We start from the raw sequence: 72,089 nt of genomic DNA on the forward strand, positions 1-72,089 counted from the left end.
TTTGGTTTTGCATTGTCATTGCATATCAAGTCTATTTTCTGTCACTGTATTTCAGCTTTGTGATGTGGCTGTCACGTCTAGGGGGGGACCACTATGGTGCCACATTTTCAGGCTACTAATTCCAGACCAGCTACTTTTCATAGCATCTATTCCACAAGATAAAAAATGAAGGAAAGCTAATGATTCTGGGAAATACAATGTCATATTGCTTTTTTGCTTTTCCGACAGTACTTGGTAAACTATTTGGGGGGTCAAACCATTTTTTTTGTCAACTCATCAAGGGATATAGTAACACCGTAATCAAGGGTTACTATTTATGGTTGACATAAAGTGCTACTCTGAGTCTGCCTGGAATGAGTTCTAAGTTTTTCTCGTAAAAATAAAACTTTATTCATATAAAAACATTACAAAAAAAAGGTGAAACTTTCCTATACTAACAGTGCAGTGTGAACCTTATTATTTTTTGTACACTTTTACAAAAATAGGTGAGCTAGCTTTTCCTAACTATATACAGCATGCAGCGAATGGTCTCTCGGCAATGGCAGCGAAGCCTCGGCTGGTATCAATGTATACCGTGGTTTCGTAATAAAAAAAAACTTCCAAAAATAGCTATGTACAATGGATATAATACAACTGGGTGCAGAAATGTTTCTTTACAATTTGATATCATGCTGTAAAAGATAAACGTCACCAAAATGTACCATAATCCTATTTTTTTGTTGGGGGGATTCTGTTATTAAAAAAGAGAGAGTGAGAATTTAGTGTTGTTTTTCCAGTAAAATAGTTACAAAATATTTCAATGTAGTCAATTACCCCATTAGCAAAAGAAAAATATCCAGGGGTGATTTGTAAAGTACAGTACAAGTGCAGCAGGGTACAGCCTACTGGACATACATACATTATTCTATACAGGAAGATGAGCAGATATAACACTTATATACATATATACACTCACATTTTCCCTTGTACCATAGGTTTGCAGTTTATTATTAATTCTGGCCATTAGCCATTAATAACCGATATATATTGATTGACCATTGTTGACTGCTATCAAACTTCAGATTAAGAGAATTTTTTATTTTGAGAATAAAAATATAATTAAATGTAAGGATTGCATCTTTCGCATTTCAGGACTTGTTTATTATGTGGTCTTGCCAACCTGAGGATCTCCCAGTGGGCCCAGCTTAGGAGAGTTCCCATCAGCCTATCCTTATCGTCACCCTGGTTCTTTAAAAAAAAAACGACACTGTTTTGCACTCTATCTATATCTGCTGTGAGAATGTGCTCAAATGTCAGGTTTTCTGTGGATACTAGGAGACCCAGTACTGTTAGAGGATGAGTCAAAAAAGTTGGCACGGTTTTATGGGCTTTACCCTACCCATTGTCTAGTTCAAGGAAGGGCAGGCTGGCACTGGACAAAGGAAAAGATTTTTTAAGTGTAATATTATTAATGAGGGAAAGCTCTGGAGGAGTATTGCTCCATAGCATCCATTTTATTCATAGTGGTTTCTTTAATACCTGTTATATTGACCAAAAAATCGCAAAACAAGTCTATGTGAATGAGAAAATATGCCCAAATTACACTGAAAAATGTGTTATGTTGAAAGGACCTGTAATCATGTATTTGCTCCATTTGCCCAAATGGTAAAACAAATAAAAACTCCAAAAGTATCAATATATATCCCTTATAATACAGTTTTAGCCATCCAGGTTGACACATATTCCTTTGTCTGGAAGCAAATACCATGAAGATATCAGAAAACATGTAAGTGAGAAAAGGTTAAAAAAGTCACCCTTATTATTGTAACTGTTGGGCGGCAGTTTGGTTGCCATCTACTTAAATTCATGTTTGAGGGTTTTGTTTTGAATTGATACCAATGGTCAATCTCAAGTCTTCAGATGAGTCTTTTACCAGTGCTCTAGATGAAGATCCATGGCAGTGTTTAAATTGAGATCAGTAACATCTAGGAAGTCGGTGTTAAAGATACTCGGACCAGTGGTACTAAGTGATCCCAAGCCAGTAGCTGAGCTTGGAGGTGTCAAATCTAACCACTCCATAGTCTCCCAAGGAGATTCAGTGAAACTCAGATGTTGTAAGGCTGTACCTTCTGCAGATGAAGGGGACATTTGTGTATCCATGGAAGAAAGAGAAGCGTCTAAGATTTCTCCAGAAGGAAGAATCTCCTTGGATGATTTTCCTGAATATCCACTCAACACGCTTTCAAACTGAGGATCGTCATTACCGATTTTAAGCAGTCGCAGTTCACTGGTCCTCCCCAAGGGGCTGTGGGAGTTTAGTAAGATTTCAAGATGGCCATCACCATGGCTTGAGCAATTGTCATAGGGAAGGTGAACATTTGAAGTTGATGGGTTTGAGTTTGCAGTCGGCACATTCAACTGATGATGCTTTTGAGCACATGGTCGATCGTCTTTGACATTGGCAGGGATTTCTAGGGCAAAGAAAAGAATGTATATGACAGACTGCCAGCCAATACCATTGATTTTCTTTGGTGGTTACTCCTTGGGCAACCTTTTGGAATTTTTTTATTGCTAAATACAAATTTGGGGAATCCCTATGATACTCAACATGAATATTAAAATTAGAAAAACAGGTGACCCCAAAAATTGATACATTTATACACTGTATGCTTCATGTAACAATATGGATCCAGTTGTTCTTCACCCTGCCATGGACAGCAACTTATTATTGGGTTCTAGTTTACCACAAATGGCTTAAAGATGGAACATGTGTGTGCTGTGCATTATCTCCATGTGATTTCTTACCTCCAGTCTCAATGAGGACATCAAGGAGCTCATCCATCTGTTGACTTCTTGTAATTTGCTGCAAAAGAAGTACATGACAGTGAGGGCTTGTGCTTCAAGCTATCAGTCTACATGCACCTTAAAGAAACTCAAAGTTTGGCCATTTTGGAAATACACTCAGCAGACCAACCTGAAGATCTTCGAAGTAATAAGGAATGGCTTAGAACCTTGTCCAGTGTTCTATGGTAGTCCAAGAAGGATATCACCTATCTAAATCCACAAACTCTCTCTAGTCCTCGCCAATTTTCCATGATTATTTGACTTAAGTGCTATCTGTACTTTAGGAATTGTTCATCACCACTACTCAGTCTTACTCAGCACAGTATGCCAATAACCCCCCAAAAGAATGAATCAATCTCATCTATACAAGAAATCTCATTTTAGATTCCATCATTGGATCCCATGGTGATGGGTTTTTACCTGTCTGACTGCATCCTCATACGTGGGTGGCTGCTTTGAAACAGTTGAGGCTGCTTTTGTGAAATTCTGACATGGAACTGAAAGCTTTGGGCCTTTTTGGGGCAGTGGCTGTAAAACAGTCATCTGTATGGGAACACAAGTGAGATATTTTGTATATTAATTAAAAGCTGGAAAAATGCCCCATGCTAATCAATGAGGGTGGGAACATACTACTTCCATCAAACAAAGGCGAATATGAAACGTATTGTATGATGGAAAGTGTGTACAGCCACCACCCTCATATCTGGAGGAGTTATCTTCTTAGTGAAATTTTAGAACAGTTTTAAATATGCTATGGAGCTTTACATTTTATTTCAAGTATTCCCAAACTAACTCATCACCATGGAGACATCCAAATGACGATCTTGTCCTATCGGGAAGACGTCTTTAAATTAAAAAAATTAAAAGTTTCCACATAATCTGATTTTATTACCTAATGTATGGGTAAGTGATAATCTTGGGGATGCACCGAATCCAGGATTCGGTTCGGTATTTGGCCAGGATTTGGCCTTTTTCAGCAGGATTCGGATTTCGGCCGAACCGAATCGGAATCCTAATTTGCATATGCAAATTAGGGGCGGTGGGAGATCATGTGACTTTTTGTCACAAAACAAGGTTAAGAGGTAAAAAATGTTTTCCCCTTCCCACCCCTAATTTACATATGGAAATTAGTATTTCGGTTTGGCATTCGCCAAATCTTTGGCGAAGGATTCAGGGGTTCAGCCGAATTCAAAATAGTGGATTCGGTGCATCCCTGGATAATTTAGCCTCATTTTGCACTTCCACTCATATACAATAGAAGATATAGCTGCAATATGGCGGATGCATTGAGTCGTACCTTTGGGCTCTTCGGTGGGGCAAGCTCCTTGATTCCTTTTTTCTCTGTCTGTTCACTGTATGATGATGGAAGGTTATTCTGATTTGGGGGAAAGTGAGTCATACTCCCAGCACCCTGCAAAGGGGAAGTATATTATGTTAGAATTTATCCTGTACTGAAACCCATATAATTTCTATAGGTTGTACCTGGTTTAAATGTGCTCGAAAGCCACATATGTATAAGTATAAACATGGAGCCATGGTATCTTTACAAACAGGATATTTTTGCCTATATCTTTACACACAGGATAAGCAAACACTGCTTTCCGTTGTAATAACATTTTCAAGTGACATAAATCTATGGAAAATGTTTTTTAGTTTATGAATGTATATTGAAATGTTGCTTAGATAGACATTTTCTTGTAACTTACAATAACTTACAGTAAATGCAGTTTTAATGTCATCTGCTTATAGGCATTCCCTTAACAATACAGCATATCCAAATAAAATACAATCCTAAAGTTTTAGTTCAGCATATTAGCTAACATTATTACAGATTATCCGGAAACCCATTATCCAGAAAGTTCCGAATTACAGAAAGGCCGTCTCCCGCACACTCCGTTATAATCAAATAATCCAATTATTTTTAAAATAAATTCTTTTTACTCTATAATAATTAAACAGTACATTGTACTTGATCCAAACTAAGATATAATTAATACCTGTCATACAAAATCGAGCTCCTTTCATGGGTTGCATAAAATTAATAAGAACCCTGCACAGCATATGTTCTTGGGTAGGTGCATTTCAGGTGAATTCTTATTTGTGCTCTAGAACTATAGCAGGGTGAGTGTTACCCCAATGTTTCTATATATCTGTAACCTTGTTATGAGCTAAGGGGGCCCAGTCTGAAGGGCAGTTAGGGGGAAATTTGGGGTGAGTGCTTATTTGTACCCTGGGTGTACCCTTGGAACTATAGCAGGGACTGTTACCCCAAATGTTTCTATATATCTGTAATCTTGTTATGAGCTAAGGCCAGTTAGGTTGAAATCTGGGTTGCATGCTTATTTGTTTTTTGTGTAACCCCAATGTTTCTATATATCTGCTACCTGGTCATGAGCTAAGGGGGTCCAGCCTGCAGTCCAGTTAGGGGGAGATATGGGGCAAGTGCACATATGAATAAAGGTGCACAGTAAATTACCCTTTAATTTCTCTGGCATTGGTAGAAAAGGTGGGACTCTTCACGAGACCAGTATTTTTGTTCTCTGAATAAACAGGTCGTTGTGATGCTACAATTTTTACACATTTAGATGCCATTCTCGCAGGCAGACTAAACAGAATAGGTGCACAAAATAAACTGTGATGCTTAAAAACAGAATGTTCTAACAGGAAAATGTGTGCAGTAACCATAACAGTGATGTGCACAATGCTCTGTACTGACAGTTTATATCTCCACATATTTTGGGTCTGACCTCAGCTAGTGCAATCAGCAGGGTAAAGAGACAACAAATCTTATGATCGTCACTGCTGTAGTAGAAGGGGTTTGTGTAAACAAAGGATAATTTGTGCACAGATGGAAATTCCACTTATTTTGTTTCTGATGTAAAGATTAAGAACTGCAACACAAACACAATACTGTGCTATCTGGGAAACAATATGGCAAATCACAATATGTGTCTTTGGATCTTCACACCAGAGCTATAAACCTCACAATTAAATTGCCTTCATTTAATTCACATAGTGAAGGTGGGTAAATAAGCATTAAGCCAGGGTTTGATCCTGTATTTAAAAGGCTGGCTTGCTCTCTTACCTGAGCAGGTTGAAGACGGTTGTTAACGTTCGGGGAACCACTACGTCTATCTCCTTGTACATTGGGGGATACCGACAGCAGACAGTGGTTATTGGGTGACGGGGGAAGACTTATGTGCTGAGGGCTGCAAGTAGTTCCCAGTGGTGAGTGTTGTGGAGAGCACTGAGGACTCAAAAAAGTGGAGGACATGATTGAGTTTTGGGTTGATGCATCCATGCAGTGATTGTTGATCAGGCAAGTAATGGGCTGTGCCATGCCTGCGCCTAGTTTTTCAGTTGGATTATTTACTTGCGTTTTCAAAGCAATCTGCTTTGAGGCAAATGGGCAACTCGATACATCTTCCTGTTTTATGGGTACCCCAAAAAAGTGTTGAGATGCAAGTTGTTTGTCTTGGGGGTCACCCTTTCGCTTCTGAAGCTGAAACCTTAACTCTTCCACCTGCCTCTGTTCTTGTCTGAGCTTCCAAGTCAACTCATTGATGACTTTCTGTTTTTCTACCAACATTTTGTCCTTTTCGGCATCAATACCTTCCAGTTCTGCTTGGTAAGTTCCACTGTTCATGCTACTCATGAGACTTTCCTCTGCACTTAGGTGAATTGGGGAAGGGTGCAAGCCAAACTGTGGAGAAGACATTGGTCCGTCACTGAAGGTGTCTGCTAAGGATCCGTTAACAGAAAGATCAGATGATGCAGGAGATATGGGTGGGGTGGAACTGGTGCTACCAAACTGATAGAATCCATTTGATAACATGCCTGCAGGAGCATGCGATTGGTAGCCTGAGAGAGTGCCATTTGGTGTAACTGGAAAAGTCACGGTTGTAATTTCACCGTAGGTTGGAACAGTGTTACCGCCACATTCTTGGAAGGGTCTTAATCTTTCCATCAATGAAGTCTTTGTACCAGACACAGGTAGACCTCTTATTCTTAGCTGCTGCCTTAACTCAGAAACCTTTAAAAAAAAAAAAGGGAGGGGCGCATTATTAGAATGGTTCTGGTACCTATCTGCTCTTAGATACTCCTGAAAGTCCAGCATTAAGGTTAGTTAGGGTAATAATAGGGGTAAAAAATGATCTACAGCTGTAACACTGTTACAAGTTAAGGGGGGCTGAACCGAATGGTAAACTGCTAATGGGGACTTGAATTAAAAAGGTCAAGCAATCCCAATCCCCCTTATGTATCTATTCACAAAGTGGCACAACATTATGTGGCATTTGCCCTTAAAAACAAAATCTTTTGCCTGATTTATCTGGGCATCAAACTTAACAGAATAATCCCACTGTAAACTTACTTTTAAATCATCTAGATTTGAAGGCAACAGTCCTGGTTTCATAGAGACATTGGCTTGACCAGAAAACGTGGTCTTCACCGGAGACAAGGAGGGGCTGTTGAAAGACGACGTATTGGAATTCCGAATAATCTCATCATTTGGAAGTCTATAAAATATGAAAGCCAAGGTTGATTATTGACCAAAGTTATAAAAACCAAAAAACACTATACCAGATGATCTTTTGGGACTAGCTGATTATTCAGAGCACAAAATAACAACCCCAGTTGGGCATTTTCTGCAGTCCATCTCCTGATAATTAAAATATGTTTCCAAGTAGGATTTAGGTTTTTCAGTAAATATTCCAGTTAACAATTCAGATAATCTGACTTTGGTTCATTATGTCCCGAGACAGAATCTTACTTGAGCTGGGAGTGGTGCATCCCATTGTAGCTGAAATGTTGCTGCTGCTGTTGTTGACTCAAGATCTGAAGCTGGAGAAACAATTGCTGTTGCTGGAGGAGCCTTGCATAAGCCGAGTCCATAGGCGGTGGGGACCTTTCTGCCTTCTGGTCAGGTGGAATGTATTGGTGATATTTCAGTTTTTTCACCTTTGGTTTGATATCCTTTGGTTTTTTGTGTCTGTTTTTTGCATCTACAGGTGATTTAGGCTAATAAAGAAAAAAACAGATACTTAACCAAAACCTTTATATACAAACATAATTTGATATTAATACCTAATTTATATTTGGCCCCTGGAACCCTTTTTTTTCCCTGCTCTAAACCAGCCCTAGATTCCTACCTTAACTGCTGCAGTTGCAGACACAGATGGAGACAGCTGGCTTTCAGAGTGCAGCAAACAGGAGTGACTTTGGATAGAGCTTCCATCTTGGGCATCACTATCATGCTCTTGGGAATGGTTCTGAAAATCAGAAAAATAAAAATCACCTATTTTAGTGACCCCCTGAAACCACACAGTTGAGTGAGATAGTTTCCGAGTACTCTGCAGACATTAAAGCTGAATTACTATTAGCAAGAGCTAAACACAAACCAGAATTTGAGCTTGTGATTTATGCGCCTGCTCTGCTTTGAATCTTAGAGCAGCTTAGAATAAACATCAGAGTATCCAATATTGCTGAAAATCGTTAGTGTTCGTCAGAGCCGTCATTTCTTTACATACATTGTCCCTGGCAAAAGCCTCCCACTTCTCGTTTAAAAATATGTGTCTGAAATTGTATATTTAAATCTAGGTCCAAAAAGAAACCAGCCTAAGGAAATAAATAGGATCTGTCAGTTATAATATATCACAGGCAGGCTTGGTACCAAAGCTCCAGCTACTACACTGGACGCCTTACACCAGCAATGGAATAACTGGATGTACCAAAGGAAAATTCAGTAAAATATAAATATTTTTCAGACATGAAAATTCCAATTCCAACTCTAAGTCTTCAATTTACCTTGCTTTCATTCCTTCTCCCTTCTTGATTTTCCTTCCGTTGTTCTTTTCTTTTACTTCCTTGTTATCCCTCCCTTCTACTTCTTCCTTCCTTTTCCTTTTTTTCTCTTACCTTCATTCCTTAAATTTCCCTCTTTTATTTGTTGTCCTTCCATTTGCCACTTTCCTTTCTTCATTTAATTTTTCTTTCTTCCTTATTGCTTTCTTTCCTTACATGCTTACCCTAATACCTTCCAAAAGAAGTAAAAATACAATGCTTCTGTCTCTATCTTTCCCTAGTGTTGCCATTAAGCCCTGCTGTTGCCATCTTGTCCTACAATACTTGTTAGCCCCATTCTTTCTACAGAGACTGTTGCATTGTGGCCTACCAGGGTTACAGTTTAAATCCACAGATCATGTAATGATTATGCAGAAATGAACCAGAGATGAAGGAATGAGTGAAGGCACTAGTGTGGAAATGACATCAGTCTTGCTTGCACCTAAATCTATTCCCCAGTAAATGCAGCTCCTTTCAGTTTAATCTCCACAAGCTTTAAACTATGATTGGTAAACCAACATGACAGAGGGCAGAGTTCTCCTCTGTCTGGAACATGACACAGTGCCCAAGATTTCTGCTTTGCACAGACTGAAAAAAAATACCTAATATACATCTTAGCTGCCAGACATTTCCCCCCAGGGCCATTTCATTTTCATGAGGTTCAGTACGTGGTTATGAGAATCCTGCCAGACTACTGCTAGCTTCCGGATCTCTCTTAATAGAAGGAAAATCTATTCCAATGAATGGGAGAAAGAAAATGCTTATTATTTTATATTAGTTAAACAGCCGTAACCCTTTAACTATATCTGTTTAAATATATCTGTTGCAAGATGCACCAAAACTGCTGTCACTGGCACAAATTAGTAAACTTTGGGCCTAGGAAGGACTGACCCATAAACACGTCACTGTCATTAGTACACTTTGGGCCTAGGCCACCTTTTAGTTCTGGCACTACTGGAGGGTGGCGTAGAGGGTGGGGTTCTGCCATTTTGTGGGTGGGGTTATGATGTATCAGGGGCAGGGTTGTGGTATTTCAGGGGTTGAGTCATGGAGTTTCTCCAGCTCTTTGTTTAGGTGAGTAGGGGAGCAGGGTGGATCTGAAGCGGGCCAGGGGCGGAACAATAGGGATTACAGATTTAATACATTCTAAATATTGACAGTAAATTTGTAATATTGGCCCAAGCCTTGGCTGGTATTTTACCAGCTCGGCCTGTGAAATACCGGCCAGGTAGCAACCCTAACTGTACCTAAGGTGAGAGCTGCAGAGTTGGCAGCTGATATCAGTCAGCACTTTGGGTGGGAACTTGGTACTGCTCAGTATAACAGTAAGGAGAAAAGCATAATGGGTGGGCTCCATAGTTCCACCATCAGATTTGTGCATGTGCTCGCTGTTGCGCTGGTTAGAAAATGATTTTCCGCCTAAAAACCATAACTGCTGTATGTATGAGTGTGTGGTGCCCTCACTGTAGCTGAGGAGCCTCTGAGACCAATTGTGCTTTATTAGCCCTGTGCAATTAGACATACCAAGCAAACAATGCCTTGGCCGCCTGCCCTTAGTACTTGGAAAATCAGACTCCCTAGTGCCAAGTACACTGTGTAACAAAGATGCAGGAATGAAGCACAGGCTGGCAAGCCAAAGATCTGTCATACTGGGGGTCTGCAATTGTCCCAGCTACTTAACATTGTACTGCAATATTATGTGTAGAGCCCAACTCCAATATTACAGGAGATTTTCTTCATTTTAAGTGGCTTTCTAGGTAAAATGTAGTGTGTTCTACTTCACAATCACTCCTTTTCACTACTTCCACATATCACTGATTATCTGTTTACTGGACTTTGTGTGTCTTTTAAAAAGATAGCTAGAATCTCAGCCATAAAGCAGGACAGGACTGCTGCTTACAATGGGGATAAGACAGGATCTGTGTCACTGTGTAAAGAACTTAAAACATTCCAAAGGACCCCTGATCAGGTACTGACTAGGTTGAGGAATATACGCTTACAGACTTATTTTGATGCAATGTAGTCTTTTCCATGTAGCTTCTCGGAAAAGAAAGCCTGACAGATCTTACCTGTGTTGGACCTGAGTGAAGGGAGTTGAGGGTCTCCAAATCTTTGGTCTCCTGAACAGATGCTTTATTGAGTACCAGGGAGTTCTCACTTGACTCCTTTTCTGGAGACAGGGCATCATTGCTGCTGTCCTCTTCAAAGGCAAAGGCATCTACAGGTTTGGAGAAGTGGACCTGATTTCCTTCATAAGTCAGAGAAAGGGTGATACAGAATGTTACTGACACTGGAGGTCTGGGATATTTATTTTGACTAAATGTTATTTAAATGGCAAATTCCAAGATTTGAGACTGTCCTCAAAAAAAAGCCACATGTTCAAGCGTTCATTTTTTTAATCTCAAATAATTTTTCATAACTATATGACAGAACTGTTTTTAGGGTGCAAATATAGACCACTTCCCTGAGCCCACACACTTAGTAGGGCCCTGTAGACCAGTAACTGTAGATACCAAAAAAGAAGGGACTGCAGGTATGGTAGGGCAATTTGGACACACTATGACATGATGGAGACAGTAGGGCAAGATAAAAACAGAAGGAAAACATGAAGGGAATAGATTAAAAAGTGCAAGATGGAGACAGAAGGACATGATGGAGGCAGTAGGGCAAGATGGAGACAGTAGGGCAAGTTGGAGTTAATAGGGGAAGATGGAGACAGTAGGGCAAGTTGGAGTCAGTAAGACAAGATGGAGACAGTAGGGCAAGTTGAGTCAGTAAGACAAGATGGAGACACTAGGTCAAGATGGAGATAGTAAAACAAAATGGCGACAGTAGGACAATATGAAAACAGTAAGGCAAGATGAAGATAGAAGGACAATATAGATACAGTAAGGCAGGGTGGAGACAGTAGGGCAAGGTTGAGAAAGTGGGAAAAAATTAAGGCAATAGGGCAAGATTAAGAAGCACAAGACGGAGACAGTAGCACAAGATTGAAACAATAACGCAAGATGTTGCCTGTAGGGCATGATGGAGATAGTAAGTCACATAAGTGACACTCGAACAAGATGGACAAAGTTATACAAAGTAGATACATTCCAGGATACAGTCTTTTAGTTGTTCTGGAAGTCAGGGGTTCTAGGTGTTCTAGTTTAACAACATCTCCACAGTCACAGCCATTATGTACATAAACAAAGGAAAATGAAACACAGTCCTGCAGAAGGAACACTAGTACACAGGAACTTTGGTTAAGTGTGAATCCATATGACCTGTCAATTCCTAGTGAAATACTACAGAGAGTACGCCAGACTCATGCTCTCCCAACTTTCCACTCATTTATTTCTTTTATGTGCTGTGACCACAATTTCTGGAACGTGCCTATGACACGCGCTAGTGAGAGGAAACACAACAACTGGCAAGTGCCGCGTGTGGAAGAGACAAAAGGAAAGACGACACACTCAAAGAGATATATATATACAGTGTGTGTAATCAAAAACTAATACACATACTTCTTGTAATCATTATTAAAATTTCAGATTTAATGGGAAAGTTACACTAAAATTGTGCTCTAATGCAGGAAACAAGACTACAGTATTTGTATATTTTATCATTTATCTTCCAAAATGCATCATTTGAATATATATATGTGTATTGGAAATCTTTTAGAATTCTGTTTTCTTTTAATTGCCAAAATGTTTTTTTTGGATTTTTATCCCCTTTAACAAAAAAAAAAAAAAAGGTTGTGACTGTGGCCCAGTAATGCGAATCTCTGACTCATGTGTCCTGGCTGCTCTGCTATTTGTGCCTTCTTATTTCCGCTTGGGACACGTTATGGGTAACGAATATTATCTATCTCTGTACCGATATAGCCCAAATATGACAGCGCCTCTTGACCGCGGCCATGAGTGATTAGTTAAAGTGCCCTAGAGACTATCAGTTGGATGTCAGCAAGCACAAGGGGGGCATATAAATGGACCCCCCCCCGCATCTGGAATCAATCAGCCAGTGCCTGATAACAGACTGATAGCATTTTATATGAGAAGGCTAATGGCATGAATGAATGTCCTGGCTCCAAAGCAGTGGGCCCTTCTGTTACCTTATGTTATTAAAGGAAAATTAACCTAAAGATCTGTTTTTGTGAATATTCAGCATTGTGTCTAAAAGCCACCCAAGGGGCAACCAATCTAATCAGGAGAGACCAAGCCAGCAACTAAAGGAGAAGGAAACCCTTAGTAATAATTGTGCCAAACCACACCACTTGGAGACAAGGCCATTTCCTCTGCCTTGTCCTGTAAAACAAGTAACGGATTAGTGTAGATGGGTGCCATCTTGCACCACTTACAGTAAGTCCCTCCTCTCTGCAATCTTCTAATGGGAGAAGGCACTGTTAAAGCTGGCTTTTACTGCCCATGCTCAGTGTCAGTGACTGCCAAAAAAAGGACCTTCTCGTGTAATCGGTGACAATGAGCATGTGCAGTTGAAGCCAGTTTCGCTCGGCCCAAACCTTGCTGCGCTACTCGACAGAACAAGGTAGAGGAACTGCGTGTCTTTAGTGGGGTGGATTGGTAGGGCTTTGGAGGGTGGCCCAGTTTTGAAGTTAAACCCATAAATAGGACAAGTTGCAGTGGGTCTAAAAATACCAAGATCTACATCATATTTTATGTTTAACAATAATCAACAATATAAAGTTATAGAGCTGATTAGGTGGTTCTTTCTTTTCTGCCAAGTTGAGTTTGACAGGCAGTGGCCATGGCTGCCATGCTATTAAGATGGGCCAACATCATCAAGCCTTTGCTCGTTGCAGGCTCTGCCCAGTCTGGTGTTTGGAAATTATTAGGAGACCTGGCGAGTTCCTTTTCATTAGGGAGGGATTACGTAAATAGCTTTAACGACTCTGCATTGTCTAAACATTTTCCTGCCAGAAGGACCATGTTTATTGCTTTGGACCACTAAGAACTTTATAGCGCTGGTAGATGGTTTGCTTTTTGTTTTGGATTAAAAAAAATGCAGAACAGAGTCCAAACATCTTGATAACTGGGCAGTTGACAGCAAGCAAATCAACAGCAGAACAGCAAATGGTTTTAATTCCCATGTCTGGATATTCAACAGCAAAGGGAAAGATGCACCTCCGATGCTTCTAACCAGAGGGAGTTATCGAAACACTGAAATGTCTTTAGTAATTAGGGAGATACTTCCATTTCTTTCTATCAGAGGCAGGGGCCTGCTCCCTAAAGATTATCTTTCAGCTAGTATCTGACTCACTGAGGATGCTGGGAGTTTTTGTCCACACCATAAGGGCTAGTCCACACGGGGAGATAGCCACGCGTTTGCGGTCGCGGCGACAAAGCCTCGCCAGGCTTTTTCAGGCGACTGTTGAAAAGCGCATCGCCTCGTGTGGTTAGCACAGGCGTTTTTACATAGGCGCCCATACAAAACTGTCGCCTGCGCCGGTCGCGGCGACTGGCGCGGCGCTTTGTCGCCGCGACCGCAAACGCGTGGCTATCTCCCCGTGTGGACTAGCCCTAAATGATTTTCTAAGGGGAAAGCTCTTAAACTAATAGGAGAGAGGTCCTACAGACAACGAACAGTTCAGAACCAAGAAAAAAAAAAACAGGTATAAGGAAATAACCAAAACGAAGAGGATCTGGAACAGGAGAGTATGTAGGGGTGGAGAAGTAGAAAAGAGCATTCAAGGAAACATTATGGAGTGGGCACATAGAACAGACTGGGGTGGGATGGAGAGGTTGGAGAAGCACAATGGACTGGAGTTTAATGGAGAGGATTTAGAAGCAGAACCTAGACCAAGCCAGGACCAGGCTGGAAAGCCAGGAGGAGTGAGAACCAGGGACAAGTCTCCATGCTCAATTGAGGCAATGAGGTGATAAAGCACATCCAGCTCTGTTTGGCTAGTCCTAAATTGCCAATAAGGTGACTGGGACAAAATGGTAAAAGAAAAAAAAATTCAAAGCCACCAGTAATCGTTTGGCGGCTACAGTATCTGGGCCAGCTGTTATGGAAGAGCAGCCATGAACGGAGATTCCTAGTTCATATGTCAGAAAAACCTTACACAAACCAGGTTACGATCACCCATAAATCAAATTGCCTGTGAGCCAATAATACTCAGCAGTTGATGGTAATGTGTAGGAGATTCTCTTTGCTAACCTGTTGAATTGTAATATTTTAATGTAAAACTGTAAAAAGCAGGTTCATCTTATAGTAAGGGATGGAAAACTCGAAAAAGTTTGTGTTTTACTAATCTGACGAGGTGCTTGGAGCCTCAATCAGAGAAGAGAATTCCTACCTTTAATTGCCTCTTTCACAGTTGTTTCAATGGGAATAATGTTCTTCTCTACCAGTTCCAGTGGCCCTGGTCTAAGAGCAATTCTTTCATTCAAGTCATCTGCAAGGCGTGCCCTTTTTAATTTCAGCTGGGCAGTCTGAGCTGAGCTCTCATTGGCTGGATCTGCAAAGAAAAAAAAGTTATTACACCCTTCTCTTCAATATTGGCCTAACTTCTTGTAGACCACAGATGGTCAGCCTTAAATTCTCCAGATGTTGAACTAATATCCCCAGTGTTATCATTATCCCAAGCCTATTTGTATTAGACATTCTTCTAGTCTACAGCCCTTTTTGGTCCAGCATTTTGCCAGCCTTCCTATTTATCTTATAACAAGGTTTTATAAGGAAACCCTTATATAATCCTAAGAATATCAAGAACACAAAACAGTCCCTCTAAACCAATGAATGGGCCTTTACGAAATATATTGGAAAAAAAATGTGCAATATTAGACTATTTGTCATTCAGGTTTTTCCCCATCCTGTCCAAGAGTTTGTGAGCATCTGCTTTTGGGGAATCTAGAAGAGCAACTACAGCCTGGAGATTCATGTTGTAGACACTAAGAATGTACATAACCCACTAACATGAGATTTAGTTGCCCCACAGTGAGTGAAAGGTTAATGATATGGATCAGAAGAGCGATATCATCTCCAAACACCAATGATATAAATAAGTCCCAGTTTTCTTAATCGCTCCCCCTCAATCAATTCCAGGGTATATTCACTATGTTCTGATGCTAATTGTCTAACATTGGCCAATCAGAAAGACCGATCACAACCATATTTAAGACATATACCCTTGTCTGGTTGCTACCCCAGCATACCCTGAAGTTCCACTTCATCTTTTTGAGCTACCTAACATTTAGGCCTTTGGGAAGAAGTTTATATTGGCCATTAACTAGATACTATATAGAATACTATGACAAAACCAGTTGATGTAAAGAGTTCTGGTGAAACTTACCTTGCAAGATTTGCATATTTAGCAATTCAGGCCTGCTTCTAATCTTGTGCTTTAGATAGTTTTCAGCCTACAATAAATACAGAAGGGAAATATGGCAGCACATAAATGAAACATATATTAAAAGAGTGCTTTAACTTGGAGGGTCAGTAAGGGTAGGCTAAAACAGACCACAAGGCCTATCACATACAGTATATAATTCAGCATTTAGTACAGGGGTAACAAAAAACACCAAGAACAAGACAAATTGAGTTGAGGTAATAGTACTACATCCAGTTACACTTGTTCCTTAGAGCAGTGATCCTCAACCAGTGGCTTGCAAGCAACATGTTGCTCTCCAAACCATTGGCTGTTGCTCCCAGTGACCTTAAAGCAGGTGCTTTTTTTAATTCCTAGATTGGAAGCAAGTTTTTGGTTGCATAAAAAACAGATGTACTGCCAAACAGTGCCTCCTGTAGGCTGCCAGTCCACATAGGGGTTACCAAACAGCCAATCACAGCACCACTAGGAACTTTTTTCAAATGTGATGAGACTAATGTGTCACTTTTTCATTATTTATGGTCTTGCCCAAAGATTGATATATATTGGAGGGAAATTTTTGGGTTTTTGAATTATCAATTGAAGATAAGGATTAAATTGTCTCCATGCTTTGCTTTTTTGCATCTAGATAATGTAGTGTTTCCTTCAGTTCCCAACACAAATTTTATTTCCCCTGAAAATAAATTATTGACAGTTTTTTTTCTAGCAGCTTCCAAGAAAGCTTTATTTAATTCTTGGTTACTAAAAGAACCCCCTTCGTTAACAGACGTTATTTATTTTATGAACCAGCTTAGTTGGCAAGAAGCCTTATTAACCAAAACCAAAGGAAATAATTCCATTGACTCTTTTAAACTGATTTGGTCTCCCTTTTTTGAAGCTTGTTATTCTAATATAGGTGATCAAATAGGACGGTTTCTCAATTTATAAGATGTGCTTTCAGAGATTCCAGTCAATGAATGGACATTTTTCTTTATTTCTTTCAATATGTTTACATCCACTGGCTTAGTTAATTTTAGTCAGCTGTTGTCAGTCTCATTAAATGGTATTTAGTTTTTAATAATTTTATGCCATTGTATCGATTATAACTTGTCTTTCATCTGCATAAAATTTGCTGTCATACTGTTATTATTTGTTTATCATGAAAATCAAATAAAATATTTTCAAAAAAAAAAAAAAAAAAAGGAACTTTTTTCATGCTTGTGTTGCTCCCCAACTATTTTTATGTGGTTCACAGGTCAGAATGCAGTATATCATTGGTATAAGGGGGGAATTCTTTAGCCCTATAGAGGAAGCAGACCCCGCTGTTCCCTGAGCCCCCATGCGACTGTGGGGTCTGCTTCTATTATATACACCACTGATCTATGCAATAAAAGCAACACAATGGATTTCATTAAAAAGTCATAGAACATCAGCACTAACAGCAACACAGTGGATTTCATAGAATAATCATAGAGCATCTATGAAGTAACAGCAGCACAAAAGATCGGTGTTGATTATATAAGCATGATTGGAGCTTTGAGGTGCGACTTCTATTGTCTGCCACATACAATGTTGTTTTGGCACCTCTCCCTGGAAGGTTTAATAACCCTCAAAGCTCCAATCATGCTAATACAATCAACAGCTAAAGGTCTACCCCAATCTACCTTTTGGACAACCCTGCTATAGAGCCTTCTATCCCACACCCAGCTCACTTGTACACAACAGAAACATGTATATTTTTGATCCTTCAAATGCTGTTTTCCATTGATCTTACAGCAGCAGTTGAGACTTTAGACAATATTCTCCCTAGATATTTTCTCTTAAGAAAACATTTTTACAGAATGACAGGTGAACATTAACATAGGGCGTCATTATGCTTTGGCATTACTGCCTCGTTATCGAGAAAGCACGAAAAGCTGAAATTTCATTTTATTGAAAGTACTTTGTTTAGTTTCCTTCATTTTTCCCCCTTAAGATTTGGCTTGTGGGTTTAAGGTTTCAGAAATGATCTCATATTTTGTCATCTGATTGTAAATCCATTAAAGTAATAATATGAGAAGTAAAGGATAAGTCACTGCTCTTTCCTGCTATTTCTCAAACCAACTTTTATCCTGAGCAGACATTATCCTTTGTACATAGTCAGCAGGTCTGTGCTGAGAGCATTATTTTTTTATAGGATTAGATATTGTCTGGCCTTATGATTTATTTGTTGCTTAATTTGTAAAACAGATTAGGTTCCAACAGGTACTTCATTCATGAATTTTGGCTAAAGGTACAAATCCTTCTCCTGCATTTACTCAAAATTACTTGAGTTGCAAAACTCCCAAATAATGCCATCATGATGGGAAGCACTATAGAAATTGGGCTTGGGTTAGGACTGTGTAGCTTCCCTAGGGCTTTAAAAGGGTTGCTCATCTTTGAGATAACTTTTAGTATGATGCAGAGAGTGATATTCTGATACGATATGCAATTGGTTTTAATTTTTTATTATTTGTGGTTTTTGAGTTATTTAGCCTTTTATTCAGCAGCTCTCCAGTTTGGAGTTTCAGCACTCTGGTTGCTAGGGTCCAAATTACCCTAGCAACCACGCACTGATTTGAAAAAGAGACTGCAATATGAATGGGAGAGGCCTGAATTGAAAGATGAGTAATAAAAAGTAGCAATAACAATCATTTTTGTAGCCTAACAGAGCATTTGCTTTTTAGAAGGGGTCAGCGATGCCCATTTGAACGTTGCAAAGAGTCAAAAGAAAAAGGCAAATAATTACAAAATTATAAAACATAAATAAGGAAAACCAATTGTAAAGTTGATTAGAATTGGCCATTCTAGAACCTTTTTAAGGCAGAGGGCCAGTCAGTAAAAAGACTTGTAGAGAATGCCTATTTGATCTCCATACCTAAAACTCACCATGAAGGTCAATTAGGCAGTAGAACTTATTGTTTAAATTCTCTCAACATAATTGTAATATGGTTTGTAACCCTGCTCAAGACTCTTGTACCTGGCTCAATTCACAAACCAGCTTCATACACTGTCCCCATAGGCTTTCTCCACCAAAATGATCGTCTATCATGCTTTGGCTCAACATTCTCCTGGGTTACATCAACAACACAGCATTTGAGCTTGCCATAGTAGCCCAGACTTGGTGGGGCAATTTTGAAGTTTACTGCCTTACCATTTGGAAATATATAGAATCACGGGGGAGGCAACTGTAAGACACCAAACTGTGATCCATCTGGACAAACCTCTCCTTCCATTGTTGGATAGGAAATTGACCACATTTCCTCCTCTCATCTTATTTGGACCAAAGGAATAGCCAAATTAAACAGTGTTCTTCTGTTCCTAGATAAATGATTATTTGGCTCATATCTGACCAGCTGGACAACCGATCCACACCACTGTACTCACTCTCCTTCCAGAAAAATTTCCAACCCAAATCTACAGAACTTCTTACCAATCTACACTGTCCTTGACAAGGTCTGGATAACTTCATCTCTGCTTTTTTTCCCTTCCAAAATTTCCTAAACTAAACTGCAAACTAGTACAAACTGTCTCTTATGCCTTTCGTGTTTGCTGATATGACTATTTTAACAAAAGACTATCTCTCATCTGTACATGTTGCAGCTAACTCCCTGTGCACCATCTTACAACAAACACTATCCCACCGGTACAGCCCAATTATTCTAACTCATTATTGCTTACTACATATACTATCCTAAATTTATAGCTCCTGCCCTGTTGCTCCTCAATACCCCACAGTGGGTGTTACCCCTTCTTGCACCCCTCTCAGAAACACTAGTATTCTGCCCCACTCTACCTTTGTGCTTAGAAATGTTTCCAAAGGGTTTTTTTTTCCTTACGTCTTCCTAAAATCATTTCTGGAAGGTACAGTGTTGACTGAAACACAATCCCCACCAGAGTATTTAAGATCGACAGAGAAAGGCTAGATGCACAACTTGTGATTTAGAAAGAAAAAGAAGAGAAATTCAGACCTTACCTTGGCTCGGTCCACGTTCTTCCTCTGCTCCTGGAATGCAGCGGGGTTCTTCAGGGCTGGGGGTACAAACAGGCAGATAAAGAGGCTGATTAATATAAAACAGACGGTATTTGTATTTATATACTGGCAGTAAACAACAAGATCCGCCGTTGGCTGTATCTAGAAAACACTTGTCAAAAAAGCTCATCTCTTCACTATAATTGAAAGACACTTTAATAACGGTGAGAGTTTTTCTTAAATCTACATTCTTAGGCAATCTCTTACGTAATGACCGCAGCATTCTGTATATATACAGGGAGGAAAATTCCTGATCCCAACGCAAGAGAACAGAACAAATGTGGGATGAAAATCTTTCCCCAATACACAAAGTCTATAAGTTTTAAGTCACTGTAAGGTCTGTGCACATTGGGCCCCCACTAACAATACAAAAGACAGCTTACAAAAGTGTATAAAGCACAGTCCTTTCTTTTATCTACCATCCAATTCCCGCTATAAAACCAGATTACACTGTGATGGTTCTTACTGGCATTCATCTCTTTCAGAAGTCTATATGAAAAATGATGGTCAATTTGCACCCACAGCTTATACTCTCAATATTTATGTTTGACATTTTGTAAAAAGCTCTTTCCATAGATTGCCCACCCTTCAAATCAGTTCCTGCCCCAATGAAACTACAGTCTAAGGTCCCAGTCACATTCATATAACACACAAGTTGGTTTATCAGGAGCCAAATAACTGGCTTCTATGTTTTTGAAGAATGGAGACTAGGGTATCCAGAGTAAAATGCATGGAGACAGGTGAAGAACATAAACACTCCTTGCAGGTGCCCAGGTTACAATCAAACCCAGTAGCGTTGCTTTGCTGGGTCCCTTTTCAGACATGTTAACTTACATGTCAGTCACCATAACTTGCCCCACTCTCACCCCTCTCAGTAACATCCCAGTCCCCTGATGTCAGAATCTCCATTCAGAACACAAATCGGCATGAAAACTACAGTAGAATCTCTTTTAATTGCAGTATTTTATGTTCCCACAATATACGCTTTTATAAAGTTTCCCAAAAACAAAAAATTCATATTTTACATGAATACACATTTATCTTGCACGTATGTATTTACCATGGTCCGCACCAAAGAGTAAAAGAATGATACTATAAATTAGTGATGTGTGGACTTCCACACAAGATTTGTGGGTTTGGCTCAAGCTCTTCTAACTATTTTTAAGCACGTTAACTATGCCTGCCACCTTCTTGACATCAGAGATGGGGAGGGGCAAGTGAGGGTCTATAAATAGAGGAGGCTTTGGTTGGGCACAGCTTGGGAGAGGGTGGGTTAAGGCCAGTTGCAGGTCAACCTTTTGACGACCCACACATCACTACTGTAAATATACATGCAATGTTGTATGGCCTGGTTAGAGATAGGCCTAAATAAAAAAGGGGTTGCTTTACATGAATACACAAATGTATGCAGACAAAGGTCAATGTCATGATATGGTTTAAAGCTGTTTAATAAAAGTCCTTTTTAAATGAAATATGAAATCCAATTTCTATTTTTTATTAAAGCATTCATAGCTGTTGTAAGCTCATTTAAAAATCTCAGCTGTCAATCAAATATTGTCTGCCCCTCCTCTATGCCCAGACAATTACTTTCACTTTCCATTCAGCACTTCCTGGATGTCACTGCTCTGCACACATTCCCACCATTTAATTGTGTAACAAGTGCATGGGGATGGACATCAGGTCCCCCATTCTGGTGCACAAACAAGATTCTGAGATGATGCAAGGCTTGCCTTAATAACAGTGTCTACAAAATGGCTCCTGCCTGCTTGCTATCATTATGAATTCCCAGACTGAAGGAAACAAGAGTCAAATAATTTATACAGTGTAATTAAAGCTCATTTTGCTTGACTAATGTGATAAAATAGGATTTTCAAATAAAGGTGCAAAACTAGCTTTAGTAGTAGTATGGCAAGATGGAGACAGTAGGAGAAGATGACAACAATACCACTTGTCCAACCTGAAGACCTACAGTTCTTTAAGTACAACTCCCAGCACCTGAAGACAGCCAAAGCCTCTAGATCAGACAGAATCACCATGTATATCAACTTATACTACCACTTAGTCCGTATTTCATAGGTCTACTTCCTACCTAAGATGGCCCATGGACCTGATAAAACATTGATGATGATATTGACTATGCTGAATGGAATTCAATGCCCCATTGAATTATATAATGCCCCAACTAAAGTCATGTACTTGTGACCAGTTACTGATGAACCCTTTAGCATAACTACAATTTATACAAAGCTATGAAGCCAAATTGATTAATAAAGACAACAATTAGGAGAGGTTGGGATTACTCTTTTTGGATTGTCAATCCTGTGTTGGAGACCCCATTACAAGTAGAAGTGGAAGAGGCTAGGAATATGGTATATTTTTACTAGCAAAAATATATATTATTCTTTAAGGAATTTGCAATGGCCAACTATAGTAAGTGGGGTTGTTGACTTTTTTTTCCGTTTAAGCCTCCATTTTGCCGTGGTCCAATAATTTTTATGTGCCATTACTTCAAAATGATCTTATAGGTTTATAAAGAATTTCTATAACCAACAATATGCTGTATTTCTCCAAGTGCTAAAAACAACAAATTAATATTCACCCCAAACCTTATCTTGCTCATCGTTTTAATTGTAATTTCCCATCCATACTTACTGCCCCCATATAGGTTAATGGGAGTAAAAGTAGGCTCTAGCAGCTAATCAGTGTATGAAATGACGTGAAGGAATAGACCTTGAAGAGTGATTCCACTATTAAAGTAAAGTTTAACCTCCAGGCTATATACACAGTTGATACTGCTGGGGAGATCTATTGGGGTTATCATAGTCAACCTTCTAAGGTATGTTTCCCTTCCCTTTTGGACGTTGTTTCTCTGAAGAATCCAATAACTACCCAACATATTTCATCTAAACATACTTACGAGGCATGAGTCCTTGGGTCACCAGATGCTCACGGTTTCTCCTCTGCTGAAGACGTAACTGTAAAACTGTTAGAAGAAACACATCAGCTATCAAGCGTTCCCTCGGCTGCCCTACAGACATGTCTCCAATGGAGAAGGATCTACTGAAAGTTCCAGGTGAAGTGCACTGTTACAAATCTTTCCTGATGTCAAGAAAAGGATTAAAAAACGCGAGCTGGATGGTTATAAAGTGTTAATTGTATCATGTAGTTGCATGCAAACCAAGCACACGGTTATTTGGGTCATGGTAAAACCGAAAGTAATTGAAGGTTAGAGCTTGCAGATTTTTATTGAGTTAAACTACTAAATGTATTATCTAAATACATTCTGAATATTCATTATTTATATGTTCTCTCATGCTCTGTATAGAATAAAAAAACACAATGGTTGCAAAATCTCTGAAGGACCGTGATGATGACCATGTAATTATGATCCTGCATGAACTTACTGGATAAAATAATCTTGTGTTTGGGAGCTCATCAAAAGATGTTGCTTGGTAGAGAAATACAAACATCCAACCATGTTAGATGATGCTTGAGTGGTCATGTTCACCAATGGGCACCAGGTACCCCATTCAAGTGACCTTCAAGTTGGGCTTTAACTCCCCTTCAGGCTGGGCCCCTTCTGTTTCTGCTCTAAGCCTCCCAGGAAGGCCAGCTTCAAAGCTTGGGATCATTAAATGATCTCATAATGATAAATAATGGCCCAGCCCTACTTTCAAAGGAGGTTGTCAGTAAGCTTTTTCTTTAAAATAGAAATTCTAGACTTTTTTTTCTTACATTTCTGAGACAAATAGCAAACATTTAAAATGGTGCCCAAAATGTTTAAGCTGGACATCACTATCTTCTGCTGCAAACTCATGACAACATCCGTTAAGGGTAATGAGCAAGGTTTTGGGGGAATTGCCATCACAAACAGGGAGAAACATCTGCTTCTAAAATAGTCTACATATCTGAGAAACCACAAAGCCCTACAGAGATAAGAAAGAAGGTTTTTACTGCCGATGACAGGAGAGTGTTTCCCAATGTTCCTATTTAAGTACTGAGCAGCATCAAAGAGTGGCTCGCAATATTTATTTCCTTTAAAAGATTAGAGACATGAGCATTGCTGGGAGTGACACGTGCAAGACGTCAACGAACGTGTATGCCCATACGAAAGGGACACGATTTTGTGGCTTTAGATACATTCTGCATTTTTAGAATGTGTTCTAAAAGAAAAAAAATATGTCTTAACTAAAAACACATGGAGAGAGTGGCGACAGCTGGAAGAGCAGTGTTTTGGGTATACAAGGAATTGCAAACTATGTAAATAATTGGTTTAAGGGTGCAGGAGAATGCACGTCAGCTTGGTGTGTACAGTAGTAATGGAATAGATGTAGGGCTAAATGAACTGGCAACCCTAGTCAGTGGATTATGAACCTATGTCTTCAGCCTGAGAACTTGTCAGAACACTGCTAGAATCAATCAGCAAATCTAAAAAAAAAATCTCATTGTTGCTATGGGTTATTAAACCAAGAATAAACTTTATTCTGGTAAATCCTCAATTGGGCCACAAACATAGAGGGGCACACAGACCATCATCTTTTAGGTAGGAAGTAGGATAAAGCTGGGAAAAGTAGGAGACAGTAAGACACAATGGCAGCAGTAAGACAAGAAAGTGGCAGTAGGGAAAGATGGATTAGGTGCAAGAGGGCAACGGTAATATAAGCAGTAATATTTGATATCAGTGTTACCTAACGTGTGCAAGACCATGAGACCTCAACATGTTCTGGACTAATACAACATGTAGTTTTGCTCTAATAAAAAGTCTCAACTGACAAAAAAGTTAAAAGGTTGATCTTGATGGGCATGTGTCTTTTTTCAACTTAATTTACTATGTTACTATGTTTTGCCCTAGCCAATCTCTCTTTGGTGTTGCCATTTCTTGTCATCCCCCAAACACAAAGTCTCCACAGACCAGCCTGGTAGCCCATTAATACCCCTGCTAGCATGGCACTCTTTACTCCTCATCACTGTTATGTTACCAGTTCACTTCTGGCAGGAACAATGCATTTCTAGTCTACAGAGTTCTGACCTTCAGTGATAGAACAGAGTTGAGACTGTCCTTCTGCCAAAAGCAAGATGGTGGGTTGCCAGAAATCCAAAAAGGGAGAAAGAGGTTTGACATGGAGTCATGTGAAGGATTGTATTAACCCTGCTGCTGTAAAAGACAAACATGTTTCAGAAGCTGTACTTCTCTGCAAGCCATGACAATTTTATGCCTCTCTGCAAATATTATATTTCTTTCTTTGTTTAAACAAGAGAAGCTGAAAAAAAACTATCACTGAGCATAACAAAAGGATAGCTACAGAGCCATCTTATGGCTAAAGGTGGTATTAGAACACCATTCTGAAGGCACTTGGATTGTATCTGTATATTGCAAGAGGGACAAAAACATCAGCCAAATGTATCGCGGCACATTTTTTGACCATGCCTATTTTATGGCCACACCCCTGATTACCATGTCCATTTTACAAAATTTACAGGTTATGAAAGTTTGAACACATTTCTGAGCGTTTTAGGGCCATGTTTTATGTGTCATAACAGTTTTGCTAATGAAGACGAAATTGCCCTTTAAGCTGTGAGTTAAGTTCCCCCAAGAGACTTATCTTAAATTGTTAGAATTTTTGCATATCTTAAATTGTTACAATTGTTTCTTTGCTCAACTTAAATTGTCACAAATGTATCCAAGTGTAGGTGTTTAGTGTTTTGGGCTCTTTGCCAAAAAGCCTCTTACTTTAATAACGTTTCAGAAACTTTGATCTCCTGCACTGATGCCAGAAAAAGATACAAAGAGAAACTGGACTTTTTAATAAAAAAAAATAAAAGAAAATCAAGGACTTTGGGCTGAGCTGTCAAAATCTGGATGGTCTGGCAGTAAACGGGAGAGTTGGTATGCATGGAACAGTAGTAGTGTTAAAATGCGCATCCTATTTCCTAACTGCTAACAAAGGTCTGTGTTGTGTTCATGGTAAAGTCCTGCCATGCAAATATTTAGGCCCAGGGACATCCCACAGTGTTGATTTATATAAAAATTTCAACTTGTTAACGAATGTTTACTACACTGGTAACATTATGGATGGTCTGGATGGGATCACTGTATTCATTATTATGAAATGCACAACTAGGAACTTTTACAATATACTTTCTTGTCCACTTTGTGTTCTAACACCTTCTGATGGTGACCCTTTTAGTTGTATAAAATAGGACCTTGAAGCAAAAGGAAACCAGTCGGCCAACATTAATACAAATTCTTACTGTCTCCATCTTGTTCTACTGTCACCATCTGCAACTGTCTCTTTTTGGCTTGCTATTTCTCTCTTCCCTTACTGTCTTCACCGTGTCCCACCGACTATCTCCACCTACCATCTCTTATATCCTGTAATCAACAGCAAATGACACCCTTCAGTGCCAAGAAGGGTCACATCTATTTGCACTCACCCCAAGAGACAGCTCCACACACAATGCACAACTTTGAAACCATTCTGCTTCTTCCACCCCTAGGATTTCCTCTAAATGATTACAGATGTAGGTGAGGAGAACAGCTATTACATGCAGGGGTGTAACTACAGAGGAAGCAGACTCTGCGACTGCAGGGGGGCTCAGGAGGTATAGGGGGCCCTAAAATTAATTTGCAGTGGGGCCCAGTAACATATAGTTACTGCACTGACTACATGCCTCAATTTGCTAATCTTTGCTGCAGTATGCCTAGGGAAAACCTGGTGGAGATTTCCATTGTGGAAAAAGTGGTCCTTTCAAAATCAAAAGTGCTCCACGGTGCTACAAAAAAAAAACAACAACATTATTTTTATTGGGAAAACAGCATTGCCAATTAATTTCCAGTTAGTTTCCCAGTATGTGATTAAACTAAAGCCAACACCACAGAACTGGAAGGCAGTAATGAAACCGCTGTGCCACTTTGCTACTTGAAGTTACTTCGCCTTTAATCCCTGTATGTGACATTAGTCTGTAACCAATTCTGAAATTCAATACCTTGAACTCACTCATGTCTCTGGCCACACAGCATTTTAAAGGAAAACTCTTTTTAAAAATATAATGCATAAAACAGCTCATATGTAAAACCCTGTTACATATAAATTAACCATTTTCATAATAATATACTTTTTTAGTAGTATGTGCCATTGGGTAATCAAAAATAGAAAATAGCCATTTTAAAAAACAAGGGCCGCCCCCTGGGATCGTATGATTCACAGTTCACACAAACAAACCAAACAAACTATATGTTAGGTCACATGAGCCAATTAACAGACAGAGTTGTGTCTTTTGCTTCACTTCCTGTTACAGTTAGAGTTGTATTTCTGGTCAGGTGATCTCTGAGGCAGCACACAGACCATCACAAAATGGTGGCTCAAGGCAACAGAAGTAAAAGAGTAATATTTACTTAAATATATATTCCAGTTTTGTAAGATTCTCCAATATGCCACTTAATTTGATATAATATCTGTTGTTTAAGTATTCATTTTGGGGGTATATTTTCCTTTAAATTCTACTTTTCGGTCATGTAAACTTTAAGAAAGAGTCACTCCTAAAGATGCAGAGAATTTAACTGAGCAGCAGTAAATGTTTGTCTATGCGGAAAATATGCAACTCTCTTGGAGATTATCAGCAGTTGGAAACTGACAGGATTTTTTTTGTTGGTCATTATGACAATTTAAAGGAGCAAGGATCTGTTTTGTAATGCTACACCTTGTTTGGATTTTTTCCTGGGGTAGATAACGGTTATTTACAGCAATATATCAAGCGTAATCTCTGGCCTGGGATGCAATTCTCTAACAGAAATGCTGTATATTCTTTTACATTTGTCAGTGCGACCCAAGGATAATTCTAGCTTTGATGTCAGTAATCTGGTAGTTTGGATATACAGTACACTGGGGAGGCGGAGGCAGGGAGATACAGTCATAGAAATAATAGACGTGACAGCAGATATATCCCAAATTCTGCCCACCCGGCTGTGCAGCTTTTTATAAATATGTAAAAACACAAGATCTATTTGATCTTAAAGGGGCCTTGACACATTGTTTTAGTTCAGTGGTTGACTTGACTACAAAGGCTCCTTTCACTCTGTAACTCATAAATAAATGCTTCCCCCCCGAAATGGTAGGTTAGGGGTACAGCTACCAGCCTACTCTTACATGGTAACATAGTGAGTTAAGTTGATAAAAGACATGCCCATCAAGTTCAACCTTTTAACTCTATATATAACCTGTCTAACTGTTAGTTGATGCATTTGAAGCCTCTCCAATTTGAGGGGGAGATACATACAGTCAAGGATTAAAGAATGTTGGGAACTGCAGTCTAGCAATATTAGAGCTGGTGTCTTAAAGCAACACTGTACCATAAATCTTATCCCTAAAAGCCCTCTTGATGCAAATGAGTTACTCAATATGAATCCTTCCTGCTCACTGTACCCAGTTCACTGTTTCCCGAGTTCAATGTACCTCCAGTTTATTATACCCCACCTGAGTGAGTGTTCCTCTGGCAATAACTCAAAATTATGAGCATCTGTCTTACAGATATATAGATACACAGATATATAGAAACATTGGGGTAACAGTCACCCTGCTATAGTTCCAGGGGTACCCAGGGCACAAATAATCACTCAACCCTAATCTCCCCCTAACTGGCCTTCAGACTGGGCCCCCTTAGCTCATAACAAGGTTACGGTAATATAGAAACATTGGAGTAACAGTCACCCTGCTATAGTTCCAGGGGTACCCAGGGCACAAATAAGCACTCATCCCAAATCTCACCCTAACTGGCCTTCAGACTGGGCCCCCTTAGCTCATAAGGTTACACATATATTTGCACAAGGACTGAAACCCTGAGAATTGTGAATATCTATACAGAAATATTGAATATGCCCCTAACAGCTTGCACTCTACCAGTCACAGTATCTAAAGGGAAATTATGTGTTTTTATACAATTGGCCTCATCTTACCCAGCTGATAGCTGATCTCCCTCACATGCTAGCGGTTCAAACATTTCCAGACAGCTGCCTAACAAGCCAGATGTTTGGGCTATCCCTGCTGCAGAAAAGATGATTTAAACTGATAGGAAGGATTCTTAAAATCACTTACACCACTGCTCAAACCCATGATTTATCCCTCATTATATTATAAATAGTTTCTGCTCAATTATTTTTGAATAAGGAAATCACTGGCCTTTATTTATATAATGCTGACATGTTACACAGCGCACTTTCAGATCTGTTCATCATCCACATCATTGAGTGTATTATACGAGTTTGTTACTTTAAATGTGACAGAATGCACTGTTATTAAGATTAGTGCAGATTAGCCATTTCATACAATAACTATGCAGTCACATAGTCACACACCTCTATGGATTTGTTTACATTTTACATTCGTCTCAATCACACTTCTAATTAGTTATTGTAGAGCTCAATACAAGGTCAGCAAAGGCTTGCAGATGTTCACTTTAGTATGAGTGTGAATAGCTAGAATCTCAGCCAGAAAGCAGGACATAACTGCTGCTTACAATGGGTATCAGATGGGATCTGTGCCACTGTGACAGAATGCTCTGTTATAAAGATAGCTAGAATCTCAGCCATAAAGCAGGGCAGGACTGCTGCTCACAGTAGTGTTCATACTGTATATTATATAGTGAATTCTAAAATCTAATACATGACTACAGTATGTTTAACATTTTTCTGTACTAAGCTTTTGCAACAACAGAAAATTATACATGGGTCAAAGGTGCCAAGTAGTACAGAATAAGGTTATAGCTTATCATGTGCCCAGAACATTCCCTTTTCTGAATACTTGTATTTCTACACGTAGAAGGAAGCTGCCATGCTGTTTCCCTTATACTAGTGGTGTTTGGGCTGATTAAAAATCAACCCACACCCGACCCTAACCTGAATGCTCCCAACTTGCACCCAACCCGACCAACCAAACCCGAACTACCGTCATGCGGGCAGGCATGAGCCTATAAATAGAGACTGTAGGAGGCAGAATGTCTGGTGGTCTGATGAAGGGGTCCGCCCCCGAAACGTTACATCATTGGCGTGAAATAAACACGCAGGGGTTCGCCCCGCTGCACTGGCCATGTGTGTTGGGTCATTTTTTGCTTTTATATATTGTGGAGAGGTGCTGACCTCTTTTCCAAACCCCGGGCTGAAGAGTTGGAGAGGCTGGGGAAAATGGAATTGTTTTTGCATGTAGGAGGCAGAAGCCAGGCAGGGGGGGTCAGTAGGATGAGCTCAGTCCAAACCGGTCCTCTGACCCACAAATCCTGTGCAAATGACCGCACAAAACCACCCAACCCGCCAGTTATGGGCAGTGGCGTAACTAGATGTTGCTGGGCCCCACAGCAAATTCATTTTAGGGCCCCCAACATATCCAGTGTTTGTCCTGTTTTACCAATATATGTTCAAATTGCTCATCAATGAGAGCCTCATGGGGCCCCCTGTACCTCCTGGGGCCCCCCCGCAGCCTCTGTAGTTATGCCCCTGGTTATGGGGCAACCCGCACATCACTACCTGGGACAAGTACGGGGTGAAGCCCTGACCAACACATCATTATATCATACACATTCTTTGCAACACAATGACACATTGTTTCATGTTCAGAAGCTGACAGTCACATACCTAAATAAGGGACAGTTATGCGTTGTGAAGGGATGGGAAAGGTTGAAACAGGAAGGATAAAAACAACGAAAAGTAACTTTTGCGGTTGTACAGTCAGTGTCTGCAGAAAATGCTTATATATTTGTAGTTAACCCTTTCACCTTCAGAGGTATCACAGCCATTGCATCCCCCTGTGCGTGAGCTGAGCCTAATACTGACGCACCCAGCTGCTCTGTACATACGGCAGCCACTTTCAGCTGCTGGGAGGGGTATTTTACAGACCATCGTTCAACTGGCTGGAGCCTAATCCCCCCTCTATGACATTTCCTCTTTTTTTGATGTTTGGCCACAAGTTGAAAACATATGGTCAGAATGACAAGCGAGCAGCTGTATCTCCTGCAAAGCGCACAGGAACCCCGCAGAGTGACAGCTCTCAGCGCAGGAAGCAGAAGGAGTGAAATAAGCTTTCCCCACTCACATCTCATTGTACAACACTGATACTCCCCCCAAACGATTTAGCCTATAGTTTTCATACATGTGCAACTCCCGGCAGCCTCTGGACACGAGTCCCCACATTTGCCACCCTTATTTTGGTTCTGTATGTTATTGTAATGTTAGTGTAAATTATGTTCATATTTTGTAGTAAAGTTTTCAATAAAAAACATAAAAAGCCTTACTACAAGACATAAGCCAACACTGTTGCTAGAATTGCAGCATTATCGCTATGCCGTGACCAAACCAAAACCCGACGTCGGACCTTACTGGACAAATTTCAAGTCCAACTTCTCCTCGCCGCGCCTTTTGGAAACCGTGGCTTTTTGTTGTTGTTGCAGATACATGTGTGTTTGTATACACAGACTTGCAGTGTATATATAACAAACCATTAAAGAGCTGCCGTGTAGATATTCATGTAATTCACATCAGAAATGTTTATAAAGTATTTACCAGAAAACTAAAACATTACGTCAACTTTCTTTATTTTTAATGAAAAAAAAAAAGGGTCAAGTAAAGGGATGGTCTAGGGGTAGTTCGGGACCAAAGTGTTCAAATTTGCTTCTCAAGTAGAATATATGTATATAATATAGAACACCCCCGTGTTCTACCTTCTATCCAGAGCTGACCAGTACTACCATAACTATGAGGGAAGGGGGGAGACAGTGGGGCCCAGGTCATGCTGTCTGCTGCATTGTAATCCTCTCATTAGCCTCTTCTGTTGGTTAAAGTTTCAGCCCCTGCTGCAACAAGCTGACGGGTGGGCAGCTGGTTGGGGGGGGGCAGAGGAGGAAAATATAGTAGCTATGCCACTGGGACTGCCTTTAGATTTGATTTCCCCCGGAAATTCGCTCTTAAAGTACCAGGAGCAGCATTTTTGCTGCCCCTGGTACCTAGCGGGGCGCTGCCGCCTGAGGCGACAGCCTCAACTTGCCTCATTGTGAAGCACCCCTGCTTCCTCTATTGCATCTTCATCTACTGTCTGTTCATCTACTGTATCCACCTTGTTTTATTTTATCCATCTACCCTACTGTCCATTTTCCTGTACTATATCTACCCTGCCCTACTGTCATCTTCTTGCCCTACTGTCTCCATCTTGTGCTACTGTCCCCATCTTCCTATATTGTATCCATCTTGCCCTTCTGTCTCCATCTTCCAGGACTGTATTCATCTTGCCCTACTGTCTCCATCTTCCAGGACTGTATCCATCTTGCCCTATTGTTACCATTTTGCCCTACTGTCTCCATGTTTCACTACTCTTGCTATCTTGCACTACTTTACTTTAGTGGTCATCACTACCTATGGTGCACAGGGCAAACTGACACCCCTAATAGAAACACCATTAAAGTAGAAGGAAAGGTTAAAACGAAGTAAGCCTTATCAGAAAAGTCCACCTAAATATACCAGTACACCCTGTAATGTGGTTCTCTATCAAAAGAAACACAGCATTTCTTTCCTTCTATTGTGTATACATGGGCTTCTGTATCAGACTTCCTGTTTTCAGCATAAACCTCCAGGGCTAGGGCTTGAGCATGCTCAGTTTGTGCTTCTCCCCCCCCTCCCTTTTACCTCCTCCCCTCCCTTCTCTGCTGTAATCTGAGCCCAGAGCTATAAGTGAGCAGGGAGAGACACAGGCAGCAAGTGATGTCACACCAAGCTAATATGGCAGCTAAACAAACAGAGAGCTTCTAGAGCATTTTACTCAGGTATGAAAACATTCTACAGAATAAATATAGCATTCTAGCTTGAACTATTGCAGCTAATCTATTGGCAATAAAATGACAATAAAATGACTCCATAGCTTTCCTTCTCATTTAAGTCAGTCCTGAATTCAGTAACCTGCAATGACCACATTTTTTACACCCACACACACACCAAAAGAACACAACCCAGCTGCTTACCAGCCGGCAGAGCTCCGGACGGCTCTCTCCTGATATATTATATCTCTGCAAGTAACAGCAATTTCCTTTAAGTCAAAGACTCAAATGTATTTCGGTAACTTCCCTTGAACAGCTCTGTGTGTGATGAAAGCCACCAGAGTGCATGGTGCAAGGTTCTGAATATACATTTACAACTGTACAATAATAGTTTATTGGAGTCAAGTCTGTTGTGAAACAAACTGGCATATAGAATAGAGAACTGGAACACACCGGGGTGACCACCCCAATAAATGGATATGAGCAAGTAAAACTGTCACTATATCAATAATCTAGAAAAACAAATATACACTTATTATTATTCTTCATGACAATCCATCAGGAGTGCCCATACTTTACTAATGCGATCTTGTCCCATTATGATCTACATCCATAATATCACTGTTAGCATTCTGCTCCATGGAAAATATTACTTATATATATAATATTAATTTATAAGAGAATTTTCTTATTAATAATTTTATGCCATTCTTATGTAACCAAAACAGAATAAATATCTGAATGAAAAGAATAAAACAGACTTTTAATTTAGACAAGCTGTTTGTTGACAGTGTCTTCAGATCTACTGATCTTCAGCTAAAGGTCTACTGGTAGGTCACAATAATTTACACCTGACTCTGTACAGACAGACATACAGGTCCCTGACTCCGAAGGCTATACATATAAAATAAAATATATTATCAATGTCACTAAATGAGGAAACACTTGACTGGAAGAAGGAGTCTCAACAAAAAGATTGATGGGGAGTTTCTGCCGTAAGACGCTACATGAATAGAATATAGGGTTATATATATATATATATATATATATATATATATATATATATATATATATATATATATATATTAACCTTTTGATACTTTTGGGAACCCTTAATTTTGGCAAAAATGCACCATTGAGTAAAAGAGTTAGAGCAAAGCGTCTTTCATGTTCTGAATTATATATAATTCTGATCGATTGAGTAGGAAAAGCCTGGCAGAGTGATAATGTTCTAGTATGCCAACAAATGTACAGCGACTATAGCCCATTGTGCCCATACACAACTCATCTACCAATTGCGACTTACGACACAACCATTCTGCTTATAATAACAATACGCTGATCAACCAAAGTCATTAATATACACATCTGATAAATAGCGTGTTTAATAAAATCAGCGTGATTTACCTTCTATAAGCGTATAAATGTATATGCAAACACCAAGTACAGCAAGCACCAAATAGATTGCAAGCTCTTATGAGCATGGTTTGTTTGTAGGTTTGCAGAGTGATACATGGCAACTGGTTTATTGATTAAAAAAAAAAAACATACTATAATTATTCTTATTAAGTGGTACCAAGCCCAGTACACAATATTCACTCTCTATAGACAGGGGGCAGTGTTGAGCTGCAGTCCGTGCTTGTATAATCTATGAGTCCTCCGCCAGACCCTTGTTTCATTACATCATTAATCCTCACATGACACAAGCAGTGTGTAATGTGAGTGACAGAAACCAGCATTCCCTTATCCAACTGTCACCCGAATGTTTGTCGCTTGGCTTAACCCCCCTCTCTGCCCTTTATCTGCTTTGAAAAAATATATAGAAATTGAAGCAAACGCTGATCTTCAACCAGTAACTAATGAATAGGAATTAGTAACTTTTATTATAAAATTATTATTATAAAAAAACGATATTATTAAAGAAAACAATTCTTGTGTCAATTGATTCAAAAATCCAATAAACCATACAATCTTTGTAATCTAACATTTTATAAATGCTGATTATTATTATCCATGAGTTACATACACCTTGCGCCATGCAGAAGGAACGGCCGGGATCATTCACATTCCCATTATGATTTAGTAATAGTTATAAACACAAAACTCAAGTTCGTTATTAATGTATTATCATTCAGCATCTGATTTTAAAGTCAGTACATTCGTCATGCATTAATATCACCCCGGACGTTACAGAGTTAATTCCCAAGGTCACCTATACGACCTCTACCTTATCATACAGTTCAAAGTTATTGAAATCATACAAAACCTTACAGAACGTTCAATAAAATTTACCCAAAATGCACCTGGGACATTATTTTAACTTTTAAATTTCATAAAAATTCATATATTTTTTTAAACAATTGTTATTTTATTAAAGGGGACAAACACTGGATTAAAATATACTCTTACCATGAACTTTTGCGGTGTGCAAACTCTTTGAATACAATTTATATAAACAACAATGATTTTAAATTAAATGTTAAAAAAACGTAATTAAGGGACAGTCAACGACAGACAAAGATAAAATATACTCAGTACAATAGCTTTATACCTATATACAGGATCCACCTGCACCATTGGTTTATAGACAGACCCTGGTGGATTTCCCCAGCGAAAAATTCGATTCCATTTGAAAAGCTTAACGGGATTGCAGCAAGAAATTTTATTTTCTCCCCCCAGGATAACTGAACTTTAAATAGCTCGCAAATAGTCAAAAAATGTGGAAAAACGTAAAGCGAGCTTTCATTCAGTTTTATACAATTATCTACTGGGGCTTCGTTAATTTCCGGTGTCAGATTAGTAGGGGCCATTTATACTTTTATTTATTACAAAAAGTTTCGTTAACATTAAAGAGACAAGTAAAAGAAGAAAAATAGCCAGATCTTCAAAATCAACAAGGATGGTTATCTATATAATCTCTCCATACACAAAATAACAGCAACAGTTAAATCCACCCCAACAAGGATGACATGTAACACAATGACTTCAGCTGCTGCAGAACAGCTTTGGCTAAGGGTATATTTATGCGACCCAGGTCAATTAAGTTTCCAAGTATACAATAATTTGACCATATGTATGAAAATTTAACATGCAGCTGTCACATGATGGGGGGATATAAAAAAAAATATTTCTGTTATTAATAAAAAATATAGAATATATAAAATCATGAACTATATATATATATATATATATATATACACACATATATATATATATATATATTCCTATTATAAATTTGAGTAAATACATTTCAAAAATATATAAAATCGTAAAAAAATTTAATAAAAATATACAAATAAATATATATATAAAATAATGGGATCAAATTATTATTTGGTCCAAAATTGCTTCAGTATTGGTAATTTTGAGGGGTTGGAATCATTAATAGGATTTAAAATAATATATTTTCTAATATAATCTTGTGCAATAAATATAAAATTAATACATTTTAGTTCAAATGAAAAAAAAAATGTAATAAGCTGCCCAAAAAGTCACATTTTAGAATTTCAAACAATGTTCGGAAGAAATCAGCGTTGGTGCGTCACCTGCGGATCTAGTTTCTGGGAGATTCTCCAAATTTTCGGGAGAGGTGGAATAAATATAAAAAAGAAAAATGTATATACAAATTTGAATAGATCACACTTTGATCAGCCTTCAGCCTACCTGATCTGAACTTGTTCCGGATCAACAGCGAGTGTTCGGAACCCAAGAGAGTCATGTTGCGGCACGGAGCAGATGTCCAGCTTTTCTGGTTTAATGGTTTATCTCACAAAGTGTATCCCTGGGTGAAACCATGAGGAAGAGCCAGAGAGAGAGAAATTTGTCATCCGCAGCCACAGGGGGAGACTCAGCTGCTTCAAGTGGTGCAGCCGAGGGGAGAAGTGTGAGGCAAATTGTGGAAATTTGGTCCCATGCAACTCTGTCCAGCAATTGTGAGCAAATGCTGTTCTCCCAGCAGAGCAGGGGCTAATTAACTTCCCAGAGGAACCTCCTCCCACTGACTTTACTACTATCACCCTCAGTTTGTTTCAGGCTGATGTCACTGTCTACAAACATCAGTTTGATATCTGATCCTCCTCATCACCACCGAAATAGGACCCAGCCAATCGGCTGCCTCCCTGCCCAGCTCAGAGCTAGACAGAGAGAGGGAGAGAGAACTAAACTTCAGAAAGGCACAGAGATTTCGCTGCTTATGAAAGGAGATGCAACTTGCAAAATTTTTAGAGAATGACAATCAGTTTTCGACTGGAGTGTTTGGGACTTACAGGGGACTGTCATCCCAGCAGAGAAGCCCAACTGTCATTGAGAACCCTCCTCTGCACTGTCCTGTCTGCCCAGTCCAAGCCATGACAACCAATCAGATATTTGCTTTTGTTGTTCTACCTGCTGAAAAAAGCTCATCACTCATGGTTGCTATAGGTTACTGTCCGAGTGCAGATTTGCCCAGTGTTTTCTTTAATTGAGCCCCTTGAACATTAAAGGAAAGCAATATCCTGGTCTCTATGTAAATATATTGCATAAAAGCTTATATGTATAACCCTGCTTCATATACCCGTAAAGAAATCATTTTCAATAATAATATTCTTTTGTAGTAGTATGTGTCATTGGATAATTCTGGATAGAAAATTGCCATTTTAAGAAATAAGGGCCGCCCCCTGGGATCCTACGATTCACGGTGCACACAAACAAAGCAAACAAACCATACATGTTAGGTCACATGAGCCAATTAATGGACACAGTTCTGCCTTTTGCTTCCATACTTCTTCCTGTTACAGTTAGAGCTGCAGTATTTCTGGTCAGGTGATCTCTGAGGCAGCACAGAGAATATCATAAAATGGGGGCTCAAGGGAAAAGATGTAAAAGGGCAATATTTACTAGTTTTTAAATATTTAAGATATATATATTCAGTTTAGTAAGATTCTTTTATATGCCACTTAATATGATATAAACTGTCTGTTGCTTAACTATTCATTTTGGGGTATAGTTTTCCTTTAACTGACTATAGTATATGCACCAAGCTTGAATTGGAACAGGGGATGCCAGCTAACAGACAGAGGAATGTACCCTGGATAGGGTAGTCATTTTTGGTACTTTCTGCCAGTTCCTAGGTATTTCAGAATGCTGGCACCTAAGGTAAATGTTGTTATCCCTGGTACAGTGCCATGTGAGACAAGGTGCCTCATGGCTAAAACTGCACTCACTGCACCAACTAAAGCCTAGGTTGGTACAGGGGTTCCCTGGGAACAGACAAAAAGATGGAAGAAAGTACCCCCAGCCCCAGAGAAACTGTACAACTGCACAACCTATGGAAATCACCCCAGGCCAGGGAAGTTTTATCAGGAGGAGGTATAGCAGGTTAGTTATTAAAGAGTCACTGGCGAGTGCCTAACTGATTGCCACCCCCACTGATTTTAACTTTCATTCTCCTTTAAATATTGCATTTTGGTGTTCATCTTTTTGAAAGCAGTATATTCTCAATAATCCTGATTTTCTTTTTGGATGGCCATCATTAAAGTGGACCTGTCACCCAGACACAAAAATCTGTATAATAAAAGTCCTTTTCAAATTAAACGTGAAATCCGATTTCTATTTTTTTATTAAAGCATTCATAGCTGTTGTAAGCTCATTTAAAAATCTCAGCTGTCAATCAAATATTGTCTGCCCCTCCTCTATGCCAGTGGCATAGAGGCAGGGCAGACAATTACTTTCACTTTCCATTCAGCACTTCCTAGACGTCACTGCTCTCCACACATTCCCCCGTTCTCTTTACCATTTAATGGTGTAGCCAGGGCATGGGGATGGACATCAGGTCCCCCATTCTGGTGCACAAACAAGATTCTGAGATGATACAAAGCTTGCCTTAATAACAGTGTCCACAAAATGTCTGCTGCCTGCTTGCTATAATTTTGAAATCCGAGACTGAAGGAAGCAAGATTCAAATAATTTATATTGTATAATCAAAGTTCATTTTGCTTGACTAATGTGATAAAATAGGATTTTGAATAATTTTTTTGGGTGACGGGTCCCCTTTAAGGTCTCGTGGATTCTCGATACCTATAATGATAAAACATGGCCACGGGGGCTGGGCAGGTTTTGCCCAAAAAGGCAGAAGATAAAACAACCACATAAAAAGCAAAGCCCAACTTCAAATGACCTCAACATCGACATCACACAGAAAGAATGTGCCCTTTCAATTCTACTCACAAGCTTAAAGTCAGAGCCAACCTAAAAGGGATCTATATTAAATAAAGGGTGAACTTGAAGATTTTTTTTTTATCCTAATGACTGTGTGTCTCTGTGTGCATTCCTATCATAGAGCTGGTGTTGTAGGATAGAAGTACATCAGCCCTTTTAGAATGATAGTAACAACTGCCCTGGTGGGCCTCCATCCAGCCTGTCTGACGCTGGGGGTGCCCTTTCCTTTCAACTTATATTAGTAATCTAATTAATACCATTCCTTTCTCTGTTCCCAACAACCCCTCCCTAACCTCTACCCTGTATATATAATATGCACTAGCTGCACCTATACATTTCCACCCAGAGGAACTACCTGTTGTTTCCTCTCCCATGTCCACGAAGGCCACAAATCCAGCACTTTCCCCATGTACAAATCTTTCAGTCTCATTGCAAGGATGTCGTGTGGCAGAGCACAACAGATGCTTTTGTTAGCAGACAGTTGGATCAGAGAGTTGCCATCTGATTAATACCTGCAGCTGTTTGTGGGGGATCTCTGTGTAATTTCACTTAGGCGCCTATTAGCCAATAACCTGTGGGCACATTCACTCCACAAAAACAAACAAACCAGAAATGGGGAAATTAGTAACCACAAATATTTTGCAGAGCCATTTTCTTTATGATGTAAGAGCTGAATGAGACCCAGTTTGCTGTTCTGAGGGCCAATTGCTTCATTTCATTCCTAATCCCTACCCTAAGAGCAATAAACTGTCCTGCCCACGAGAAAGACTAATCTGCTACGTAACAACGCTCGTTTGAAAAGGAGCCTGGCCCTCACACACACAATAGCTTTATTATTAGAAAGATTCACATAATTAAATGAGCTCTTTTACTCGCAGAAAGTCATTTATTAGCAACAGTTTCATAAATGAAGAATAACATTCTCAATTACCTTCCCAGTCACATAAGAAGTAGCTCATCCCGTATAGAAAAGGTATATCTATTATTAACAGATATTTATAAAGTGTGAACATTTACAGCAGCAGGGCTGGACTGGGAGTAAAAAGCAGCCTGACAAAAAAAACCAAAAAAAAACCTGAAAGCAGCCCACAATTTGTCAGCCAGCCCCCATTCAAATTAAGACTCAAGTTAAAAAAAGTTAAAGTGATCCTGTCATCAGAAAACATGTTTTTCCCCTAAACGCATCAGTTAATAGTGCTACTCCAGCAGAATTCTGCACTGAAATCCATTTCTCAAAAGAGCAAACAGATTTTTTTATATTCAATTTTGAAATCTGACATGGGGCTAGACATATTGTCACTTTCCCAGCTGCCCCTGGTCATGTGACTTGTGCCTGCACTTTAGGAGAGAAATGCTTTCTGGCAGGCTGCTGTTTTTCCTTCTCAATGTAACTGAATGTGTCTCAGTGGGACATGGGTTTTTACTATTGAGTGTTGTTCTTAGATCTACCAGGCAACTGTTATCTTGTGTTAGGGAGCTGCTATCTGGTTACCTTCCCATTGTTCTGTTGTTTGGCTGCTGGGGGGGAAAAGGGAGGGGGGTGATATCACTCCAACTTGCAGTACAGCAGTAAAGAGTGATTGAAGTTTATGAGAGCACAAAAAATCTGTTTGCTCTTTTGAGAAATGGATTTCAGTGCAGAATTCTGCTGGAGCAGCACTATTAACTGATTCATTTTGAAAAAAAGATTTTTTCCCATGACAGTATCCCTTTAAAAAAAAATTACTGGTGGCCACCCCCCCAAAGTTAAAAAAAAAATGAATGGTGGCCTGCGTCCCCCAAGTTTAAAGAATCACTGGTGGCCATTGCCCCCCAAGTTAAAAAGTCACTGGTGGCCAGTCTCCAAGTTAAAAAAAACATTGGTGGCCCGCGCCCCCCATTAAAGTAATGGGGTGTTAAGTGGAAACTTACCTTTTAGCTTCGGCTCCCATTTGGCTTCGGCGCGGCTTCAGCATGGCTTCTGCTCCCATTCAGCTTCGATTCCACTTCCCCTGCCCATTAAAATTGCGGGCCAAAGGGCATTTGCCAGAATGACCCGACTAAAATTTAATGTAAAGGTGAACAACCCTTTAAATAACCCCAATAAGAATACTTTGCCTCCAATGAAGATTAGTTGCAATCCAGTACAAGGTATTTATTTGACTAAAGTGACCTTCGGATAATGGAGCTTTCTTGGATAATGGATTCCATACCTGCACAGCAGGTGCGGACTGAGAATTAAAATAGGCCCTGGTATTTCAGGTACACAGAGACCCAATCAGCCCACATAGAGGCCCAAACAGCCCCCACCATCCAACTAAATGCTGACTTTCTATGGGACCTTATAGCAGCCCCTCTGGCATTTGCCAGAACCCACAGATTGCCAGTCCGGGCCTGCTGCACAGAAATGATGGATACAGGAGGTACAGAGGGCCCTGATATCAATAAACTTATGGGCCATTCCTGCTGAATTGTGCTTAGTATAAGGGAATACCTATGCAGCCACAGTATTATATTATATCTCTGTATAGACTATGTGCAAACCTGAGCTGTCAGTAGGCTGCAGGGAATTACTCTTGAAATACTTGAAGCCAATAGGTTAGATATCCCTGATATAAAGGGCTGTTGTTAGGAGGAGATACAGTACAGATACCTTAAATCTGTTCTTTACATGCCCTGGAAACATTATATCTTGTCAGTGACACATAAACTGTAGGGATTGTTTAGAGCAGCTCCAGCCTTCCTGCACTGCTTTTAGAAGGACTCTCCAGGGGGACATGGCTCCTGAACTGCTACTCACTGCTTGCTGCTGCTCCATAAGGACAATGTCTCACTTATGATTTTGGGACATATGTCTCGTGCTTAAACCCCCATTATAGAAAAATGACTGGATGGAAGGGAAGGAGGAGGAGGAGGGTCAAAGGGGCTGAAAATATGCAGAATGATCTGCTTTTTCTGTCTCTCTGTCAGCCTTTGGTAAATCCATTTCATGAATCATATAAGCAGGAAAAAAATTTTGAAATTCTGATAACTTCAAGAAGGTCTCGAAGGAACACAACCAAAATAGGTCAACGTTTTGGAGATCATTTTAAGATATAATAGCAAATTTAAGTTCCACCCAAAATCAACAAAGAGAATGTAATTCTAAGGAAAATAAATTCAATATGTAGGAAAGTTATCATCTTAAAAACTGTTGGTCTTGCAAACCCCAAAAATAGCCGGTTTTGCATAAACAAAGAAAATGCAATTCCAAGGAATATTGCAGATTTTCAATGATTTTAAAGATAAAGATATTATAAACAGCCAGCCAGCTAATTAGTGCTGTCAATACCAAACACAGTGAAAATGTTTAGTACCTGTACTGTATATAGGAAGATTACATTCATTTTCATGCAACTTGTATTTCATGCACGGAGGACAATTTAATTGTTTTGTTAATTAATTCCAGGTTTGCCAACCACTTATGTCCAGGCTACAAATACAAAGTGAGGGTTGGATCCAGCCAACAGAAGGGATTTGGAAGCAAACAAGGACTATTTATTAGAGGATGAGCTCAATTTGGGAATTGTTCCGATTGGCAGAAATAAGCACATTTGTGAATGAGCCCCACTGAACACAGAACAGCATTGCACCTTGATTTTAAACCCGAGAAAGACAGGTGTTAAATAATAAGAGTTGGTGTGACCCCCCTGTTGAGGGAAGAGCTGATTACTCCAGTCCATGCACACTCATGCATATTGGGCTATTATGCAAGGATCACTGGGGATGAAACACTATTCAGCTTATTGCGTTTGAATTCCATACAGCAGAGAGCAGTCAAGTGAAAAGGAAATAATGGGATCAACTCAAACTGCTTTATTTTCAGGAAGATTCTATAAATCAGAGAAACACAGGGTTATAATAAGTGTGTGGGTATGTAAATGCTCTCTGCGTTGCTGGCATATTATTCTGTGCACAGGTGAGTCTGTTGTATTCTTCCTAAAAACCTACATTTTATTAATTTATTACCAGATTATATTCACTATTCCCCTCCCTGACATGTCTCCTTCCTCTGCCCTTAAAGCCTGTCTGTTTCTCTTCATCTTTCCCGCCTCTATATCCAGTTCTTGTATCCGTGCCACCTTTCCACCATATGTCTCTCTTCCCTCCTAGATATGTCTCCTTTTTCTTCCTTTCTTGACTCATCTCTGTATCTGCTCCCTTTTCCCAAATCTCATGTCTCTTTTCTCTTGCCAACTCTATATCCTGCGCCTGAATCTATTCCACCTTTCCACCCCATGTCTCTCTTCCCTCCCAGATAGGTCTTGTTTCTCTACCCTTAACTCCAGACTCTTTTATCATCCAAAACATCTTTATGTATGTTCTTTCCCCCTGTCCCTTTGTTTATTCTCCCTTCCCACCTCCTGTCTCTCTTCTTATTCACTATAACCTACCTAGCCTCCCCATTACTAAGCATTTTTTAATTCCAGTGTAGTAATAGCATTTACCCTGAAAAACTGAGCACTGAGGTCCTATTTAATGACAGTATTTTTAATTATAACTCTATAATTCAGTTAGACAAGTAAAGGTTATTTCCATGGAAACTCTTCCACAAATCTCAGTTTCGTTAAATATCAGTGGCTAAAATTACGTTCTTCATCAAGAAAATTTATAATAATTCAAACAATCCCAAGATTAGGTTTCAGAGATTTATATCAACCACATGCAAAGACTGAAATATCAAGTTTTATGTAATGGCTCATGTGGCCATTACATAAAGGCCCTCCTACAATACAAAAGGTGGAAGTATCCATTTGTTGGATACTTTTTTTTTACATTTCTGACATTCTTAGAAAAGAGCTTCCATATGGGACCCAATTTGCAATTTAACATACGAAAATGTAAATGTACTAGATTCAGATTGTCATCATGAACAATTGTCTTTTGTGCTGGTCTCTCCTGATTCAAAAACTAAGTTGTCTCCACTTCAGGTTATTTTGTAACAATGGAGGCACACCCTGTGATAGGAAATGGATAAAAAATGGGATGCAGGTTTTATAACATAACACAGAAAATAACAGTCGCTAAGTTCAGCTTGGCGAATAGGAGTTATGGCTTGTTCATAAAACCTAGTGTGTGGCCATATTGAGTATTTCTAATTGCTGGTGAACAAAAGAACCACAAAGGGGACTTCTGAGTAGTATGGTCAGGCGGTCTTACCTTCACCATTTTTTACATAGAAGGCCCTACATTTTCAACTCCTGCAAAAATAAATTCATCCCTAAATAGATCTCCTGGAGAAAGCCAGGTGAGACAAAGCACTTTGGTAGCTGTGGTGTCAACATGGTGGGTGCCTTTTGTTCTTTTCAAACAAACCCACAGGACATTGCATTCAGCATTTACAATAAAAACAGGCTTTTTATTCATAAAAGTAGAATCATTGGCCAAGATGATCAAGAAACTATTGTTCATCTGATGCTGGCAGAAACATCAAGTGCAGCGAGGAACTGGGATCTGCTTCATGGATGGAATGCAGGCAATGTTCTTGGAGGAAAATTAAAGGTACAGGTATATATTAAAGGTATATTCTCATCTTAAAAATTCCCTTTTTCAGATATTTGCTATTGTATATTGAGTGAGGATCCATACAAATGCATATTTTAAAGCTGCTGCAGAGTTGTTTCCATTGCATTGCTAAGCTCCATTGTCTTGGTCACTATGTTCATATACCATGCTATCCCCACAATGGCTGATCAGATATGATCTCTGTGACTGCTAGAATTTAAGCTTTAAGGCTAATGACATTTTGATTACCATTTCCGCCCAATACATAATCTTTCTTGATGAGTCCACCTCATGTGTAACAGGCATGATTCTTCTTATAAACTTGTTAGATGTATTTATGTAATTACTTCCAGAAACCCTTGGTATCAGCTTCAAATTCAGAGATAACGCTCTGATAAGCTAATTGTTCTGATCTGTGAGTTGGTTTAGAACTGACAAAAACCCAGAAGGATCTGATTAAACAAATTGGTTTCGGATGTGACATCTGTGTGCTACACATACGAGCTGTGACAATGTCCCCTGCCCTATTACAATGTCTATAGAGGTTGGATCATTGACAAATGAAGAGAGGTTACCATAAATGATATGTAGATATGTAGACCAGTAGAGCTTACAGTCTATGGTTTGTACTGAAGCTTCAGTAAGATTGGTGGCAAAATACGGTTGGGCAATTTGGATGATTTTGTACAGTGATGGATCTCTATATACTTATTAGCAACCACAAGGATAATTATAACAATGGTTCTCCTCAGAGGTACTGATAGTTGTCCTCTTGGTGCTCATCTGGTCCACCTCAAAAGACTTAACACTACCTCTACCCTTAATACCCTAGTCCTTACCTTGGTGATTTCCACTAGATAATTGCCCTGTCAAAACACTTTGTTGCTGCTTTTCTTGTCTTTAGTTTTTGTTGTACTAGAACTTTTACCCTGGTTTCAGCCACCTGGTCTTCCAAACTTGGCTCAAACCAGGCTCTATAAACATGTTTCCCTTCCACATTATCTTATCAAGTCTTCTGTATAAAGTGTGGTATGGGCTAAAGAGCAGAGAGAGAGACAAAATAGCTGATCATGTGATCAGTCAAAAGCATGGCCACAACTTAAATGCAATGTAATTATCAGGCCCTGATTTGTGAACAGTCCAACAAGGCCAATGTCTAGGGCGGCAGGATTTTAGGGGATGGCATGAATCCCAACCACACCCACATTGGTTTGGAAACTCTGGGGCTGATCATGAGATACAATAGTTTTTTAAATTTCCCATGCGCCAATCACCAGTGCTCCCGGCCTAAAGATGAAAATTTGTGCATCTGTGCAAGTAAAGGGGAGGGGACAGGGGTGACGAACAGCAGCGGGCCTAAGGGCATCCGCTATGTGAATCTGGCCCTGGTAATTATTCCACCGCAGGCAGGGTCTGTTGAGTTTAAATAGGTCTGTACACTTAGAATTGTATCCAGATGAAGGGAGGGTTTGAAACGTTGATTTTCTGGTGGCATTATAAAAGGGGTCAATCCCCCGACTGCATCATTTTGCGTGTGTGCGTATCTGTTTCCAAACGATTGAAGAAGCATGGCCATGTCTTTGCCAAACTGCATGCTCTTTGAGCTTTTTTTCTTTTTTTTAAATATCCTTCCTCCCAAGCACCCCCTGGGATTATAGAGCCCTGTCCGCTACGGTGTAGATCCGTAACAACAGAAACAATGATCTGCCTTCTTTTAAACTGTATATCATATTGATTCAATCTTTATTAAAACATCAAATACTCAGCAACAACTAATTTCCACTGCAACCTATAGCCTGTGCTTTCCCTGTAGTTATGCCACTGTGTACAGCCTGTCCATGGGGGCCAAAATGCTCAAGATGTGACAGGCCTGATTGGGTGTAGTGTCTTTAGTCCTGGAAATCATACAGAGACATATGAAGTTAACTTGATCATAACATAGCACAGCTGTTCCTTTCTCCACCTGTCTGTAGGCGAGGAAAATTAGTCACTCTGGCCTCTCTTTAAACTCATGCTTGACTTTCCTGTCCAAAACCAACTCTGCTACATCTGAATTATAGGTAACAATATCACCTTTCCTTAACAGGAGTCACATCAGCCCACAAAGAACCAAGAAGCCACATCTTAGCTGTGCTGAAGAAACTGCATCCATTTCTTTCTCCTGGAGGCACCAAAACAATTCCAAAGCCAAGAATGCTGTTTAAGTCGGCACTGACTCACTGCACCCTGCCTTCTGGAGAACATTGAATTTAATCTTATGAACGGTATTAACCCTAAAGGGAGGTTAGATAACGGACTAATGTTGGCACTCAGGACTCAAAGGGATGTTAGTTGTTCTGCTGAAGGCAGGCTGTTGTGAGTGAGAGCTGACTTATACAGACTGCCTGCCATTGAAATTGTTCAGGTACCTCCAGCTGTCAGGGAGCAGCCATATGTAATAAGCATGCAAAAAACATTCTGAAACAAGAATGTGTTTTTTATTAAAATACATGTTATTATTTATGAACGAATAGGGTACAAGATATGTGGATAAAAAAAGCACATAAAATATACCAATACCAACCAGTACAGAACGGAGGAAAAAGGTATCTTGCAGCTTTAAATAGTGTGCATAATGCCTAATCGGACAACTATGAAATATGATTGGAAGCCTAGGGAAGGAATGAATGAAATGATTGAATGATGAGTATCTCTGGGGTGCAGAAATGGGGGAACCCGCAGTTCTTCTGGCAACATAACAATGAGGAGACATAATGTAGTGGCTCCACGGTCCCCTGTTTCATGTCTACTCTGTCTCCTCTGTATTTCTGTAAAACACTCTGCCACACTTCATTCCCCCTGTAGTATAAACTGTGGTTATCGCTTCATTTGCAGCATACAAATATTTAGATAAGCAAACCGAGCTTTTGTGGCAGAACTATTTTTATTATTATAGCCATGGTCATGTTTCCTGAAAAGCCAAGAGTAAGCTCGACAACCCCCACCCCCAGTCCTCTCCTCCTGACCTCTCCGAAATTCAAGCAGGCTGTTTATACTGAACAGAGCCGAGAGCTTAGCTAGTCTGTTTGCCAAAGGCACTGCCCTTCAGTATCTGCCCTACTCAGTATCGGACAGAGCCTCCTAGGGCCCACCAGAGAACCTGACATCCAGGGTCCACTCTCACAACAATTAGACGGAGGCAGTGCCAAGTGGTATAAAGGTAATATAGACTTATTATTAAGGGCTAATGGCAATTTAAAGACTGGGGCTCACTAGGTCTGGGTATTTATGGGCACATAATGTTAAATATATGGTAAACTGGTTTAGAGAACAGGTCCAGAACACCAAAGATTCTAAATGTAAGTATTGGTTAATTTGGCAAACAATATGGCAGCTCTCACTTTTATGTATAAAAACAAATATACAGAGAAGGAATGTTCTGGGCACACAATAAGCTATACCCTTATATTGTCTAAGGGAAACAATGCGTTAACTCCTGCTCAGATGCATAAATACAGATATACAAAGAATGAATGTTCTGGGCACACAATAAACTATACTCTCATACTCTACTGTCAAATGGAAAAAATATTGCTGCTCCCTCCCATGTGTATTAATACAAATATATAACGAAGGAATGCTCTGAGCACAATAAGGCAGCTCTTCCGATATGTATAAATACAAAGAGAAGGAATGTTCTGGGCATAATATAAGCTATACCCTCATACTGAAACAATATGGCCCCTCATTTCCACATGTATAAATGCAATTATACAGAGAAGGAATGTTCTGGGCACACAATAAGTTATACCCTCATATTGTATATCCCCTAGATGATTTAGGTGATATTTAACTGACTCCCACAGAAATTTATCTATGAACTATAATAATTTTTTTGTCACTAATAAAGTGTATCATCAATAAAACCACAGATACCCAAGCACACTTCTGCACCTCTCATAGTTTAAAAGGTTACAGTTTAAAGCCTAATAAACCAGTCATTGCTTATATGTTTGGGATTTACTGGGGTATTACAGTAAATCTGTCTCCATACACACTGACCAGACATCCGCTGGTTCGTTTATGTTATTGGGTCTGGGTCTTGGGTCCCCTGGTCTGCAGAATGACAGAAGGCTCTTAACACAGGTCATCTGTAGGGAACATGGATGGGAATCATCTGTGGTTTTTTAAGGATATAATTTCCTGAAGGGTCTTCCAGGAAGTCTGTGTATATTACAACTTGGTCTGGCTGCTGGAGTGGACAGATGGATATTAAAGATGAGTGTCTGAGGGCCTCTGAGCAGATTTAAGCCCCCTAACTTAAGTTGACCATACACACAAGATATGATTGCCGTGTAAAATCATACTGAGTGCGTATATTTCCACCATTTAGCCACACAAGTGGCTCTTTCCCAGTGGAAGTCAGTTGCCAACCCCATATCAGGTTCAGTGTATACCAAAATGATGAATCATAGTAAGAATTTTGGAGATTCTCACTGAAGAAAGAAGGGCCATGACTGGGGGGCATGTAAATTGAGTATTGTGAATATAAGTAAAATATTTTAGAAATACAAGAAAGCGTGGCAGAACTGACCCTAACCTGCAACCTGCTACTACTTTATGACGTCTCCCTTTGTTGACTCATATATAGGTGGTATCAGTCAGGGTAGGGGGTCAGCATTAGGGGTAGCTCCACCATGAAATAATTTATGGAAATGTTAAAAATGTTGGTGGAACTAATCCCTGGTGGCCAGCTTTAGGGAGTGCCGAAGGTGGCACTGTGTACTGAAAGTGCCATTTTTTGCAAACCCCTCACAGGTGAGAAGAAGTAAGAGAAATTTAGTTGTAGATAAGGAGATGGAATTGCTGAATATTTGGGAAAAGACAGGAGGGCAGTCATTAAAAATGGAAGCCACCATGAGTGCCTTGAATACTTTTCCCCTTTAAATACTCATGGACAAGTGTATAAAGTAAAGAGGTCTAATACATGGAATTACATCGCAAGGATCAACACTTGTGGGCATGCATAATTGGCTGCATTAGCTCCATTGGCCACTGAATTGTTCTACATCAGGGACACTAAATATTAAAGCAACAGAAGGCAGAGAGATCCATCCAATTAATAAAAGCTGGTTATCAAGTTAGGAAAACCTCACTAGCCTCCGTATCTGAGTCATAGCAGTGGGGGCTACATGAAAGGACTAATTGCTCGGAGAGACTCTCAATAGAACAGAGCCAGGTTACCACCACCCACACAGACAACAAGGAGAGAGACTATCCATGAACCTCTACATAGCTTGGCCAGCAAGAGAAGCCTGGCTCTTTAATACAGACACATCTCTCTGCTAGATGCCCAAGTGGTGACCAATGCCAGTTTAAGAGTGCTAGACCCATAACTCATCTGTGATCTCTAGTAAGAGGAACAGTACAGGTTTACCTACATGTTCAGAGACATTTCAAACAGATGGGTCATATCTGTGTTGAAGTCTGCTATGTGTTATTTGATGGAAAGATCACAGAAAAGAAGTATAATGAAAAGTGAGAAGAATTGAAAGGAAATTCCATCCTGATTCCAAATGCCTGACTTGAAAAAGGGCAGTAGGACCAGCCTCATGACCCATGTTGAACTGCGAGAATGCATAATACTGGAAGTAGTGATTACAGCGCAGATGCAACTTCAAGGCTTAATGATCCTTTGATGCTAAATACCAGAAAACCGACTTACTGGTGTTAAAATCCCATTTATAATCTTGTTTGGTTTAAAAGCCACAGCCTGGGTGCAGCTTATTTTAATTCACCCACAAAACAAATGTATACAGTAACTACTCGGTCTGTGGGACCCAGGGCAAGGCATGTTTATTGACATATAACCAGTGAATTCACTCTTTCTGGGGTAATTATCCAGGCCATTTCATCTGAAACGCACAACTTCTCATATGGCTACTGTGTGACTGCGTGAGAGAATGGGAGAGTGGGAATCTTTTACTCTCTGGGATCGACCATTGTTTTTCTTAGGAAAAATCATGCTAATTGATTCTCCCAGAGGCCTTTGCTAGATGGCTTTACATATAAACACAGTCGGGACCAATATTAGTGAATAAGGGGGGGGGAGTTTCTCCAGCTGTAATTCTCCCCATTGACCTATGAAATAGTTGCAAGCAATGTGAAATGAGCTGGCTAACTGGCCAGCTCGAACCCACCTGACCAGCAAGTTTATCACTAATTCAGATTTAGGATAGGATGGTTTAGGGCATTGCTTAGCCCACACATCACTAATTCAGATTTAGGATAGGATGGTTTGGGGCATTGCTTGGCCCACACGTCACTAATTCAGATTTAGGATAGGATGGTTTGGGGGCATTGCTTGGCCCACACATCACTAATTCAGATTTAGGATAGGATGGTTTGGGGGCATTGCTTGGCCCACACATCACTAATTCAGATTTAGGTAGGATGGTTTGGGGCATTGCTTGGCCCACACGTCACTAATTCAGATCTAGGATAGGATGGTTTGGGGCATTGCTTGGCCCACACATCACTAATTCAGATTTAGGATAGGATAGTTTGGGGCATTGCTAGGAAAGATTGGAGGCATGGCCTAAAATCCCCAATTTTTCAATTGGGAATGTCATTTGTCATCATTTAGGCATAGCTGCCATATTCTCCTGAATTATTAAAGTGTTTTTTTATGGACAGGGCAGTAGATAAAGCAGATGTGTGTGTGATCTACTATAAGTTGTTTGTTTGCAAACAACTTACAGTAATTTGCCCATATTGTGCCATTGACATGAAAATTGTGACCAATTGTGGCCAATGTTTTGGCTTCATAACATTACACACAGTCATATTGCTACAGTAATTCTGTGCAAAGAGCCTTATTTATGTGCACATATGTGCTCATCCATATCAGAGTAAGCAGCAATGATTGCTCTGATGAGCAAATTAAACTACAGATTCTATTAAAAGGGCACCATCTATTGGCCACATTTTCAGCTTTATTTTATAGAGATAGAGCCATAGAGCAAAGCATTTCTGGGACCCATTTCCCAGGGTTGATCCATAACTGTTCAGTGCAATGTTCCCTTCAGACACCAAAGGTACTTGTGGGGGGGGGGGGTCATTTCTTAACACTAGTCAAATTTGCCTATGGGCAGTAAGGGCTCTTACACACGGCCGTTCCGACCTGCGCTCCCCTGCGTTCCGTTTTTTGGCGTTCAGCCGCAGGGGAGCGCAGGAATAGACGCAAGTCATTATTTGAAATGGGCCTGTACTCACTCAGGCACGTGTAGGCGCCGAACGCAGGTTCAGACGCAACATGCTGCATTTTTCCTGCGTTCGACGCCTACACGTGCCTGAGTGAGTATAGGCCCATTTCAAATAATGACTTGCGTCTATTCCTGCGCTCCCCTGCGGCTGAACGCCAAAAAACGGAACGCAGGGGAGCGCAGGTCGGAACGGCCGTGTGTAAGAGCCCTTACCGTGTCAACCAATCAAATTGATGCCTTCATTGTTCTACTTGCAGCTGGCTTTAAAGCTAATCACTGATTGGTTGCTATGGGTAACCGCCCATGGGAAATTTGCCCAGTGTTGATAAATGAGCCCCATGGAATCCTGCGTTTGATTCCCTGTGCTTCATGTATCTATGTCAGACTGCAAGCTCTGCTGGCAAGGACTTGCATACTTCTGCACACAATAACTAGTACTGTGTAATCATAGTGAACCACGGATATGCTTAGGAGGTTAACGATTGGGAAATAAAAGTATGGGAACATTCCTTCTTCTTTTCATGATTAATGTATCAGCCTTTTGTGTTCCGCGCAAACTAAATAAATTCACGCATTGTTCAAATATTTCCCCCAAAATGTTGCCCCCGGAGCTACACTTGGACGTCCCAATTCGGATTTCCTTCACTTACAAGTTTAGATAATGTCGTTAAAATTCCACTCCTCACTTTTCTTATTAATCACGCTCGAAGGCTTCACGTCCATGTAGCAGCGAGTGTTTTCTTGGCTCGGCGCATCAGATTCTGTTTCTCAGACGTGCATCAGCCTGTCAGTCAGGAAAGGTCCTTTGGCAGGAATGGGCCCGCAGCTGTTTCAGGTACTGAAATAAAAAGTCTGAATGATACGACTCCCAACACACCAGCCTCTCCCCATCTTCCCACTGATAATTAGCCTGTCTTGCACCATAGGAAACATTCTAATTCAGCAGGAGCAGCCCCTACATTTGCTCATAGCCTGTACAGAGGGATACAATAAAACTATGGCAGCACAGGTATTCCTCTGTACAAAGCACAATTTGGCAGGACAGTGATAATATATTCAGATTTCAGTATTTTGTGTGGATGTGTAATTTCTCACCCACTTAAGATCAATTCCAAGGTACCTTTCCAGGATCAGAAATGTGCATAATGAGAGACAAATGGCATTTACAGAATTTGTTCCCTACAGACACAGACTAAATAAGAAATATTCCAAGACAATTAAGGCCGCTAATGGGAAGAGCCATAGAGGTGCGACGTGGTGGCATTCCCAACCAAACTGGGCACTTTGTGCCGTACCCACCTATGATAAATGAGAATAAGAATTGCAATTCATTGTTGTATTAATAACTGTAACAAGGGTTGGCCACAGCAAGATTTTGCCTAATGCTGGGAAGCCACTATATCTCCTCATTAGATAAAACCCAATTAATTACAATTACTAATACAAATTCAGTATATTTGCTCAGTCCAACAACGGCTGTATAACTCTTGATCTCTTCCCAGGTGGATTTTGTTAAACAAGCCCCATGCATTTCCACCCCCACCTGGGAAGAGATCAAGATGAATGCAGTTTATATCAAACTGAGCAAATATACTGTAGGGGTTCTATGGATGAGAGTTAAAGCCTTGGAAGATGCAGCAGTGTGACAGCACTTGCTTCATAAAATAATGAATTCTGTTAATTTTATTGTAATAACTAGTGACGGGGCGAATAAATTTGGCAGGTATGGAGTGGCGGCGAATTAACACTTTTCGCCACCCGCGAATAAAATCGTGAAACTGTGGGCATAATTTGCTGGCTAAAAAAATTTTTTTTTCTAAAATTGTAGCAAATCAAAATTATTCAGATGTCCATTGACTTTAATGCCTTTGTACAAAATAGCTGCGTGTATAAAAATTGACGCTTGCGTCAAAATTATTTTGACACCCATTGACTGCAATGCATTTTGCAAATTGTTCTGTGAAGCGAAACGCCACAGATTTGCCCATCACTAGTATTAAAGTAATATATTAAAAATATGGAATACTGATTAAATCAGTTTATTTTCTCATTGAACAATTTGGCAAACAAAAAATGAACAATATCATAAGAATAATGGCTGCCATCCTGCATTCATAAAACGCATTATAAGCCCATATTTTACCCATGCTGGAGTGCAGGAATGCGCTTTGTAAAATATATGATCTCATAACTTTCTATTATTATTTTTCCTTTTGAATCCAGAAAAAAAAAACAGTGAAGATTTTTCCCTTGGACACCTGGTTATTCAGGAAAGGCAGCATGCTCACTCCGTAATACCATTGGTTATATGTATAGCTTACGCTGATCAGACTCCTTGGAGCCTCTTTAAATATCTGTATAGAGATGCTGCCAGGGGATACAGCAAAAGCAAAACATGAAACAATCTATAGCAACACTGCTTGGTTCAAGGAGGATGAGAGATTTAGCCTCGTGTGACCCACTTGCAAACCTGTGTGATGTTTAACTAATTAAAGGGAACAGCACTGCCTTTGGGAGTAACGTCTCTAGATCTCTAGGTCTCACAGAGCAGCAATTGGTAGGTAGGTAGCATGAGTGGGGTAAGTTATGAAAGTTTCGTAGGCAACAACAGAGAAAGACCGGACTGTGGATGGACATAATAGTGTCATGTGGCTAAAGTAAGATGGAGACAAGAGAGCAAAGAAGGAGACAATAGAGCAATATGCCAAAAGTAGGGCTAGATGGAAACAGAAGTACAAGGTGGTGGCAACAGGATAAGATGGTGACAGTAGAGCAAGATAGTGAAACTGAGAGAGATGAGGACAACAGAGAAATATGGAGACAGATAAGGCAAGATGATGACTAAAGGGCATTTTTACATTGCGTTTTTAAAAACGCTCCGTCGGACGTAAATACGCATACAAATGCACTTCTCATTGTTCTCGTTCCCCATAATTCCGCTGGCTCGAAATAGCAAATAGAAAAGCTATTTAGAAATTGAAAAACTATTTACATGCAAAATGGAGCAGGAAGGATCGTCAACGCAACGTAATTACCACCGGCTGTAAACACTTGTATGCGTCATTTGTCTGGCGAGAATTTGGACGACATTTTTAAAATACATTATATATATATATATATATATATATATATATATATATATATATATATATATATATATACATTATTATAATTACATAAAGTGTGGTTTCAAACTTATAGATCCCATAGAGTCTATTGACTTGGTAGTTTCTTGACGTATTGGCGTTTCTGTGGCGGATGTCGGCTTGCAAGCACCCTGTGAGAATTGCCATAGTGCTTTTTCCATTAGTTTTAGTGGTAGTGCAGTTTATGCGTATTTACACCCAACTGAGCTTTTATAAAAATGCAAGGTAAAAACGCCACGTCTGGCCTTGCCCTAAAGAGTAAAATAGGTACACTACAAATGGAGAAAGTAGGGCAAGGTGGAGGTAATAAGACCATATAGAGAGTGTAGGGCAAGGTGGCAATAGTAGAGTGTGAGAGACAGTAGAGCAAAAGGCCACAATAGGGCTGGATGGAAACAGTAGAAGAAGGTGGTATCATCAGGGCAAGATGATGACAGTAGGTCAAGATGAAGACTGTAGGGCCATATAGTGAGATTAGGGCTAGATGGGAGCAACAGAATGGAGACAGCAGGGCAAGATGGTCTGACCTTTAATTAAATTCTTGATTATTATATATTAATATTATTTCTGAGGTTACCAATGTGTCCACCAAGTTGCCGAAATCCTCAACAAGGTTATGTTGCAGTTAAAAGAAGTGCACTATTCTGAGACTAAAGGAAAGGGTTGGTATTTGAAGCTGCAGAGTTCCATCATCTTTGAAGTAAGGAAAAACAAATAAAATGGTTCTACTTCAGACATCCCCTAATCTTCTGGGATCACTGGTACCGCGCCCAGCACAAGCCCTTCTGTAGCCGGCGCTTGAGAAAAGCAGTGATGTTAGAAACAGAATATTTGCCTGAAAGAAGAGGATAAGGCAGAAGGATCTTTTTGAATTAAAATAGTGTTTTACCTCAAGCTGTATTATTTCTTCAAAATAACATAGAGTAGCTGCACCCAAGGTGGCTGCTGGGTGGTTTCATGCAGGTAACACATAACCTATGATTGTTTATTCCCCTGTATTAAGCACAGTGCAGTGGGACCATCAAACTATGGCGGCAAAGGTATTCCTATAACTCAGGCAGTAGGTATTCAAATGGGCCTGTCTCATATTAACCATTAAATTGGCAGCAATGCATCTTGCCCACCTGCAAACATCCAGTCTATGTTCGTGACGCAGTGGGCCGCTGACATTTCTTTAGGGCTTATTCAGAACAGATGTGGAATAAATTCATTTCCACTTGTGGCACATTGTGAGTTTCCAGTCATTGTTGATAGATTTTCTTAACACTCACAGAAAAACCATTTTTTTTTTTCGGACTCATTATCCGAGCCGCATTCCCTGCAAGCCCGCACATATAATACACAATAATATTTACTGCTACATAAATAAGCCGAAATGTCGAAAATCCCACAGCAAAACAGGAGAAATGAGAGAATAAAAACAAATACATGACATGCTCTGTTAGAAACGTTTGCTGAATGTCTAGCGGCAGAGTAAACATTTTCCTGCAAAGATTAACTTTTAGTACACTTTGTTTATATAGCGAGGTGCAGCGAGGGGTGGGGCATATCCATAGTGTGAATGTACCGCCAATCCTCACTACATTTCTGGAGTCTTAAGGCCTCCATACACTGGCCGATAAAAGCTACCAACAGTCGGCTACTTATTGGCCCGTGTGTGAGGCCATCCAACTGCTTCCCTGATCGATATCTGTCCGAAAGTTGGCCAGTTCTCGATCGTGCAGGTTAAAAAATCTGGTTGGATCTGTGTATCTCTGCGGTCCCGCGATCCGACCGCCCATATTGGATCCATCATGATCCGATCGTTGGGCCTTAGGACCCACGATCGGATCATCCCGATATCTCCCACTTCAATGTGGGCATATAGGGGAGATATCCGCTCGTTTGGCGTCATCTCTACGTCTATGGCCACCTTTACACTTTTGTTTTCCTATTAACAGGAAGAATCCAGAAGGGACAACTTTCTCAGGGTCTACACTAGGTCTCAATGGCCGTTACGTCCTAATACATCCTGAGGTATGGTATTTGGTATAAGGGGGATGGTCCTACTGCTGCTATGCCTTACTATAACAAAACCTACCTGCCCTGGTGGTCTAGTGGGGTGGCGGGATGCCCGCTGCGTGGTCCTCTTCCTGCGCCATCTTGCCTTCCTTAGGGCGCGCGCACCGCGCCTGCGTGTTGTTTATAGGCGCAGGCACGCTGGTGTGTTTGCGCCAGTGTGCTTTGGTGCGAAATTGCATGTTTTTTGGCGCAAATTCTTTTCCCTATAAAAGGCCCATTCTGATAGCAGACAGGTGCCCGTGATAGAACTTGGTTTCCAATGGTTTCCTGAGCCTTGTGCATCTGATCCTGAATCTGTTTGTCCTGATTATCCGGTTTTGACTCCTGCTTGTTCCTTGACTATTCTGCATTCTGTATCCTGACCCTTGCCTGCCTACGACAACTCTTCTAGCTTAACCCCTTGATTGACAACCCAGTTTTGACCCTTGCCTGCCTGACGATTCTGATATTCGCCTGCCTCGACCCAGCCTGTCTGACTATCCTTCTGCCTAATCCTTTGTACCGTGACCTTCGGCCCAAAAGACTCTGCTAACAGCCGTGCCCCTTTGCCAGCCAGAACATCTCGCCTTGTACCCCTTGTTAAGTCCAGGTGGCACCCAAGTAAGCTGAGGGCTCCTCCCGAAGCCCAAAAGTGGTCACACTACTGGTGAAGCCGAGCCGAGACCAGGGTGCTTGGCACTTGTTCTGGTATTGGGTGACGGCCGTGACATTATCACGGGCCATGGAGGACGAAAGTCACGATGAAGCTGCTGCTCCTCCAACTACCACTGAAGCGCTTCTTACCACTCTGTTACAGCGCTTGGAGGACCATGAACAGAAGCAAAATTATCTCCTGCAGGGTTTCCACAACCTAACCCGACAGCTGCAAGCTTCACAGCAGCAACCTGTTCCTGCTCCTCTTCCTCCTCCTGTGGGTTCAGTTAGACCCCATGAACCCAAAATTGTGTTCCCCGAAAAGTTCAGTGGGGATCGCACTAAATTTTTTGTCTTTAAAGAGGCATGCAAGCTGTACCTTAGACTGTATGTAGGAGCAGAGCCATATCGAGGGGAGTGGGTGGTACAATCCAAGAGGAGGGAGGCCTTTGCAGACAACAGCTCTCAGTGGGACAAGGATATTGACATGAACTTAAGAAAAAAAGTCCATTATAGGATGGATGTAGTTGGTGAGACTTCTTGTAGAGCAACCTGCTCCAATCACCCAATTTCCTTGTGCACATACTGTGTTTAAAGATAGATGGTGGGACAGAACACCCACCCAAAACAACATGACATCACTAACCACTAACATTTCCTCTTCCAGGCAGTGGTTAGGCAGCCATATTTGCTTTCCTGGGCTAGGCAACAAAAAGCCCAAACAGATTAGTACTGTTACATTCAGACATGACAAACCAGCATTCTAATTCTAATTTAATGCCTTTAATATCAATTTCCTGACTGTAATACTTTAATACTTGGACCTCACTTTGACCTTTATTCCTGTTGGACAAACGACCTGAAAAAAAGACCAAGATGAATTATTTTGCGTGGCTTTATTTCACTGTTATAATAAGCCATTTTGTCACGCTCAATTGCCCTGTGGTTTCAGCCTAATAAAGAACGCATGTTGTGGCAGGGTATCTGACAAGGACTAACAAATAAGACAAACTAAAGCCGCCCCAGAGATATCTGTGGTGAAAATTGCATTTTTTATACAAAGATTTTACAGTTTCAGACTTTCAATGGTTTCAGGGCCTTCTGGACTATATTAAAATATGGCTGCAAAAAAGCGACAGCGCTTCCTCCTTTTGACTGGAGCCAAGTCTGTTGTTACTTATGAAAGGCTTCATTCAATACAATGGTTTTATAAAATATGTTCTTGTTCTATAAAAAGCTATTTATTTACAAAGACATGGGGGTTTACAACGTCCCCGGAATTTGAATTGGCCATCGCAACTCAAAATAGATTCTTCATAAGAACAGAATGCATTAGTCAATGTGAGAACCCACAAAACACTTATCCCCATGCAATACAAGGCATTAACTTTGCCCAAAAACCTATAAAGAGAGTGGTTTGCAGGTATACAGATTGGCAGGAGCTCACAGGAGGTTATGTTTCACAGAGGCAAAGTAAACAGAGAGTTCTTGGGCATGGAAATTGTCTGTACCTACATAATAGGCTTCCATCTTGAAACCCTACTCTTTTTCTATGCTCTCACCAAAGAATTTGATCATAAAAAAAAAACATTGATGGACATAAGAACAGAGCTGCCAATAGACCACATTTAGGAGTCAATTCAAAAACATTGTATGGCAATGTTCTACAAGTTTCTGGGGAATGGCACTATGCTATCGCTATTAATGGAACTGTGCTATTTTAATGTTACCAAGTTGGCCTGTGCGTGTGGGGCTTCCCTGATCGATATCTGGCCAAAGACAGCCATATGTTGATCAGACAGGATTAAAAAACCCATCAGATCACGGTCCTGCGATTCGACCGCCCGTATTTCCTGAATTATGGACCGATCGTTGGGCCACCTCAATGTGGGCATATCGGGAGAGATATGCTCATTTGGCAACATGGATAGATGAGCTAATTTCTACGTGTATGTCCACCTTAGGGTTAAAGTCCCAAGCTCTATGATTGTCAATAGACACTGGAAGTCATATTTGTCAAGGGGCAGGCAGAGACATAAACATGCAATAAGTTCTCTCAAAGGACAAAGAACACCAAAGAATCTAAGCAGCTTAAAGAAATGACAATATAATGTACTGTTGCCCTCCACTGATAAAACTGGTGTGTTTACTCTAGATGCACAACTATAGTTTATATGAACAAGCTGCTGTGTAACCATGGGGGCAGCCATCCAAGCACAGGATAGATAACTGATACGTTCTGAAGAATCCCATTGTATATTACAGAGCTTATCTGTTATCTACTGTGTATCCTATGCTTGAATGGCTGCCCCCATGCTATAAAGCAGCTTGTTTATATAAACTATAGTAGAGTTTCTGAAGCAAACAGATAAGATTACCAGTGCAATGCAACACTACTATAAATTTTCATTTCTTTAAGCCACTTTGATTTTTTGGTGTTATTTGTCCTTTGACAGAACTTAAGGTGGCCATACACGGGCAGATCTTTTACTTCCATCCGACCGATTTCAGAATTTTCCTATAATCGCTAAGTTATCGGATAGTTGATGGTGTACGAACGATCGTCGGACGAACGATCGTCTCGACATTACCGCAAAATTGATTATTTCTATTGAAAATGAGAGAGCTTGGGACTTTTGCCCAAATATTGAAAATTCAACTTCAGAAAAGTCACATTTGAATTGGAATTTTCAATAATTTGCAATCATTTGAACAATTTTCTAGAATCACTGTTATGCAGAAAAAAAACTATTTTTGGTAAAGATGACTAATTTTAAAGGAGCTCTATTTTTTTAAAAAATTCATTTCAAATTCACACTTTTCTGAAACTTTTTAGAAAAAATGATCTCAAATAAACTCTACCAAGTTTTATGTGTGATCTCATGTTTTTATTGACCACTAGAATATTTAGGGAAAAAAGCTTGATAGTCGCAAAAAGCTAACTATTTCATTACGTTTTTTAAAAAAATCTGTATTTTTTTATAAAATGGTATGGATGTTGAAAATATATATAACACTGACTTTTGTAGAAACTTGGCAGAATGGAGGTTTTTTTTTTTTAATTATTTGTTCCATTAAAAATATTCCAGATATTATTTGATGTACAGGAGCTGCTATAATTAAAATAATTTGTAATCCCATTAAAATGTACATGTTCTGGTGTGTTTAATTGCCTTGATTATACAAATAGTGATATTTATTTTACATGGGTCTTGAACTTAAATTTCATTACAGTTAAACTCATGTCCTTCCTTGGTCCCACGCCAAAATATCAGATGAAGTTTCACAACAGATTTTGTTTTTGGCCATTATTTTTTCATTCTGCTTCCAATGAAATGCTTGCAGAGCCTCCCAATGGCAACGCTGGCTTCATTTCGGCCTGGTTATTTACACAGCTAATTGATACAAACAGCACTAATTGAATTGAGCTCTTGCTGGTAATGTCATTTGCATCTCCAGCAGACAAAAAATAAGAAACAATTTATAAACAAAAATATTTGGGAAAAGAACCGCAAAATAATCCCATCCACTCTTGTTTACAATCAGAATTTCACTTAAGGCAACTGTATATTTTTATTTGAAAATGCAAATAACTGGGAGATTGGTATTTCTACACCGGCATATGGACTTTGTCGAAAATACTTTGCATGACATTACAAATGGCGCTGATAAGATCGTACTTTCAGGCGTTAAAAATAAGCATATTCGGTTATTTATCTGATAACACGGTGAGATTATCTGCACTCGGATTCAGCCCAAAAGCACATTGGTTAATGGGTTACACCTGGATTTGTTACCCCCTTCCATTTGAGCTGAGGAGTGCGTCCTTCGTAAAGGAAGATAAAAAACCCTGTTTGTTCAATTCATTCTACCTATTGAGTGGCACATCCCAGAAACATCATGGTATCACATCATCCTCTCAACAACAAACAGCTGGTATTAAAGTATGTATTAAAAAGAGGCCAAAACTGTGAATTTTGGTCAAAATATCCGTTATCACATGTCTATACAATTTTTATTTTGGGTCATTTGAGCATTTTATATAATGTCTTCTAACGCGTGCAGTGTTATTCCTATAGAATAGGGAGTACTGGTCATAGGTTTGCCAAAGGTTGCCCCTCTGGATTTTAAAACATGTCGTTGCCAGTACACTGGCTACTACCAACTGTACACTGACCATATCTGTTTCCTACTACAGATATGTGATCTGTTACCCAGAAACCCATTATCCAGAAAGCTCCAAATTTCGTGAGGGCTACAGTCTCTTCCCCGTAGACTCTATTATAAGCAAATAGTTATAAGTTTAAAAAAATTGTTTTTTTTACTCTGCAATAATAAAACAGTAGTTCTTAAATGATGGTAACTAAGTTGCATGGTGCTAATTGGTGACAAAACAGTCCTATTGGGTTTATTTAAAGGAGATGGAAAGTCATCCTGCACTTGGGGGTGCCAAATGTTAGGCACCCCCAAGTAATTGTATTGACTTACCTGAAACCCCGGGCCAGTGCTCCTATCAGCAGAAAACTGCACTGGCACGGGGTTATACCAGTGAGCACCATGGAGCGACCCTCTTCCATCTTCTGCTCTCTTCGCGCGGCTGCGCATGCGCAGTGGAACGAAAAGCCGAACTTTAACTAAAAAGTCAGCTATTTCGTTCACCTGCACATGCATCTGCCCCTGGGAAATTTGAAGCAAAAAGAGGACGGAAGAGGATTGCTCCGTGGTGCTCACCGGGCTGGTGTAGTTTTCTGCTGATAGGAGCACCAGCCCGGGGTTTCAGGTAAGTCAATACAATCACTTGGGGGTACACACCAAAATCCTGGACAGCGCACTCTTCGGATCACTCAAGGAATCGCTTGATCATCAAATTATTGGTAAAAACTTGATTTTATTAAATATTTAACATTTTAACAAACTGTATAGCCCTGCGCCATGAGGTCTGACGTGTTTCGTGTCACTGCACTTCATCAGAAATCAAGTTTTTACCAATAATTTGATGATCAAGCGATTCCTTGAGTGATCCGAAGAGTGCGCTGTCCAGGATTTTGGTGTGTGCAGTATTTCGTTCTCCCTTAGCGACGGACTCAGGGCGGCTGCACCTGGGTCACAACGAAGTCCGGGTAAGATATTATACCTTGAGAGCTTGAAACCGGTACTAAGAAGATAATAAAAGTATAATAATAAATTAAACAAATTAATGTGTATTAAACGAAGGAACAATTTATCACAGGACTCGTAGAAAAACCATTTTTAAATCCCAATAAGTAACGCTGTGAAAGTCTTTTCGTGATATAACAATCACTTGGGGGTGCCTAACATTTGGTACCCCCAAGTGCAGGATGACTTTTCTTCTCCTTTAATGTTGTATTGAATACAATCCAATGTAGCCAGTCTTATCCTACAGTACTATCATTGGCTACCCACAAAGCTATATCCCAGCTAAGTGTGATTTCCGCTCCACAACTCCAGATAACAACATTTCTGCTATCACTGCACACACAAGCATCAATCTCCGAGACCTTTTGCTGCTGATGATCGCGACTGCATCTGAAGCAGTGTATGCCATGACAGTGATCAGTTGCAGATTCCTGTAATTCTCTCACAGGAATAATGAAAGCTGCCCAGTTACTGTGGGAAACAAATTATTCTTCTAAACACTCATTTCCTCCAGCCGAGCAGGAGAGACCCTTGCACTGATAATCAGGGTTTGCTGGCTTGCCATGCCACCTTGGATCCCCAGCCCCCACTTCAGTTTTCAAAGTAGGAAAAACAAAATTATGGCTTAAATGGGCCATTATAAGCATATAATATTCCATAATATCAGGTTTCTATGCAATATCAGTTAAGCGCCTGGGAATTTAAATATATACAGGTACAAGATCTATTCAATGGAACTAGGTGTTGTTTCTGGATAAGGGGTCTTTCCATAAGTGAAGTCCGGTTTGTGCCAGTCCTACAATGAATATATATATATATTGCATCTATTGCCTCCCAAAAGCTGAAGGTCTGGGGCTTGTGCACTGCCCCCCCATACTTATTGGTAAGTTAACCCTGTTATTATACTACAATCAACACTGGACCTTCATTGAAAGGATCTGTTTGTTTCACATCTGTTGTGCCTGAAGTTTTAAAATGGACTCAATTGTGCTTCACATTGATGCAAATTGGATGCAAGTTTAGTTGAGCACTGAGTTGGGTTTGCACCACTTCCAGAATGGGATGCACCGAACAGTGTTTGCATCTAATTCACAAGGTGTACCGATTGGCACAACCTACTATGTAAACCCTAGAGCACCCGGAGGCTGGCGTCCTCCATCACTACCTCCCTCCCACAGGATCGTGAGCATGCGCATCCTTTGTTCATACCGGAGCACTACTGCCTAGTCCCTAGTGCTCCGAAATCAAATTTCCTGCGCGGCTGGGTGCCATGCCTCCCTAGGCCCGACCTTGGTGGCTTTGCTGCAAATACAGGCCTGGGGATAACCATGTAGAAGCTCAAGAAAAAATGTGTAAGCAGTACCTTATTGACTTGCTTCTATATGCAATCTCCATTGAATCCAATTTAGGACACCCACAAGTGTGAGTGCATTTATAAACCTCTAAGACCCAGGCCCGGCGTGGAAAAAAGCAAATGTGCACCCATGGCCATGGCCCGAGAGCTGAGACTGGTGGGAAAGAAAATTTTAAAAGTTTTCTCATTAAACACTGCTCTAATGGATGTTAGAGATATGTTGACAATGAAAGAAAACTTGTTAGCATCACTTTAAATGAAGGAGAAGTAGGTGCTAATTAAGTTTAAGGAAGCCATATCTAATAGATCATCAATAAAAATGTAATATATATCAGCTTTCAGAATTCACTTGCTTTGTCCCAGAACACAATCAGCCAGGGATAAAAGCCTGTGCTTCCATGTGGGATTATAGGTGTTCCCCAGCTGAACTGCAGGCCCATTAGTCATTAGTTAATGTGACAGTCAGTGATTGTACAATGGCACCCCCCCCCGCGGGGATTTTCTCCTATCTCCCCCCACTTAGCATCCTTATGGATAATGCCCAGTCCTGTCTGCTTCCAGCACAGTAGTTTTAGATAAAAAGTGTCTCCTAGCAAAGAATGTAAATGAGAAAATTTGTCGCAAATCATTGAGCTCAGAATGGTCAAAATTAGCTTTTTAATAAAAACATTGCGAAACTGCAATAATCCCGCCCCTAAAATAATTATTACACTGACCTACCTTTGGGCCAATTGTATCAGGAGCAATTAACCGGCCTGTTTGGTTTTGGGGTGAGGTAGGAACCTGTAGGAACCCGCACAGACACAAGGAGAATATCTGGTCTGTAATTTATGACGGCAAGTGTCATGTCTGATACAGTTTGCGAATTCCATTACTTATAGGACACGCATATGGTTCTCTGCATCGGCACTAATTCACCACTGGACTCTGAGAGGCAGAAATATTTCCGATCTTATATAATCAGTTGCATTGGAAACCCAAAATCTGCACCTTTATGTAACCAAGTGAGGTCATCTCCCAGCGTCGCTTTTATGTAACTTGTGGTTTCAGTTCAATAGCCCTGATGATGTCATTTTCCTATGACCTAATTATGTCCTAAGGCTTTATATTCTCACTAATGATGGAATTCAGAGCCAGCTAGGATTCTTAGCTTTTTTTTTTTGCTTTCGGATATCTGTAATGCTCTCCTTATAGGTGAGAAGAGGAAATGCTGATCATCACCATGTTAATAATTATACTTACACTTAGCTGCTGCCTGCAACTATACATGTATTTCTTATGTGAATGCTGTTCCTGCTGAATTGTGCTTAGTACAGGGAATACCTATGCTGCCTTAGTTTTATGGTATCTCTCTGTACAGATTATAAGTAAACTTAGGTGAATTTGGAGAAAAATTTCAGTAAAATTTCAAACTTTTCCATGGAATTATTTGGCTTATGTTGGAGCTAAAACTTGCATCTGTCTCATTTACATAAAGAGCTCAGGCCATTCCCGTTGACCAACGGAATCAATCTCTCTGAACTATTTTGAGTCTCATGTTTTATTTTAGCTTGCTGTGTTGCTAAAAATGACTGTGGCACAGAATGGGCCAGGAGGGGGGGTTCAAGTTAAAAGTCAGGTTTCTTTTTGAGCCCTGTTGTTGTGAATGTCTCCCTGGAACAGAGTGTTAGAGTCCCATGAGAATTCTCCTTCCCATCCGCACTATAATGATGTAATGCTGGGCTTCTCTCCACGGCGGCTCTATGGAATCTTTCTCCCTATATAAATACTTGATGATGATATCTGTGTCTCACAACATTTGGAAATAAATAATTCTAAGACCCAACCAAGGCACACCCTCGTCTACTCAAACCCCCGACACCCAGTTTATTTTGCTTTGGAACTGCCAAAACTTGAACTTCTTTAGGTGGAATTATGTACCCCAATGAGTCTCTTTAGTGTAAATATATTTAAATATGATGAAACCTAAATCTAGGGAAAACAGGGAATACTAAGCAGGTTCGTGCGTAGTGCCGCTGGTTCCAAGACTTCATTTTGGTGTTCTAAGAAAATCCTGAGAAACAGTGGTATTTGCCCCTGTAAACTGACAATTAAGACATAATCAGTCCTTGTCCCCTAAAGCTTGATGTAAGTCTGATATCTGCACTGAGACGACAGGAATTATCACTGGGAATAGCAGCCATAAGGTTTCCCTATAGAACAGCAAATCCCCATACACCTGCCTGGCCATGCCCCAGCCCACCCAGACCCACCTAGACCTGACATTGTCAATATAAATTGTTTCTTGACAGTTGGGCCCCTGACAGATCTGCCCCCCTCTCGATGGAGTACTTCTCCCAAGTCTCTAGATTTCATTTTCACTGCCAGACTCCTCCTCTTTCCAAACCTGCACTCATCCATGATTGAATACCTACCTGTTACAGATACAAACTGAGGAACAGGACACACCGGCACAACATGGGTCATTTCAGCAGGTAAAACCTTGCTCGTTTATTGCGGATGTGTCCTGTTCCTACATGTTTCTGAGGTTGCCCATTCCCTCTAGCATCGAGCACCTGGGAGTCGCTGAAGTCTGGACGGCCAGGGTGTGCGAGTGTAAGTCTTTCTTTTTACAGATACAAACTGATCCACGCTATGAGCTTTAGGATATTTAATGAAATTCCATAAAATCTGCTCATTTTAGCAAAGCTTTGCTGTTTAGGGTAGAACGGCTTTACAAAAAGGAATGTTTTTCAGGGGTGTGCTCAACCAATATCCAGTACTGTACTACTGGAGGGGGGGGGGACTCTCCCTTAAACAAAAATAATGACACAAATTCAGGCAGTTGTAGAAAAGACATTGGCTTCAAAAAAAGACAATCATTCATCAAGTTCAATCCTTCCATGTGATCCACAGGCATCCCTGACTCACAGGAGGAACAGAAAGGAAAACTTGTCTCTGTAATTACACTTTTATGACGCTGTAATTACACGTTTATACTGTACATTTACAAAGATCTGTTTATAATACACAAAAGCCATGAATATCTTGTAAATTATATCCTTATAAACAGTGAGTTCTGATGTAATCAGTTATAAACGGTGAGTTCTGATGTCATTTCTGTCACATGACTCACTGAAATGTGTGTATTATAATAAATAAAGTGCCCCTAGTTGCAAAATATGAGGATATTAAAAGTTACCTTGGAGTTCCATGACCTGTATAAAAATTAAGCACAATTTATATGGTCATGAAACTCCTCGGTAACTTATAATATCCTTATATTTTACAATAGGGGGTACTTTATTCACTATATAATACACAATAGCCACGAATATCTTGGAAATTACATCCTTATAAACGGTGAGTAGTAATGTAATCAGTTATAAACGGTGAGTAGTGATGTCATTTTTGTCACATGACTCACTTAAACTTGTGTATTATAATAAATAATGTACCCCTTCGGCCTTGTGCTTTTATATGGTCATGGAACACCTCGTTGACTTGTAATATCCTTATATTTTACAATAAGGGGCACTTTATTCACTATATAATGTCCTCTTATGTTCTTTAATCATGTCCTCCTGCAAGCTCTTAAATAAGAACTTACTAATGTCTATCAATCTAATTCTTCAGCTACAACTCCCTCCAATAGATTTGGGGTGCCTATTTATGCCCTGGGTACCCCTGGAACTATATCAGGTTGACTGTTATATCAATGTTTCTATATATCTGTAACCTTGTTATGAGCTAAGGGGGCCCAGCCCGAAGGCCAGTTAGGGTGAGATTTGGGGTGAGTGTTTATTTGTACCCTGTGTACCCCTGGAATTATAGCAGGGTAACTGTTACCCAAATTTTTCTATATATCCGTAACCTTCTTATGAGCTAAGGGGGCCCACTCTGAAGGCCAGTTAGGGTGAGATTTTGGGTGAGTGCTTATATGTACCCAGGGTACCCTTGGAACTATAGCAGGGTGACTGTTACTATTTCTATATATCTGTAACCTTGTTATGAGCTATGGGAGTTATGCTGATATGTGGGAGTGCTTGGGTGCCCAGGGGTTGGGGGTCTACAGCAGACAGTTTAAAGGTGGCCATACACGTAGAGATCAGCTTGTTTGGCGGTTTTCACCATATTGTGGTGGTCAATTTAGGGCTGAGCCCTAGGGCCCAATGATCGGATCATAATGTATGCACTACGGGCAGTCGGATTGTAGGGCCGCATCATCGACCAGATGCAGTTGCGATCCGACTGGATTTTAAAACCTGCTGACTATCGGCTACATATCGATCAGGGAAGCCTGTGGGAGGGCCCCACACATGGGCCAATATGTTCCTGACTTTGGCAGCTTTTATCGGCTGGTGTATGGCCAGCTTAAGACTCAGTACAATATTATTACAGCACTGAACCAGTTCTCTTGGAGAAATAAAGGGGAAGGAGACCTGGGATTGGAATTCCATGCCAGTAGCCTAATTGACTGATCCTTTTGTGACATTAGACAAGATAAGCGCCATTCACACACCTCCCCTATCAGAGCCGCCACTTGTCTAGATAAGAGATTTCTCCTTCCATTTGCTGCTCTTTCCCGACAGATTTAAGTACATTTCTGTGTGTGAAAACTGCCTTTTTTACTATCAGTTTGATAGGTGTCTGGGGATGGGTCAGAGGGATGGAGAAAAGACATTAACTCACAATTTATAACTGAGATGCTGTTGGGGGTTTATCCTGGTTGTTACTGGTTCCCATGTTTTTACTTTGCCCAAATGCCCTTTTTCACCTTGGTGGCAGTAGAGGGAGATATTTTACAGACATTTATCTCTAACAACTGTACTTAAACTCTGATGGGACCACAGGAACAGGAATAACGCACGTGTTTGAATGCAATGGTTCTCCAGAGTCATGTATTGTGATTTACAATAACACAAGGCTCCTACCTGCAAAGTTCTCAAGAGGAAGTATACTATGTTCATCATGAACCCAATTAAAGGGCTTATGCAGGTGTATATTTATATTTTAACCCTAACACCACTTCTTGGTTTCTGAATCACTGCAACCACTTAACCCCCTGTTTAATTAAACTGCTATCTTAATGGTGGCTCCAAGAAGTCTTAAAGGGTCCTTAAGAATGCAGTGTCATATGCTAAAGGTCATATTTGGATGCAAATCGCCTAATGCTCCAGCTTTCCCTAGTGTCATGTATACACAACCCCATAGGACTAACCCAAGTTCCCTAGTGTCACTTTTTCACAATTCAGCACAATTCAGTATGATGGACACAAAGGTTTTATTGTATCATAAGTGCAAGGAATGTTTTTGGACACAAGTACCGTTACTATAAGCCGGTATCAATAAACTTGTATTAAATGGGCCAGGCTCAAACCCACAGGTAGGGAAGGTGCGGGCCAGCATAGCACTCTTCCAGCAGGCTGCTGGCGGGTAGTGGTCCCTCAGCGCCAGATCCCTTCGATTTCTCCACCTTCCAATGGCCATTGTTCATTTATATACGTACACCTTCCCTGCCCCTACTAGTAGTAGTGGTGGGGGGTGGGAACAAAAGGGGGGGCCATGACATTAAAGGGGTAAAAGGGGTGGGCCATGATGGAAAAGGGGGTGGAGCCACATCACACGATTGCCAGAAGAACGGAGAAAAATGTTTTGAGCAGGTCAAGGACTTTTGTTAAGGGTATTACAAATTTACCAGCAATTACATTGTAATACAGGCCCCGGCCTTGGCAGGTGTTTTACCGGCAACCATACCTACAACAGACATTAGAGACGGGCAGCGCAGTAGCAGGTATTTAATACAAGGACTGTATTCTGGGTGGGATTAGTTCTAATTTAGGAGCGGCTGAGTAAAAGTACTAATTTGTGCCTCCACATTTGCAGCTGCATTCCTTACAGACCCAGTTAATTGACATGAGCCCAGTCCAAAGCAATGCAAGGATTACATGGGACATTAAATAAAAAATGACATAATTTCAAGTCATGTACCTGGTACTGGCTCTCATAATCCCTAAGCAATGTTGACACACACCTTAATTTATAATAAAATATCTATACAGTAGATTACAGGAAAATATAACTTTATTAAAGAGAAATCTACATTTTAGGCAAATAGACATTCAACATGAAAAAAAGAAAATAAAAAAAAATCTGTGAATGTTTGGTAAAACCCATTCTCCGCAATTTTTGTGTGACTTTCCAGTCCTTCTGTAGTGAAATGTCTCCTTTAAGGATAAAATGAACCAAACCCACACAAAAACAAATAAAAAAATACTAAGGTGTCCCCTGTCCCCCCACCCCAGCACACACTATAGTTCTCTCTTATTTTTATCACCCTGACAGAAATGACGGGTGTACAGAAATCTCAAGCTTTTTCCCACAAAAGCCTTGACCCTTCGTCTGGGAATCTCTGAATTAGACCAATTATGTTCCCTGTAGCGGCCTGTCCCACCTCTATTGCAAAGGCTCAGCCCACTGGAACTTGTATGTTGTGGTGAGACTGGGAACCATTAACCCCTTCCCTGCCAGCAAGATAACATTAACAGGCTAGAAATCTGGTTCTACTTTAAAATAAAGCCTATTCCCTTTTCCACTTCCAGTGAAACATAGCCACAGCTATTAATTCCTATTAACTATGCACTGATGCTGAGCCACACGGAAGGTTAGAGACACACTGGGGGGAAGAAACACTGTGCTGTACGTCTTATATCCTTTTTGGTTCTTTATGGAAGTCAAAAGGGCTCTCATTAGGAAGGGAGATGTGCTTGTGGAAAGGTTTCCCTCCAGGAACAGAAATAGGGATATGCTGCACAGGCAGGTGGCTTTGTCACAATAGGGCAGGGGACTCAATAAGGGAGCAGCTAGGGTCAGTAGGAAGGGAGTATCAGGGGGCTGACAAAATTGGGAGGTTAAGAGGGCAGGCAAGAAGGGAGCCACGCCAAATAGTATTGCCTTTGGCAATAATACTACTTGGTGCAGCTCTGTTTCCCTCAGACCACTTTGGTGTATTATTATTATTTTATTATTAACATGTATTTATATAGCACCAACATATTTCACAGTGCTGTAAAGTAAATATGTTTATACAACTAAGTCACATGAATTACATACATAGAACATATGGAGTTACATACATCACAACCAATAGCGGTACAAAAGGAAGGCCCTGAGAAAAAAGAGCTTACAATCTAAAGGGAAGGGAATAAGACACAAGGTGTGGGAGTGGGCAAGATCAGAATGAAGTGGGTGAGAGATGTGGTATTGTATGTGGTGTTGCATTTGGTAGTTAAGCAGAGTGAGGGTAGGCTTCTCTAAATAAGTGTGTTTTAAGAGATCTTTTGAAAGCAGAAAGTTTGGGAGAAAGTTGGACAGACCGTGGGAGAGAGTTCCAGAGGAGGGGTGCAGCCCTTGCAAAGTCTTGAATGCGAGCATGTGAGGAGGTAATGAGAGAAGAGTTGAGTAGCGGGTCAGTAGAGGAGCGTAGTAAGCGGTTGGGTGAGTATATAGAGATGAGTTCAGAGATGTAGGGTGGGGCAGAGTTATGAAGTGCTTTGAATGTCAGGGTTATTCATTTGAATTTTATTCTAAAAGGTAACGGAAGCCAGTGCAGGGATTGACAGAATGGCATGGCAGAGGAGGAGCGGTTACTAAGGCATAAAAGCCGGGGAAGGCCAATTAAAAGAGAGTTGCAGTAGTCTAGACATGATATGACGAGAGAGTGAATAAGAATTTTGGCAGCATCTTGGGTGATAAATGATCGTAATTTGGATATGTTCCTTAGGTGGAAGTGACATGATTTAATAAGTGACTGGATATGAGGAGTGAAGGAAAGGGCAGAATCCATATGATGCCTATTGTAACGTATTAATATGGTTCATAAAAAACCCTGCTACATTATCTGCACTGCAAGCTAATGTTAACCTTGAAACAAACTTTTCATTAGTGGTAAACTAGTTTTCCCACACCTGACCCTAACCCT

The 72,089-nt window shown here is 40.2% G+C and overlaps 1 protein-coding gene across 3 annotated transcripts; it reads right to left on the minus strand.

Moving 5' to 3' along the window:
• Window positions 1-268: 268 nt before the first annotated feature.
• myocd.S (myocardin S homeolog) lies at window positions 269-36,840 on the minus strand. Of its 3 annotated transcripts, XM_018238556.2 has the most exons (14): window positions 36,480-36,838; window positions 22,942-23,007; window positions 19,968-20,023; window positions 15,959-16,025; window positions 14,963-15,124; window positions 10,734-10,912; window positions 7,974-8,093; window positions 7,595-7,842; window positions 7,196-7,340; window positions 5,909-6,856; window positions 4,121-4,234; window positions 3,244-3,366; window positions 2,785-2,842; window positions 269-2,450 (listed from the first exon to the last, which is right to left on the minus strand). In XM_018238556.2, the coding sequence occupies exons 1-14, from the start codon at window positions 36,532-36,534 to the stop codon at window positions 1,909-1,911; spliced, it is 2,883 nt and encodes a 960-aa protein (XP_018094045.1). In that variant the 5' UTR covers window positions 36,535-36,838; the 3' UTR covers window positions 269-1,908. The 3 variants fall into 3 exon arrangements, with proteins under 3 accessions (XP_018094045.1, XP_018094047.1, XP_018094046.1); XM_018238558.2 differs by lacking the exon at window positions 3,244-3,366 and having other exon boundaries at window positions 36,480-36,840; XM_018238557.2 differs by lacking the exon at window positions 22,942-23,007.
• Window positions 36,841-72,089: the final 35,249 nt, after the last annotated feature.

This window comes from Xenopus laevis, chromosome 9_10S (assembly GCF_017654675.1).
Source record: "Xenopus laevis strain J_2021 chromosome 9_10S, Xenopus_laevis_v10.1, whole genome shotgun sequence".
Taxonomy (NCBI): domain Eukaryota; kingdom Metazoa; phylum Chordata; class Amphibia; order Anura; family Pipidae; genus Xenopus; species Xenopus laevis.

What these genes read in the sequence shown, in the direction of transcription:
- myocd.S (XM_018238556.2), bottom strand. Translation starts at nt 36,534, where the DNA reads ATGACTCTCTTGGGTTCCGAACACTCGCTGTTGATCCGGAACAAGTTC. An exon ending in GACCCAAGGACTCATGCCTC is followed by an intron (nt 20,024 to 22,941) that starts GTAAGTATGTTT and finishes TTGTACCCCCAG; the next exon opens with CCCTGAAGAACCCCGCTGCA. An exon ending in TTCACTCAGGTCCAACACAG is followed by an intron (nt 8,094 to 10,733) that starts GTAAGATCTGTC and finishes TCTGATTTTCAG; the next exon opens with AACCATTCCCAAGAGCATGA.